We start from the raw sequence: 72,089 nt of genomic DNA, 5'->3' as shown, positions 1-72,089 counted from the left end.
TAATTCTTCACTCAGTGACAGCAGGTTGGTAGCTTGAAATCAGCCACAGTGGGAATATTTATATCAGAGGAATTGGCAAATGCTACAAATCAGGGCCTTTTTCTGTTCTTAAGGGCCATTTGTTAAACCTTTACCAGTACACCAATGGCAATAGTATGTATTAACATTATACCCTACCTGTCCCACCCACCCTCTGTTCTAAGAGAATTCTAGACCAGGCTTAATTCAAAGGATGGCGTACCAAGAAAGATTTAGAGGCCATACATTTATAAAGCAAATACTTCTTCCCACTCTCCTGTTCAGGCTCTTTCACAGCTTTCACTGCTAAGTGCTTTCAAACCTTACCTCTACTCTTAACAATGCACTTCATAGTTTGCCAGCCAAAAGAGACTAGAGTCAAATTAGAATATTTTAGGGATTTTCACTAACTTCTCTATGTCAGTTTAGAGAGAATGAGAAGACTGCCTCATGCAGAAGCAGCTCCAAGTTCTCAAACTGGACTAGATTTTGTGCTTAAAATTGATATCACCGCACATATACATATGAACAGATATATCAGTATGTGTATGTACACACTTTTTTCATTCAACCTTCTGTACTTCTGGCTTCTGAGACCAAAACTACCATAAAATTCCGTAGGAAATTACTTGTTTCTTGGCCTAGTGATTCTGTAGCACAGACTCTTAGAATTTTAGGTCTATCAGAAAAATGAGAGATTATATGATAGGGTGCACTAGTCCTCAACCTGGCTATACATTAGCATCATTGGGGAGCTTGAAAAAGAAATGACTCTCTTGACCCCTCCCCAGACAAATTCAATCAGAAACTCCTGGATTGGAATCAGGCATTTCTAGTTTTAGAAGCTTCCCAGGTGATTCTAAGGTGTCATCAGAGAAAATCACTGATCTTATCACCCCTCAGTTTTCAGATGAGAGACCCAAGCTCCAGGGCAAATGAGTGAAGGGAGAACTCTCTAAGACTCGGGTGTGTTCAACTCCCAGACCACAGAGCTTTCACAATCATGCTCCAGACCTCAGGACTTCCCCGTTTCTGTTTCATAAGCCCCCAGATATGAGTCACAGAAACAATGAAAGGTTTTGCTATGGCAGGAATCTCATAAGGGGCAGGAGTCTTATAAGGCCTGACTTCATTCTTAAATCTAATTGATCCTTGATCTTGAGCAAATGATTTCCTTACATTTTCCCACTATTCAGTATTTTCTAAAATAAAGGGAGAATACTTGTGATAAGATATGGTAATGTAAATTCTGTAAAGACAGGAACCACTGTGTCTAATCTTTACTGTGTCGAGCAGTGGGCCTGATCAGGGGCCACATGTCCATTAATCCACCTATAAATGCTGGATGGGTTCAATGCTTTGTCTAGGTGATTGGTCATTTGATGATATGGTGAAGGTGTGGACAGTGAAGTCCTATCTCCTGGGTTCAAATCCTGGCTCCACTATTGACCAGCCTGAGACCTTAAGTAAGTTATTTAACCACTCTGTGCCTCATTTTTAAAGAATTAAAGCATTTTTAAAGTTGCTGTGAAAATTAAAGAGATAGCGTATAGAGTGCTTAGCACATTGGCTGGTCCAAAACCACTCAACAAATACTAGTTATTATTGTTTTGTTGTATCAGCCTGTCTCGTCTCTTGAAGCCTGCTGGGAGAAGAGAGGAGAGATATGAGTGATGAAGGGCCAGGAAGTGGCAGCCTTTAAGCATCTTGACCTGGACTCTCTGCCGTGGCCTGGAGGGTTACTGTTAGCTAAGAGGAAGAAGCTACACTGCACCCCCAGGGGTAGCCCCAAGGGCAACACACCAGAGGAGGCCTGGAGCAGTGGACTCTGGGCTGGGCCCTTCTTCCTTCCTCAGTGAATGACACTGCTTCTTTTTCGTTTTTTAATCAGGCTATTTTATTAGCATTGAATTACTTTTAAAAAAAACCAGTAGATGATTCTAACAGAGTTAATCATTAGAAAATTTGTTAGCTTATAAAAATGCAATCTATAGAAAACCTTTCAGGAGCACTAATATTACCTGCAATACTTTTTCAAAATTGAGATACAATTGACATATAACATTATATTATCAATAGTTTCGGCTGTACAACATAATGATGTAATATTTGTATATATTGTGAAATGATCCATCACCACACAATTATACAATTTTTTTCTTGTGATGAGAACTTTTAAGAACTACTCTCTTCGCAACTTTCCAATAAACAATACAGTCTTACTGACCATGCTGTATGTTAGACACTGATTCTGGGGGCAGCAGCCCCACTAACCCTTCTCTTGTCCCTCTAACTGGGCGCTGGGCTGCAGGGCGGAGCTGGGAACCTGAGCAGTGCTGGTACAATCCCAGCTCAGCAGCTGATCGCCATCTCCTGCTCCCCGCAGGGCTGCTTCTCAGCTAGAGTTTGCGTTTCACCCAGCATCCCAGTTCAGCCTCTCCCAGACCGACAGGAGATGCTAATCAGAAACCTGTCCCCATGCATAACACTGTCATTGCTTCTGCTCTTCAGATCAGTCTTTAATGAAAACTCCCATGAGATCAAAACAGAGCCGAGGAGGGAACAGAGAATGATAAGTGTCCTAAAGCAAAATGCGATACAGTTCCGAGATGGCTGGGCTGCAGTTGCTCTTTTAGACATTTTATGAATGACATTGGCAAAAGTGTCAACAGCCTTTGTCTGAGTTTCAAATATTAGCACAGGATATTTTCTTCTGGTCATTATCAGAGGCAGAAATGCATTCCCACTTAGGGCCTCTTGTGGAGTCTAGTCTTCAACTAGAGCATCTTTCTAAAACTGGCTTTAAGGTTGTGGGATGAGGAATTTGATGCCAAGAAGCATGCAGAGAGATCAAAATGTAGTTGGACAGGGCTTTCAGAATCTCATTAGTTGAAAGTCTGAACTTACAACATACTTTAGTATGCAGTTATTCACTTTTCCAAAGGATTCACTATCCACCCAGGCAGGGCAGAATGCATGTGTGTACATATGTATGTAAATATTTTCTTGTCTTATTTTCCCCACCAGTTGGCCCTGTAACAGCCTTTTCAGTTCTCCTTAATAGATGCCCTCCCACAACCCACCCCATTCTCAGCAATTTATCCAAGCTTGAATTTCCCAAAACCTGATAACCTAAGAAAATCAGGAAATATTCAAACATTTCAAAATAAACATTCTCTCTCAGCTCAGAATAATGTTTGCCTATCCTGATAATACACTTGAACTGGTGAGATGGTATCTTACCTTCACCTACTATCAAGTATTTACTATAGAATTTTTCTCAGAGGCACACTTTAATATTATTTAATTCACAAAAAAATCTATTTGCACAAAACATTTCAGGACCATGAAATTTGGAGCAGACATTCCTAAGATATGAGCCAGCCCCAAATCTTCACTTTAGAAATGAAGAAATCAAGCACAAGATGAAGAGAATCCTTCCAAGATCACGAGAAAATTCTTCCATGGTTAGAAGCAAGGTTAGAATTAGAACCCAGGACCCTGATTCATGATTGCTTATTAAAAAAATATGCATACATACACGAGATAGTTATTAAACAATTACTATATGTCAAACACTGCGCAATATACTAGAACAAATAAACCAAAAAGATATACTCCTACTCTCATGTGCAGTAGGAAAACAGATCTACAAGTACAAACTCAAATGGTATGAAATGATAACAGGATACTTGACCTGGTCTGGGGGCGGAGTGGCAGTCAGGGATGACTTCCCTGCTGAAATGGCATTTGAGCTGAAATCTAAGAGATGGATGAGTAGGAGTTACTACGACGAAGAGGTGTGGCCCAGGGGAGTAGGAGAAGTTTCCAGGTAGAAGAGACCACAAATGCAAAGATCCTAAGTGTTTTCCAGTATACAGCTGACTTTTGAACAATGCTGGGGGAAGGAGGGAATGGGGCACGGACTCCCGCTCTGTGCAGTCAAAAATCTGAGTATAACTTTATAGTCAGCCCTCCATACCTGAGGATCCACATCCTCCATGGATTAAACCAACTTTGGATCATGTAGTGCTATAGTATGTACTTATTGAAAAAAATCTGTATAAGTGGACCTGTGCAGTGCAAACCCATGTTGTTCAAAGGTCAACTGTATATCACTACTTCTTGACAACTGAATCATGTAAAATGCAGTTTTTTTCAGCCATCTTGTTTTTATCTTTCCTTTGATTTAGGTAGGTCTAATTTAAGAATATAATGTCCAGTCACCAATCCCTGTTGGTGACAAGAATCAGTAAGCACTAGCTAGCTTAAGAGGAAGGTAAAACTGGATTCTGGAGTGATGTGTTTGGTATGATTTTTAAAATTATGAACATAAAGAATTATTGGAACTCATTCTAAACTCACCAAAGCACTGTTTTTCAGTCTCCTTCCATATTATTCCTGAACTGAAAAAGATTCACCTCACCCCAAGGCTCTTGATTTTCACCTAATTCCCATTAAATTCAATTCCTTATTTATACTTTCCCACTTTCTTGTCCTGAAATAAAAGGAAAAGTGCATAACTTTGGAAGCATAGAGATCATGATGCCAGATGGGAAATATGAGCTTTAGAATTACTAGGAAGACTTCAATATATTGCTTTCATCTTAAAAGCAAGGAAACCTGAACCACGTAAATGAGCTCTGCGTACGGAAGGAGGTGGGAAAGAGTAATGAGGAAAGGGGGCATCAGGGAAGTAACGCCGTTAGGACTGTGAGTGGTCTTCAGTCATTCTTCTAGATGTGACCTGCTGCAAACTGATTTGAGTGCCTCTCTTCTCTGGTCTTTTCATCTTCTCTTAACAACTCAACCCACTGCACATTCTAAACTGCAAGGTCTGGAGCAGTTAGGAGTTGTAGTGAGACATATGATACAAATGAGAAAGTTTGCACATCACCTTGATCCATGGATATGGAGTTGTAGTTGTAATCACAAATGGGGAGAATAAAGGGCCTTGGAGCTGTGACAAATAGTTGACAACTTGTCTTGGGAGGGGCAAGAATGGGCAGTCAATGGTAGTATCCCGTGTTTTTCTGTGCTTCTGTGTTTGCCTCATACATATGCTCTTGAGTCTTTTAACATGCTGAATCTGCATGGGATACTATGATTCATGTGGGTGTTAAGTGTTACAGCTGCAAAAGATATAAAGCATTCTTTAGGGATCTTTCTGGTCTGAGTGTTCAAAATGCATGTAACAATAAATTTTGAAAGGGTGTAGGACGTAGGCTACAAGGCTACACAGAAGCATTAGTTTAGGAAATACTGAACCCACAAGAATATTAAACCACAAGGAACAATCTATAGAAGAGTCACACACAAGACAGTGATGTAATTATGCAATTAGTCTATAGGGATGATCTTAAAGAATGAGTCTAGCCGAAGAAGTTCTATAACTCCAAGATTCTCAGCCACTAACTCCAAAAATGATTAAGCCATATGGCCCATTAATATGATTTCACCAACGTCCTTGAGAACGCTGGTGAACTGAGAGAAGAGAAGTTTTCTCTTCTCTCAGTTCTTATATCTGTCTGCAGTGCCAATCTCTCATCTCCTCCAGCACAGAAGCCTGGAGTTAGCTTTTTCCATTCCCCATCATTAATAATCTGTACACAATCCATCACCAAATCTATGTGTTTCTTCCATCACTAATCTTTTGCTTTAGTTCTTTGAGGTTCTTTCTTTCCAACCCCATGCCCTCATCACCTCAGCTGGAGTAATGCAATCATCTAGCTAGTCCATGACTAACCAACTCCTCTTCTGTGTTTAGAGTTCTCCAGTGTGTGAATCTCAATGGGAGGCTGTGATATTGTGATTTATACTAAGAAATATATATTTGGTCTTTGTCCCCATTTCTAGCATAGAGCTTCTAAAACCCTTGGAATTTCTTAAGTGATGAGAGCAAATAAAGGTGTCTTTTGTTATGTTAATGAGGCGACTTGTGGAAAACCCTAGGTAACAGAAGGTGAGGCCTTGTTGCTAAGGAACCCAACCATGTGATTAGAAGGTGGGAACTTTCAGTTCCTCTCTAGCTCCCCACCTCTGCACTCCCCGCAACCACTCTGTCCTCTAGGGAGGGGAGAAGAGCTGGAGGTTGAATCAATTGCCAATGGCCAACAATTTAATCAATTGTGCCTATGTACTGAAGCCTCCATAAAAACCCCGGAGCGGCGGGTGCGGGGGCTGGTTCAGAATGCTTCTAGGTTGGCGAAGTGATGTGGGGAGAGTGGCATGCTCAAAGAGGGTGTGGAAGCTCCACGCCATTTCCCCATACCTTACCCTAGGCATCTCTTCCATCTGGCTGTTCCTCAGTTATATCCTTTTACAATAAACTGGTATTGTAGTAAGTAAAATGTTTCTCTGAGTTCTGTGAGCAGCTCTAGCAAATTAATTGAACCCAAGGAAGCTGTTGTGGGAACCTCTGCTCCATAGCCAGCTGGTCAGAAGCACAGGTGATAACTTGGGCTTTCCACTGGCATGCAAAATGGAGGGCAGTCTTGTGGGACTGAGCCCTTAACCTGTGGAATCTGATGCTATCTCCGGGTAGTGTCAGAATTGAGTAGACACCCAGCTGGTGTGGAGAACTGCTTGGTGATGTGTGGGAACTCCTCACTCCCTCAACCCCACACCCACCCACTGGAATTGGGTTCAGAATCATTAGAGGCAGAGACCGTTTCTTTCTGTAGAAACCAAAAAGGGCAGATGAGTTGTCTCTCAGCCTCTCTTGTAGCTAGAGATCTGGTGCCTGCACCTGAGCTTGGCCAATCAGAAGTACACATCCCAGACACTAAATCTGGCACTATAATCTACAGGGGTGGAAACAGTTGAGAATTCCCTTGCTGCAGTGGCAGTGGGTGTCTTCAGTGCCACACAGGAGCCCTTAGCATGCTGGGTCAGCCAAGCCACAGTGCCCAGTGTTCAGCTACTACACTAGCAGTGTCCTCCCCAGACCAGCTCGGTGGGGGTGGTTTAGACTGTGGCTCTTGCTGTGTAGCTCCCTTCAGTTCTGCTCAGTTCCTCAACCTTGTTCTCTAAATTTCCCAGCATTTTTGTGAGTTATACAATAATCCATTTGAAAAATTCCTTGCATGCTTAAGATAGCAAGAATTTGTCTCTGTTCTGAGACTCTTCAATGATCGTCCAGTCTCTGTATCTGCCCCTGCCCCCAAGCTGTCATCCATACACTGCCAAACTCTTTTAAAAGCTTCACCTTGATCATGTCATTTCTTAAAATATGCTTAAGAAGGTAAAATGGACTCTATGTGGTTAAGAATGTACAAAGAATTCTACATGAAGTCTAGCTCCCCAGCTTGATGGTCAACATTCAGAATAATCCAGCCTCTCAGTCTAAAGGAGCTGCCATTTTCTCTGCTGTCTATCCAGTAGTTTTCCAAAAAAAATTTATGAGATCCATAGAGATAAATAAATTTTAAGAACCAATAACACGACACAATTGAAGCAAATACTTCATGAAAAAAATACTATATGCAATAAACTGCCATTTTCTATTCCTCTCTCCTTTTTTTTTTTTTTCACTTAAAAAAACGCTGGTTGACACTCATCAAATTGATTTCGAAAACACAGGCTTAGCCTTACTTGTGGTTTTCTGGCCACCCACACTCTGTTACCAGTTTATGACATGGGCAGGAACTACATAAAGGAATTCACTTAAAATCTTCCCTTAATCCCACTTGTCCTATTAGGGTTTCTTATATTTACACAAACCTTGCAGGAAAAAAAAAAAAAGCCAAAATTGACATCATGACAACGAAGGGCTGTAAAATATTATTCTCAGGGCTAACTGAAGAATACTGTGCTTGAATATGCAACTAAATCAAGGATAAAAAACTTGTCTTTCCAATCTTTTATATGATTTTGCATATTACCATGGAAGAAGAGTTTTATTCCACACTCACAAAGGCATTTTTTGCTTAGGGTTAGTCTCTTGGAAAAAGTCCTGCTTTGGTTCAAGGGTTAGGGCACTGGCTACCCTGATTTATTTGACCCAGGATGTTTCTCTGCAGAAACTCTAACCAAATATGTGTGTAACAAATCATTGCTGACATTCTTCAGATGAATGAGGTAGACTTAGATCAGTGAAATGATTAGAATAAAATGATTAGAAAAAGTCAAGTCTACAAGGGTGGGCATGACGGGTTTCAATGAACTGTTGAAACTGCAAATGTCTCTTGATAAAAATTGGACTGAGGATGGGGGTTGGAGTCTAGAAACAGAGATAGGTGAAAACTGGCAAAGACTGAACAGCTCAGGGCTGGTAGAGGCACATCTGAGTTCCTGCCCCAGGGACATCCTCTCACCAGCTGCTGCCCTTTCACCGCTTACCACTCCCTTCCACGAGGTTTCTGGTGTCAGTGTATCTACTCCTTATGGTTGGATGGCCTGTAGCCTTTGTGCTTTGCAGCCCATTATAACAATCTGTTAACCTTTGTGAATACCTAATACATAGCAGAATGTGCTCCCTTGAGGTTAGAACTACATACTGAAGTAAGAAAGGAAAGATTTTTTTTTTCTTTCATTTAATTCCACAGTGGTTCATCTTCCGACACAGCATTGTATTCATCCATCTTTGTGGGCTGGAAAGCTAGCCATATGGAGTCAGACACACAGAGCAGATTCTCCCCCGCAAGAGCTTGGGGGAGCATAAATAATGACCTCTCTCCCTTCCTCTTGTTAGCCGAAATCTCGTAGTCTCCTGGCTATTTCCAATCACTTTGGAGTTTTCTGCAGCTCTCTGCTTCACAGCTTCCTTTCTCTGCAGTAAAAGCAGCACAGAAGAGTTGCCAAAATAAAACCAAATCAGAAATCCCTTGGTAAACAGAAAAATGCGTCCTGATTCCTGCATCCTGATGGTCTCATTTCTGCCCCTTCTGCCTACGCCTCCTAGTCTATCCTCACAGTACCCTTCAGAGATTCAGGCTTTTGTCACAGTGAAAAGCTGCCGGTATTGGGGAGACTGGCATTTATTTACTTTGTCTAATCCACGGGGACATCCTTGCCTTTCTCTGCACTAGCATTTGAGGGTAGCAGTAAAGTAAGGGAAGTTGTCTAATGGATCATGGAAATGAACTCTGGAAATTGGAAACAATCAATGACAAGTATTCCTAATGCTGTCCTCCTCCTATACAGAGGAAGTAATACAGAATAGGCGTTAAGAACCTGTAGTCAGATGACTTAGGTTTAAATCCCGCTCTGCCTCTAACTCCTTATCTGAGCTTGAGACATTACTTAACCTCTCAAAGCCTGGGTTTCCTTCTTTGCACTCTATTCTATTATCCCCTGCAGGGACAATGGTGTGTGCTCTACCCTCCAGGAGCTCGCACTGAAACGGAAAGAGTACTCAGCCACATGTTTACATCATTGTTATCCTGGTGTTTCACCAACCGTGGATGCTGTGACCATCAAGTGCCTGGTAAGAATGTGAGAACGTGGGTCAAGTGCTTTCCTTAACATGACTTAGGAGCTAGAGCTCACCTTTCCCTCCATGGTTCATTTAGTCTTTAAAGACAAATGACACCCTTGGCCTTCCAGGTTCGTTGATTTCCTGGTGATACGACACTAACCTGAGGTTTCAAAGCAGAGTCTTTCCTTGTCAAGAGCATGTATGCCACAACGCTAGCATCCTATTCAGAAGGAGTGACCCAAGCGCTGAAAATTGATGCTTCTGGTGGCAAATGAATGGGTTTCATTCTGCAGCAAAATTTCTCTTTTCAAAATGAGAGGAGGCTTCCTTCCTTCCTTCCTTCCTTCCTTCCTTCCTTCCTTCCTTCCTTCCTTCCTTCCTTCCTTCCTCCCTCCCTTCCTTTCTTCTCTTTGCCTATTTGCTACCAGAAATCATAGAATTATTTGGGACACGTTTCTTTACTTCTAAGTAAGGGTTGTTGACATCAGCTGGATATTATGGAGTCCTACCAAATATCTAGTGTGTTTAATTAGATCATGGTATTGTTGACAACTCATAAGTCCAATTTTTTTCTTCTTCTTTTGTTTTTCTTAAACTAATCTGGAGGACATCAGAATGGGCTAAAACATTTTCCCCATCTGCAAGAGATTTCACAGACAAACAGTACTTAAGCTGAGAAATCCCTCAATATATTTGCCAGTAGACCAATTCTCCTCATTGGTAGAGGAAGGTTTATAACTGGAATCCTTTGTGCATTGTGGAAGACAAACACACATGCATTTTACATGAGCAAATTCTAAACCAGCCAGCCATGATTTTTTTTCAATTACACTTTCTTCAAAATAACCTCCTTTAGAACCAGTTCTCAAAGGTTTTCTCCCCATTATTGTAAGCTGCTCTTGGATCCCTGGCAAGGGTGCAGAGAGAAAACTGAGAGTCAAAGGTTTCCATGTAACGACAGTTATTTTTTGCTTTGGAAGCTGCCTATTTTTGTTCTCTCTAGAGAGAGAATTGCAGAAGACTTTTACGTCTGTCTCAAAATTCATTGTGTTTTTAGGTTTACCGAGTTCAGACTTTAAAAATACTCTCAACAAAAGAAACACAAAAATAACACTTATCCTTTCTGTGCATGTCAGGGAGTCTGTTCAGCACTTGTGCCTGCTTGGAGTAACATCGCACATTGCATGTTGGCATTTACTGTGAAACACTACAAACTTAAAAGTAGCAACAGGAGGATACAGTGGGGACAGCTGTGCTCTTTATGTGAATTAATTCAAGGTTCTCATTCATAAATTAGCTAAACCTTTGGGTTAGTTTTTTGTTTCTTTGTTTTTCAGGTGGTAACTCAGTAAACACTGGCTCCAAGCCATTCTCAATGCTACCATTTAAACAAATTATTTGAAGTCTGGATTTCACATTTGTCGGGGTAAAAAAAAGCTTAATATTTCAAAACCAATCTTAGCTTTTATTCTTGCATAATTAATGGTCCTTTTGGGAAGGGGAGAAATGCTTTACATAAAATAATGCGAAGGCAATAAAGGCAGAAAATTCATAAAGAAGTAGAAACTAAGAGGGAGGCAGCACAGAGGAGATGGGAAAAAAAGGAGGGAGGAGGAGAAGGAAAAGGAGAGAGAGAGACAGAGAGAGAGAGAGAGATTACATTGGTTGTATGAGCCTTTACAAAAGGCAGGGAAAAAAGAGAATTTAATGAGTGGACTTAACGTCATCACTGGATGGTGTTGGTGAGTACAGCAAAACAGACACAGAGTTTATCCAAAAAAATCCTTCAGGCTCTGATACAAAGTTTTCAAATGCTTATCTAAACCCAGCAAGCCCTATAGGAATGGCTTGAGTAAAGCTTAATATAACCCACATGGTAGCTGGGATCCCCCTACCCTTTTGAGATCTAGACAAGTTTGGCTTGCGCCCTTGATCTGTGTCTCATAGAGGCCCAAATCTCTTTTGATAAAGTCAGATTTATCAGTTTTTCTTTTGTGGGTCATACATTTTAAGTCCTATCTTACAAATCTTTGCCCTCAAAAGGAGGTATTTTTAATATAAGATTTCAAGCAATTTTAAATTGAACATTTGACATCCCTGCCAGCCTCCCCTCCACCAAGATTTCACACTGACCACTCCATGCCGAGATGCTTCAGACTAACACCATCCCCTGGCCCCTCGCCCCCATACACTCCAGATTCTCCCCGACTCTAAGTCCTAAACTCCAAATCCTTCTCCCTCTAACATACAGCCATTTGAACTTCTAAAGCTCCAGGGTTAGCTTTGTGTAAATAAAACCTACAAGCTGCCCAGCAAGTCAAAAGAATTTCCCAGAACACAGTTGTGACTGTAATAGCAGTTTTCCTCTTCTTTACATTATTGAACTAACTCAAACTTCTGGCCCAAGTTTCCCATCAACATTTTGGGATTTTAAAAATTAAACTCTTTTATTGAAATAACATCCCAAACCTTTAACACCTAGAGACTTCAGACACTTGTTCTCTTTTTACCCATTGCATTCATACTTCTGAGTATGATGTGATGTGGCTGAATAAGAAATGAATAAGCTACCTCTCTCCATGGTAACACCCTTGTCTTCTGGTCTTAATGACATTCAACGTAATCATCTTACAGGCCAGTGACGACTCCTCTTATTTCCAATTCCTGAAACCATTTTGCCCACGTCTACCAATGGAAAATCCCAGGCATTGCAGGGTTACTCTATAACATAGGACTCGACCTTAAATTGCTCTTCTCAAGAGTTGAACTTCAACTTTAGGATTCATAGAATCTTTAACAATTTATCTTTAGCGGGATTTCAAACTGTCCTGCCACCTTAAGTTCAACATGTCCCAGAGAGAATTTGTCTTTCCTTCCAAAATGGCTCACTCTCCTTTTCAACTGTCCCATCTCTAGCAGTGTTCAAATCACATTGGACTCTTACATCCTCCTTAGCCTCTGTCTGTTACTATGAAATGGCTAAGATTTGTCCTTTTTCCTCCATTCCCACCTTATACCAGGTCTTCCTTGCTTGAGTTACTGCTATAACTTCTATTCTCCCTACATTCTTTCTCTCTTCAACTCTCCTGACTCTGTCATCAACCCCACATCATTTCTGTACTAGGCAGACCTTTCCATATTTGCTCAATGCCCTACACTGAATCCCTCTGGCCTATCACACCTCCTGACTTTGAGGACTCCTGAAGACAGGCTTCACCCCACCAATCTGAGATATCTTCCAACATGAGCTCCATTCCAGGAGGCTGGTCTCCTGGCTCTCCCCATGTGTACCAAGCTCATTCTGCCTTTGAGTCCTTTGCTTGGACTACTGACTCTCCCTAAAGACTCACAACTTAAAATGCTCCCCTTTCATGGTCACGTTTTAAATCCTTCTCTTTCAAAACTTGGTCACCTTACCTTCTCCAACAAATTTCACTTTTCCCTAAACTACTGCTTCTAATTCACTGAGCCTAGTTTGAAATATCTGGATAATATCATCCAGGCCACAGAGTTCGTGATAATCAAATGGAAACAGATTTTTTAAAAAGTCAATATGCTTATAATACAGAGGCTCCATTAGACAGGAACTGAGCCCCGAGGCCCTGGTAAGTAGATTTGGACTCTGTTCCTCCCCTTGACATTTCCTTACATAGCGCTCATTTACAGGGGGACTGAAAGCATCCTGGGGAAAACAAAAGACGTGAATGCTGCTCACTGATGGGATCATACCACACAGCCATGTCTGATGGACTGGGTTGGCCCCAACAGGAGCCGGAAGGACAACAGAGTCTTTAGAGAGAAGTTATCACTGGGAAGGCAGAATCTGGCCCAGTGATCCAGACTGGAGAAGTGATTTCAGGAATGGCCCAACAGCTGATACCAGAATCTTCCTGGCCTAGTCCAGGTGAGAGCACTTGTCAGTGTAGAAAAAGGGCTCAGTTGTGTGAAACTGAATGAGCTGTGTATTAAGCACTGTGGCACTTCGGGGCTCAATAAACCTCACTGACAACCCTTTCTTCTATTTCCTCAGCCTCCTGCCAGGGCTAACTACACACGAGCATTCTTTCCTCTTTGCCAGAATGGTGACAAGATCTCTGGCCTCAGGGTATAGTGGCATTATTCCAATTTCCCAAACAATGGGTGCAGTGGAGTCCCACCTCCACAGGTGGCTAGAGGGAAAGGCAGCCAAGTTCCATTCCTAGAGGGGCACCTCTAAAGACCTGCCAGGGCCCAGGGCTGCAGATTCCCGGCTCAGCTTGACACCGATCACAGTGGCCTGTGAGTGAGTGAAAGGCTGGATCACACTTTAAGGCCCACTCATCATTGCTGTGCTTGCACCCAATTAAACCTCTCAGGATGGTTAAGGTCCATTTTCTAGTCCTGGACATAAAGTGCAATCTTTTTCCTCTACACGAAAGAAGAGATTCAGGGTACAGACCAAAAACAAGCTCACTTTAACGCGACCTGCTGTCTTTCCATGACCAAAAAGAAGAGGATTCATATGAAATAAAAGGGCTACATTTTATCACCAGTGCAGGCAGGGCTGGGTGCAATCTGCCAGTGAAGGGGAAGTTGATCTGATGGCCTGTGGGTTCCTGGGAAGCTGGGTCCTTCTTAATTCACTTGGGAGAAGAAATAGCCCGAGTGTTGAGGTCTCAGAAGCTGCGACAGCAGTAGGATAGACCAAGTGACTGTCCTAACCCTCACATGGCTCTGGGGCCCTTCATTTCAGGGGGCCATTTAATGTGGGACTGTCTCTAAAGGAGAGCAGCCAGTCATGAAGCCTGGACTGTCGTGTCACATCATAAGTGACTGGAGGATGATAACTCACCCTTTGAAATCATGGCTACAGCCATTCCCATACTTACATTTCAAGTATGTATTAGCACCAGTATTCAAATTACATATTATAACCAAGTTCATCAGCCATATACACATACATCCCATCAACTTCTTACACTAGGGCACAATCTGGTGTCCAAAGGAAAAAATCTTATTGCGAAGTGGCATTTGCTTAGGGAGACTAAGACCACTAAGAGGGGAGAGTACAAGGTCTCTACCAAGATACTATGTTTAACCAAAAGGAGATACTATCTCATTCTGTGAGGCATTAGTCAGGCTCTGGCTTCAAGACCCAGTGGCAACATAGTCATTTCAGCTTTGGATGTGTTGATTTCTAGCACTATTATTATGGAAGTTGAACTATGGAATAGGTTATATTTGGGTATTAATTTCCTTTTGTATTTATTTTTATAAGCTTAAAATACGTCAAAGTTCTCAGAATTCTATAAAACATTTGTGGACACATCTAACAAGGCACAAATGTTTAGATTTTACCTCCAGGTTTTTGAAAAACAAACAAAATAAAATATGGTTACAGTGGAGGCTCTTGTTTCCCTCTCCAGCACTATTTGTTCTTTCCTCCCCTCCTACAATCAACTTTTCCTGTTGCTTATCCTCCACGTCTACAGTTTTAAATCTTTAAAAAAAAATCTTACAATCATTCATATCCATGGATAACATATAGTATGGCTTTGAGTTTTTAAACTTTTACACCAAAGCTATCATACTGTACAAATCTTTCAGCAACTTGCTTTTTTTCCTATTTTTTTAGACCTACCCATGTTGATACATTTACCTCTGTTCGTTCATGCCCTACTGTCTTGTTGCACGAAATACCATGGCCCAAAAGTAGCAGCATCACTAGGGGGCTTCTTAAAAAGGCAGAACCCCAAGCCCCACCCCAGAACTAAAGATTCCCCAGGTAGTTTTCACATGAAAGTCAGGAAAAAAACCCTGTTGTATTGCATTTCATTATACGAACATCACCACAACTTACTTATACTATATAATATACAAATACATTATATGTGTAAATATATTTATTGTTCCCCTATTGATGGACATTCAAGTTGTTTCCATTTCTTCTTCTATCAGAAACAATGCTGCAATGAATATACTTATATGCGTCTTAAAGTGCACATGTGTAAGAGTTTTGCTGGGTAATTACTTGAAAGTAGAAATGCAAGGTTGAAAGTATGTTCATCTGTTCATCTTCAACATGATATTGCCAAATTGCTTTCCAAAGAGGCTGTGCAAATTTTATACTCCCTTCTGCAGTGTACAATCAGATCCTTGACAACACTTGATATTGTTAAAATCTTTTTGAATTTTGCAAGTCTGATGAGAGTGAAATTATATCTCATGTGATTTTTTTCTTCTTTTTACTGCTTTATTGAAGTAGAGCTGACATACATCAAGTTGTACAAAAAGTGTGCAATTTGGTGTCTTGACATATTTACACTCCTGTGAAACTATCACCATAGTCAAGATAATGAATATGTCTGTTGCCCTCCGAATTTTCTCATGTCTTTCCATAATCTCTCCCTCCTGCTCCTCCCCTGCCCCAGGCACCACGGATTTGCTTTCCGTCACCACAGATAGTTATCACTTTCTAGAATTTTATGTAAGTGGAATCATATATACTCTTTTTTTGTATGGCTTCTTTTCTTCAGCATATTTATTCCAAGATCCATCCATGATGTTTCTTATATCAATAGCTCATTTGTTTTTTGTTTTTTAATTTATTTATTTTTGGCTGCACTGGGTCCCCACTGCTGCGTGCGGGCTCTCTCCAGCTGCGGCGCGTGGGCTTCCCATTGCGGCGGCCCCCGCCCCTCCCGCAGCGGAGCACAGGCTCTAGGCATGCGGGCCCCAGCAGCTGCGGCACACGTGCTCAGTAGCTGTGGCCCACAGGCTCTAGAGCGCAGGCCCAGCAGCCGTGGCCCACGGGCCCGGTCGCTCCGCGGCATGCGGGATCCTCCCGGACCAGGGCCCGAACCCTTGTCCCCCACACCGGCACGCGGACACCCAACCACTGCGCCACCAGGGAAGTCCCAGCTCATTTGTTTTTAATGCTGAAAAGTATTCATTACATTAATATACCACAATTTATCATTCACCTGTTGGTGGACATTTGGGTTCTTTTACATTTGTACTACAAATAAAACTGCTATGAATATTTGGTCCAAGTTTTTGTGTGGCCATATGCTTTCATTTCTCTTGGGTCAATACTTAGGAGTAGAATGGCTGGATTGTGTGGTAGGTGTATGTTAAGCTTCTTAAGAAATTGCCAAACTGTTTTCCAAAAGTGGTTGTATCATTTTACATTCCCACCAGCAGTAGATGAGAGTTTTAGTTGTTCCATATCCTTGCCAACAATTGGCATTATGTCTTTTTAATTTTAGCCATTTTAATAGGTGTGCAGTAGTATCACATTGTGCTTTTAATTTCCATTTCCCTATTGACTCATGATGTTGAGTCCTTTCATGCATTTATTTACCATTCTTTTTATCTTCTTTGATGAAGTGACTATTCAAATATTTTGGCCATTTTAAAAATTGGGCTGCTGGAGTTCTTAATTTTGCTCTTGAGTTTTCTTTTAATATATTCTAGATACAAGTCTTTTATCAAATATGTAATTTTCATACATTTTCTCTCAGTCCATGAATTGTCTTTTCATTCTCTTATGTTGTCTTTCAAAAAAACAGAAGTTTTAAATTTTGATGAAGTCCAGGTTATCAACATTTTCTCTTATATTTAGGTCTTGCTTAATGTCTTTCAGCAACGTTTTTTAGTTCCAGTGTACAGGTCCTGCATCTTTTGTCAAATTTATTCCCAAGTATTTCATATTTACTGTCATACATATTATAAATAGTATTATTTTCAATTTCTAATTGTTCACTGCTAATATGAAGAAATACAATTATTTTTTAACTACTTACCTTGTATCATGCAACCTTAGGGGTTTGTTGATTTGGTAGGATTTTCTCCATACACAATCATGTCTACAAATACAGTTTTCCTTCTTCCTTTCCAGTCTTTATTTATGCTATTCATTTAGTTAATTAGATTTGCTGGATTATTTCGTTTGTGTTATTTTAGTGATTTCTTTAGGGATTATAATATATATCTTTAATTAGTCACAGTTCAACTTCAAGTGACGGTATACCTCTTCACATATAGCATAAGAACCTTATACCAATATATTCCCATTTTCCCCCTCCAGGCCTTTGTGTGTTGTTTGTTCTCATGCAGTTTACTTCTACATATGTTATAAATCTAACAACACATTGTTATGATTCTGGTTTTAGATGGTCAGTTATCTTTTAAAATGATTAAAAATAAGAAAAAAATTTGTTGTATTGGCAGGTGAGCCTCATACCTTTGTGTAAATTCAGATTTCCATCTGGTTTTGGTTTCCTTCTGCTGGAAGCACTTCCTTTAACATTTCCAGAAATACTGGCTTGTGGTGGAATTCTCAGCTTTTCTAGGTTCAAAAGTCTCTGTTTTACCTTTTTGATAAATATTTTTGTTGGCTGTAGAATTCTAGATTTCCTGGTTTTACTTGTAGTACTTCAAAGATGTTGCTCCATTGTTTCCTGGCTTGCACTGTTTCTGGTGATTAAATCTGCTGTAATTTTTAGTCTTTGGTTTTCTGAAAATAATATGTCTTTTTGCTCTAGCTGCTTTTAAGATTTTCATCACTAATTTTAAGCAACTTGATTATGATGTCCTCAGTGTAGTTTTCTTCTGTGTGTGTGTGTGTGTGTTTGGGGTTTATGGAGCTTCTTGAAACTGTAGGATTATAAGTTACACCAAATTTAGAAAAAAAAATTTGTCATCTTCTTCTTTGCTTGAGTGTAGTTTTTATCTCTAGACATTATAGTTTCCATCTCTAGAAGTTTTATTTCTAGAATAAATAAAAATTTTTAAAAATCTGCTCGTCTCTTAACATGCTTCATCTTTCTTCTACATTCTAGATCACATAGTATGTAATTATAATAACTATTTTAATGACCTTAGTTACTACTTCTATTATCTCTCTCATTTCTGGGTAGGTTTTGATTGATTGGTTTTTCTCCTCATTATGGGTCATATTTTCATGTTTCCCTGCCTGCCTGGGAATTTTTTCTTGGGCCTTAAACATTATGAATTTTACCTTATTGAGTGCCAATATTTTTGTATTCCTACAAATATTCTTGAACTTGTGCTGGGACACAGTTAATTTAATTGGAAGGAGTTTGATCCTTTCAATACTTGCTTTTAAGCTTTATTGGGCATGCTCAGAGCAGTCTTTTGCCTAAGGATAATTTTCCTCCTACTGAGGCAGTAGCTTTGTGAGGACGCTACCTAATGTTCCGTGAGTTATGTGAGTTTATAAGGCTTTTCCTCTCTGGCTGGCAAAACCTCAAACTATTCCCAGTGCTACATGAGCCCTGAGATTGTTTTCTCTAATCCTTTCTGGTGGTTCTTCCTCCAGCCTCGGGGAGCTTCCGCACACACATTCACTAATCAGTTCTCTGGTGAAGATTTGAGGACCCTTTTCTGAGCTTCAGAGCTCTCTCTCCTACTCTCTCCTCTCTGGAGTCTTCCCTGCAAACTTTAGCTGCCTTGGCCTCCCCCAAACACGCAGCTCTGTTTCCTCAACTCAGGAAGACTGTCAGTTTCCACCTGGGCTCTCTCCCTGGAAGCCCAGAAGCTCTCCAGGAAGGAAGCTAGGTCAACCATAGGGTTCACGCCCACCTCTCAGGAATCACTCTGCCTTAGGTCCAATGTCCAGTAACACTTTATGTATTCTTGATACTCATCCTTTTTAGGACAGATGTACTGCCAATATCTTCTTCCATGTTGTACCTTTTATCTTCCCTTAGTTTATGATTTCTTTTGTTGTGCCAAGGTTTTTCATTTTGGTGACCAATTTGCCATTTTGTTTTCCTTTATGAGCTGTGCTTTTTCGTGTCTAAATGAGAGATCTACTCCATTGCTGGGATCATATACATATTTTTTCCTATATCTTCTAATAGTTTTGAAGTTTTGTTTTATACTGTCATATTTTGGATACCCAAATATCAAGCTATTACATCTGTACTCATTGGCTTGGAACCTAGAGATACTTGAATTACAAATATATTAACAGTATTACCACAATCTCACAAAATTTAGTATTATAACTATCTCTAAATTTTTTTTTGTTTGCTCATTTGGACCAAACTACTAAATAGTGAGATTAGTTAGTATAAAATAAATAATGGAAATATATATTTTAATAATCACCTCTGGCATTTCTTTAGCATACTGATGTCTGTACTCCATCCAGCTCTTCTGGGTCAGAATCTCTAACAATGATGCTCACTCAGACAGATAGGTTTAAAAATCTCCACGAGGGCTTCCCTGGTGGCGCAGTGGTTGAGAGTCCGCCTGCCGATGCAGGGAACACGGGTTCGTGCCCCGGTCCGGGAAGATCCCACATGCCGCGGGGCGGCTGGGCCCGTGAGCCATGGCCACTGAGCCTGTGCGTCCGGAGCCTGTGCTCCACAATGGGAGAGGCCACAACAGTGAGAGGCCCGCGTACCGCAAAAACAAACAAACAAACAAAAAAACTCCACGGGTGATTCTGATCTACAACTTGCTGAGGGAAATTTCACTCATAATTATATGCTTATAAATATTTCCTTTCACTTAGTAGCCATTAATTGAGCAACTATTATGTGCTAAATACTGTGTTAGGTGGTGGAAAATAGATATAATTAAGGCATAAAGCTTGTCCACGAGGAACTCACAGTTTAGTAGAGGATGCTGACGCAAAACCAGAACATTTTATATAAAGATACATGCATGTCACAAGCACAGTGATGGAGATTCGCACAGGGGCCGTGACAGAACAAAAGAGTCACCTAAGGCTAAGTCGGTGTGGGGAGGGTCAGGAAAACACCCTGCTAGAAGTGAGACCTGTCCTAGAAAGAATGAGCATTAGATGTCTGACGAGAGCAGGAAAGATATTTCAGCAAAGAGGGCAATGAGCACAGGCATGCAGAAGAAAGCCCAGGAAACTCAAAGTTGTTTAATGATCCTGCATCTTAAAGTCCAGGGGCAAAATGGAGACCGTTAATGCTGGAGACATATGGTGAGTGCCACATAAAAGAAGACCTCAAAGACCTTAAGGACACCAGGTTTTGACCTATAGGTCAGTGCTTCTTAAACTTCAGTGAGCACATGAATCACCTGGGGATCTTGTTAAAAAGTTGACTGATTCAGAAGGTCTGGAGTCTGGCCAGAAATTCTGCATTCCCTAACAAGCTTTCAGATGCTGCTGTCTGTACTGCTGGTCTGCAGACCACATTTTGGGCAGGAAGGCCATGTAAGTTGTCTACTGTGTTACAAGAGCAGCTAGTCTGAGATCAGAGTGCTGAAGAGAAGCACGGAGGCACTCTGGCGGATGGGGCCAGCAGATCTCGCCATTCTGACTTTAGGGAAGACATCTCAGGTCCTCCAGACCAGCCCATCTGTCACCTAAATACCAACCAATAACCCCAGTTGATGTACAGAAGAAGACTGCCTAGGCGAGCCCACTCTGGATTCATGATCCATGAAACTGTGAGATATGATAAAATGGTGGTGGTAATAAGCCCACAAGTTTTTGGGCAACTAAGTTTTGGTGTGTAGCAAATAGATAGCTAGCACAGAATTTAGTCTAATAGGCACTAGCTGCATATTTAAATAAATTAGGGAGCTTTATAAAAAATATCGATTCCCAAACCCTACCTATCTCCAGAGTTTCTGATCAATTGGACTGAAGTAGGGCTCAGACATTGATAGTTTTAAAAGCGCCCAAGATATGCCTATAGAGATTTTAATGTGCAAGCAGAGTTTAAGGCTCTTGCAATAGGTGATGATGCAAAACCATCAAAGAAGTTTAAGCAGGGAGCTGATGTGCTCATGTCTCTGTTTAAGGCAATCCTTGTCAACTAAATGGAGAACAGATTTGAGAGGTTGAAGGCTGGAGCTGGCAAAATCAGTTAGGAAGTTGTTGCCGGAATCCAGGTGAGAAATGAGGGAAGCTTCAATGAGAACAATGGTAGGAGGGCTGGAGAGGACAGGATGAATGAGATTCAGAAGACAGACAGACAGTTCTAGGAAACTGGATAAGGGAGATGATGCAAAGGAAGGAGCCCAGCATATAGTTTAGGAATGCAGCTTGGGTGACTGAGTGGGTGATGGTGACATTCACAGCAATTAGAGGCATAAGAGGAGAGGCAAGCATAGCAAGTGAGATGAGTTCATTTGGGGGATACGTTGACTTTGCATTACTACCTGGAATATCTAGGTAGGGCTGTCTGGCAGGCAGCTAGATGTGTAAATTTGAAGCTCAGGGGAGAGGCGTTAACTACAGATGTTGATCTGAGTGGCATCATCGTTTAGATAGTAGTTGAAATCAAGAGAATGGATGTGACTGCTTTCCCAGGGATGTCTGTCAGGGATACTAAGATTGTCTAGCTCCAGCCCCATCCACCCTCCTCTTACGGTCTTCCTATTCTGCAAAGACGAAAAGACCTTAGAAGACATATGTTTGAGATTTGGAAAGCCATCCTCTTTCAGTTCTTTCTGCTGGCAAGTAAGGTGATGTATTCTGGAGTGGAGAGGCAACTGCAGGACCAGACTCAGATGGCCAGAGGATGGCTTCTTGGCTCCTGTGCCCCCAAACTCCATCCCACCCTTTTATACCCAAACCTATTTTTCTCATGGCCTCACATACTGTGAGGACCCTCCATTTTCTTGCTACAACTCTGTACCCATATCCATAAAGTTAAATAATTTTTTTTGCTTGTCAATAGTTCTCAACACATTAAAATCACCTAAACTGCTTGAGAAATTGATGCAAAATGCCCAAGCTCAGATATTCTGATCTAACTGTTCTCAGGTGTGATCTAGGAATAATTGTGGGTTTTGAAAACATTCCAGGTGATTCTAATACACAGCCAGGCTTAAAATATTGGCTTCTGCTGGTATGTATATAATCTTGATCATTTTTTGCAAATCATAAAATCTTGCTTGTCTGTTGCATCTTCACTGTATGGATGATGATATGTGTTGGTTATCCAGTTTTCAGAGAAAAAATTAAAGGACAGTTATTTACCTTGATTTATACTCTAGTTGAAGTAAAACTTAGGCTGAGGCTTCTTGAATTCAACAGCAGTATTATTCATGTTTATATACCTATGAGCAACTTTCTTACACCAAACAGATGCACAATAAATAATTGTAGAATGAACATTACTGACTTGAGTATTTTGTAGAAGACTGGTGTCTAAATCTATTAAATCTCCATAAAGCATAAGTATCCATTTTTTCTGTAAAATATTCACTGACAAGCTAGATTTGTGTTTGATCTGGACTTAGGGTGTGAGCATAGCACACAAATGAGATGAACAAGGAGTTGAATCTTTTTTTCCCTGCCAACAGCATCTAATCAGGCTAGAGTCCTTCAAGTCAGTATTCTGATTAAATGCCTCAATTACCAGTTAATTGCTAGAGAATAGATGCAACTGACTCATTTATCTTAAAAATTCCAAGTTGGAAGCCTCAAATGAACAAGAATAATTCTAGCTCCAGAGTTTGTTAAATGTCAGGCTGAACCTGGCCAGTGTCACCGTAAAATATGCCCTGAGGCATCACAACTTCGCATATAGCACCAAAGAGATTTAACATTAATAGGGTGTTTTGAAAGAGTGCAATCACAGCGGAGAGCTAAAATCCAACAGTACAAACGACATGGATCCACACTTTGCAAGACAAATACCTCTCATGACTCCTTAATTAAAGTCATTAATGATAATTAACCTCAGGGGAGAAACGACTCAGCCAATTGGTAAAAATACACTTGGTTTCATTTTGGCCTATTGTCTTCTTTCTAAGGTTACAGATGGACTGCCTTTCCTTGTACACGTGTGTACTCACCTGACAAGTAAGAAGACAGAAAAGTGTGGATGGCCTTTCTGTTGAGTTTCGAAAGAATCAGAGTAAAAATCTGACGCTGTATCGTGATCTCTCCCAAATAAGCCTACTGTTTTCCCGGAGGAGACATGGAAAGCACACCAGTGCTGGTGACTTAAACGTTACATTGGATGACCAGTGATAAATAATGCAAGGTTTACTCACGTTATTGGCTTGCTCAGAAAAGTCAATTCAGGGACTCAAATTTATTGTCCACTGAAATGCATGGATCAATTAATATGCGTTGTTTACTCCTGTGTTTTAATCAGATTGGAAACAAATGCACTGTATTATGACACCATGAGGAAGTTAGATGTGCACAAGTTCCCAGCACAGAGGTGGAACCCTGCCATTTTCTCATTGTTAGTATAGATCGGATGGCAAGGAAGAATATCCCATGAGTTTCATTGTCCCTATAATTGACACCATCACCGCCCACACCCCTTTCTTGCCCATGGAGAATCAAGGCAAATTCAACAGGTAAGGGATGGGTAAGCTGTTCTTTTGGCACTGAAGCGGGGGTGGGGTGGGGGAGAATCACAAAGGTTTGGGAGCCTGTTTACTTAAAGCAGCATAAGCCTGATAAGGGGCTATACGTGAATATTCTATTAAAAACAGATCTAGGTGACTCTTTTCTTCCAAGATCCATCCTGGCCACTCATATAGTATCTCCAATTTCCACATAAGAACCCTGAGTAATAATTCACAGGTAACTTGTTCAGCACTGAAATTAGGATCCACTAGCAGGGTTTATGTCACCTTCTTCACAAACCTGAACTTTAAAATCAAGTCATATGAATGGCTGTATCTTTTGTGTGGCATAGCAGGTCACTTCCAGGATCTTGGATACTCGTTCCCTCAGTTTCCTAGACTGTTGGCTGATGAAGGCCCACAGCTCAGTTACTCTCTAGGAATTGACAGCAGCTGAAGGGAGCTACATTACACACAGTTATGCCCCTTCCTTCCCCAGGCTGATTGCTATCAAAAGACTACGTGGGCCTAGACAAGGAGCATCTCAGTATTACCCAGTGAGGACAAAAGACAGATTATGTTAAATTTGTAAGACTTCTGGTGCCTTTGAGTAATGGGGTGGGTGAAAAATTCCAATAAGAATTGGGATTGATTTTTTGTGTGTCTTCCTGGCCAGTGGAATTCAAAGTCATTTAATCTAATATAAAAAATATAGTGATGCCCAATCAAAAAAATGGGCAGAAGACCTAAATAGACATTTCTCCAAAGAAGACATACAGATGGCTAACAGACACATGAAAAGATGCTCGACATCACTAATTACTAGGGAAATGCAAATCAAAACCACAATGAGGTATCACCTCACACCAGTTACAATGGTCATCATCAAAAAATCTACAAACAATAAATGCTGGAGAGGGTGTGGAGAAAAGGGAACCCTCTTGCACTGTTGGTGGGAATGTAAATTGGTGCAGCCACTATGGAAAACAGTATGGAGGTTCCTTAAAAACTAAAAATAGAACTACCACATGACCTAGCAATCCCACTACTGGGTATATATCAGAAAAAATGAAAACATTAATTTGAAAAGATACATGCACCCCTATGTTCATAGAAGCACTATTTACAATAGTGACAACATGGACATGTCTATGTCCATCAACAGGTGATTGGATTAAGAAGTTGTGGTATATATATGGAAACAAAAAAAAATGGTTCTGAAGAACCTAGGGGCAGGACAGGAATAAAGACACAGATGTAGAGAATGGACTTGAGGACATGGGGAGGGGGAAGGGTAAGCCGGGACGAAGTGAGACAGTGGCATGGACATATATACACTACCAAATGTAAAATAGATAGCTAGTGGGAAGCAGCCATATAGCACAGCTATCAGCTCGCTGCTTTGTGACCACCTAGATGGGTGGGATAGGGAGGGTGGGAGGGAGACGCAAGAGGGAGGGGATATGGGGATGTATGTATACGTATAGCTGATTCACTTCGTTATACAGCAGAAACTAACACAACAATGTAAAGCAATTATACTCCAATAAAGATGTCCAAAAAATATTTAAAAAAAAGATGTGGTGTATGTATAAAATGGAATATTACTCAGCCATAAAAAGAATGAAATATTGCCAATACAGCAATGTGGATGGACCTAGAGAATATTATACTTAGTGAAATAAGCCAGACAGCAAAAGCGAATACTATATGGTATTACTTATATGTGGAATCTAAAAAATAATAATACTAAAAAGAATCTATATACAAAACAGAAACAGACTCACATAGAAAAACCTATGGTTACCCAAAGTGGGGGAGGGACAAATGAGGAATAGGGGATTAACAGATACAAACTACTGTACATAAAATAGATAAGTAACAAGGATTTACTGTATAGCACAAGGAATTATACACAATATCTTGTAATAACCTACAGTGGAATGTAATCTGCAAAAAAAAAAGTCACTATGCTATACACCTGAAACTAACACAATACTGTAAATCAACTATACATCACTTAAAAACATACAGTGATGCCATCCTAGCATTAGGATGAATTCATTACTCAGTGATTGTTTTTTCAATCCAGTATGGTGGTGGAGCAAAATTCATACCAGCTAAGCGCAATATAAGCACTGAGTTTTACATCCAATTCATCACTGCCTGGGAATGTCAAGAAATTTCATGGCAAAAGATGAAATTTAATAGAATCCTTAAAGACTGAATAAAAATGAGAAAAGTGAAAGGAGGGAGTGGGCAACATTCCAATTAACCATGGTGCAAAAACATAAAGCTGGGACGTACCTTTCATTCCTAGGGGACGGGATCCTTTAGGTACTTCTCAAAAAGCACCAAAGGCGGGCTTCCCTGGTGGCGCAGTGGTTGAGAGTCCGCCTGCCGATGCGGAGGATACGGGTTCGTGCCCCGGTCCGGGAAGATCCCACATGCCGTGGAGCGGCTGGGCCCGTGAGCCATGGCCGCTGAGCCTGCGCATCCGGAGCCTGTGTTTCGCTGCGCGAGAGGCCACAACAGTGAGAGGCCCGCGTACCGCAATAAAAAAAAAAAAAAAAAAGCACCAAAGGCACAATGTTAACAGCCGTATCTTTGAGATGGTGCTGAAGCTCTAAGCAAGAACTGTCCATATCTGCCTCTAAAGAGTCTCCAACGCCTCTCAACAGGTACTGGCGTCATTTAAGCTGGAGCAGCCAGTTTAACTTATCATCATGCATCAACCCTCACCCCCTGAGATGTTCTCTTCGAGTGTCAGTGACGGAAAAAGCAGCTGCTCCTCCTCCGTTTCCACACCTTACTTTGCCACATTCTTCAGAAGGAATCAGGGTGAGCACGGGCACCTCCAGTATTCCTCTGCGTCTCTCGTGGGCCACCATGGTTAAAACCAGAAAACACGCACCCACGTCAGAAATAAACTGTGCACGCAGCCTCTAGTAACAACTCTGGACTGCAGCCCCTCTTCAGGCATGGATTCTCTTTGCTATTCGAAGTTAAACAATGTTTCCTTCTCACCAATTAGTGGAAAATGCTGAAACTGCTCTTTTCCAAACCATCCTCTGTTTCCATTAGGAAGCTGTTAACCTGTATCAGCTGGGTGCATACCTGGCCAAACCCAAATTTTTCTATGTAAAGTATTCTTTGCTTGATAACGGATAAAGAACCATGGACGTATAATCTACATAAATGCTATTTTTAAATACCATTAAGTCTAGTATTTAGCTATAGGAATTGGTGACTATTTGGAAAAGCCCCGTATTTAGTTTTATCTGTGCATATTCAATCAGGAGAAAATATATGCAGACACTTAATGTCCTCTACTTCTTTTTCTCTGTGTCTCCAAACTTTGCTAACATCCATTTTTTATCTCCTTCTTCTCCTCCCTCACTCCCCCCCCACCCCTTCCTCTGTCTGATTACATGTCTGCGCTCTAGTCCATAGTTTCAAGAGAACCAGGAAAGCAGGCTCTCTAACTCCTTAGAGCATCTTTCCTGGGCACTTTAATAACAATGAATTTGCTTCCTTGCCCTACATTTCTCTCTCATCTCTTCCCCTTGCTCTTTGTTTCTAATGACAATTGACATTGTTTTCTTCACAGTTCATTTAATGTATCACAGAGCCAAGTCCCTGACTTGGCTGAGTAGAAAAACTCTTCCACTCTGATAAATTACACATGGTAAATATATAGGGAGATACATAGAAGAGGGAGAAATGATTTTTGACAATGAACAGGTAAGCTCTAAATTAGTGTCCTAAGATGTTCATCCTTGCTCCTGACAGGTGCTAAGTTTAAAGCTACAGATTTCAGAATGAGGGCAGAATATCCACAGGACAGGTGAGGTGTTTCTTAATTTAAAAAGTCCATCGGAAATGATCTAGAAATAATCAAAGAATGATTTTTCTATAGACTTCTTGAAACATCATCAACAATTACAGAGGGAATACTAGTCTAGCAAGTTTCCTGATTTTGGGAGAGATGTCAAGTGTCCATAAATGGCATGAACAGCAAACTCCAACTTGAATCTAGTGGTAACTGAATGTTGCAATCACAACTATTTCTGTTCCTCTAGAAGTTACCATAGTACGCAGGGTTGATGGGGGTGGGTGGGCACACTGTACGTAAACAAGCAGGGAGAGCATATAGCCCAATTCTAGTCACCAGAAGAGTCAGGGAGCCCCCACAAACTAAGATTTAAATCAAATAAACTTTAAGGTATTTATGCAGAATCCCAGAGTCCTGGCCCACAGAGTGTTCTCACAAGGGATTGAGACAACAGACATCATACTACTGACTTGTCTCTGTAGATGCTGGACAGAGAGCCAGTTTGAGCGTGAGACTGACCTGGACCCTCTTAACTCCTTTCCTTGACTGGAGCCCAAGTAAAGCCCCAGAGTCAGGTGGTCGTCCCGCCACAGGGACTGTGCAGCCTGGCTTGGACTACTTGCCACAAGGAAGCAGAGTGGATAAAAGACGAGGCTGGGTCTGAGGGCTTGAGAGTCTCAGAGAGAGCAAGACTCAGAAGGCTGGGCCATGTACAATCAGTGATCTGATGAGCCGCTCTCACAGGAGGGGAGAGAGACACAGGATTCCTCCAAGCAGTCCCGGCCTGGAGAGCGAGGTACAGGGCCTGTCTCTCTTAGGGGCCTCAAAATCCCCAAGTAGAAACCCCCAAAGAGCACTGGGTATGGTTTCGTTCTGTTAGTTTGCTAAAGCTGCTGTAAAACAAAGCACCACCAACTGGGGGAATGAAACAACAGAAATGTATCATCTCACAGTTCTGGAGGCCAGAGTCCCAAATCAAGGTGTTGGCAAGGTTGGTCCTGCCTGGGGGCCATGAGGGAAGGAGCTGTTCCAGGCCTCTCTCTTCTGCATTTAGACGGCTGTCTTCTCCGCGTTTCTTCACATTGACTTCCTCTACATGTGTCTCTGTGCCCAAATTTCTCCCTTTTATAAGGACACCAACCATATTGGATGAGGACCCATGCTAATGACCTCATTTGAGCTTGATTACTTCTGTGAAGACCCTTTCTCCAAATAAGGTCACATTGGGCATGGTTTCTTGCTTGAATCAAGTGTTCTGGAAAAAGCTGGCTTAATAAGTATGGCAGTTTATCAACTTATACAGCACTAGCCAGACAGCAAAATGTCTTACTCCAAGGTACGTGTGCGCTTTTGGAGCACATAGCTCATGCTGGAGAGCCCAGCCACACTCCTCCAACTGCTGTAAATTCTGAAGAAGACTTCTGAATTACATGGCTTCATGAACGCTTTGGGGTCCCACATCTTACACAGAGTCCCTGTCAGGAACATGAATAACCCACTCCTTTGCACATGTTCCCTGTCAGAATTGTTCAGCGATCCAGAGCTTCCATCTCTAAATATTTACAAAGTACTATTTATCAGTATGAAAGAGAATGTTTCTGCTCCACTATGTCTGGCATATGGTAGCAGCATGAGATAGAAGATAAATCGTGCTGGGTGATTCCAACTGGATTTAATGCCAGCAATAATTATTTTTAATCACATGGAAAGTTCCCTCCTGATACCAGCCCATCTAACATTAGAAAATAATTTTGTCAGTTCTCATTGTCTGCTGCTGTTTCTATAAATAATCTCCTAGGTCCTTTTGAAGTCTAACTTTATATCTTTCCTTTTATCTTTTCTCGTCCATTCTTTCTATGGTAATGTTCTATCCATTCTCTAAATCCTGGCTTTTGATTACAGGATGCCTTCACAAAATCCTATCAAGCATTTGGGGCTTAAGCAAATCCTGTCACAACTACATGGAATTTCAACAAATTTCTTGATTCTCGGTGCACTTCTTCCCTGTTCCCCATACCCCTCCCCTCCAAGAGGGCAACTAAATATAACAGCCTGAGAGCAACCCAGATCAGGTGATACAGAATTGCATTCGGTATGTGTTATTGGTGTGAGGTTGGAAGGAGGTTAGATACGTTACTGGGGTAATAAGACCCCAAAAGGGCACCTGACTGCACGCACTGTGTGTACACAGCCTACAGCGACCTACACCTCATGAAAGCACAGACAAATTTCCTGGCAAACTCTGATCTGGAATTTTAAACATAACTGAACATTTAAAAAATAACTGGCTGTTTAACTGCATTCACTTGTAGGTGTAAAAATACGTGTCGGGGTACAGCTAAAACATCCTATTTCCGAGCAATACAAAGAGGAGATTCATGTCGATGACAATTTTCCATCAGTGGGGCATGGGCGAAAGCCACATCTCTGCCACAGACCCACCAATCGGTCCAGGCTGATGATACCTCTGCCACAGAGGGCATTTTCCTTCTGGGCTTCATGCAGCTCCGGAAGGCGACACCGGACCAGAGGGCCTCACCAAGGAGAGCGTCGGCCAATGTCAGGTTTGCTCACCCCAGCTTTGGAAGTTTGCTGACTACCATGGCACTTTGTCCTGTGAGCCCAGGACTTGGCCAAGCCCCTAGCCTTAGAGCAAGCAGAAGTGTTTTTGCTAACACGCAAAAACTCACTTCCTACTGTGAGAAGAAGAGTCAGGAGAACAATCCCCTTAAAAGGCAGCAGCGGGGTCCTTTGTACCTGGCTTAGGAGTCAAGTCTGTGCGCCTCCCGCTTCCGGACCCCTTTGTCCATCTATCTTCCTGGGTCTGGGGAAAGTGGCTTCTCGTTTTGGCTCTTCCTGCTCCAAACTGGAGGCCAGACTGTTGGTATCTAAACTCTCCAGGCCACTGAGAAATTAGTTTACTCCTACTTTTATGTGGGGTAGACTGACCTGGGTCCCAGGCTGCTGCCGCCAGCGGGCCTCCAAAAGGACAGCCTGACACTGCGAGTCACAAGACCATCCAAGGCACACGCCAAGAGAGTTCTCTGGGCCTAGCTTGAAGATCTTTGACTTTGAGGTGAACTCTTACTTATAACTGATCTTGGGAACTTGCCTTCAGACAAATAATCCATTTCACAATCTGCCTTTGCCCCTGGAGCAAGGAGAGGCCTTATCACATTTCCATGTAGAGCTTTACTGTGATGCTCCAGGGGTATAAAAACTTCAGGGTCGCCAATCAAAGAAAAGTTAGAGACATTAGTGCAGGCACTGAAAAAGTACATGATTCTGATGACTGGGTCACAATTCCTTCCTTAAGTCAGCTGGTTTCCAGTTCTTTGCTTTCAATAGAAACGAAGGAGGAATTGTCACCTCATATATCATTAAAAATAATTTTGGATAATAGATCATCATGGGATGGTGGGGGGACCAGGGAGGAAACTAGCTCCAAGGAATGAACATAACTGGTGACTACGCTCTAGCAAAATTCTTTCTGTTCCATCTACTAATTTAGTGCTTTGCTTAAATACTTCAAGAGAAATTTACTGTATGCCAGGGACTAGTTTATGAACTTTACATGCATTAACCTGTTCAAACCTCACAACAACCCTGTAAGGTAAGTTTTACTATTACTCCTAATTTACATTTGAAAAAGAAAACTCGAGAAGTCGACTACTTGTCCAAGGTCACAGAGCTAATAAGTGACAGAATTAGGACTTGAATTGGTAGACTGGCCCCAGAGTCTGTCTGGATAATGGCTGTACTGTATTTAATATTACTTCTGAGCTTATAGCAATAAAAGCAATAATGGCAATAGAATTGATGCTGAACCCTAACTTATTTTAGCCATAGGTATACCCATCCACTGATACATGAATGAGTTGAAAATTTTAAAATCGCTATCCAAGCTAGTGGGAAGCAGCCGCATAGCACAGGGAGATCAGCTCGGTGCTTTGTGACCACCTTGAGGGGTGGGATAGGGAGGGTGGGAGGGAGGGAGACACAAGAGGGAAGAGATATGGGAACATATGTGTATGTATAACTGATTCACTTTGTTATAAAGCAGAAACTAGCACACCAATGTAAAGCAATTACACTCCAATAAAGATGTAAAAAAAAAAAACCCACTATCCATATTGAGATAAATTTCCAATAAAATTTTACTCTTTAATTATCAAAATTTGTAACACATTCTGGTTAATTTTTATTAACTTGATATTGCTAATAATAACCAATCCAGAAGATATTTTATCATTTAAAGATTTGGACAGGGCTTCCCTGGTGGCGCAGTGGTTGAGAGTCCGCCTGCTGATGCAGGGGACACAGGTTCCTGCCCCGGTCCGGGAAGATCCCACATGCCGCGGAGCGGCTGGGCCCATGAGCCATGGCCGCTGAGCCTGCACGTCCGGAGCCTGTGCTCCGCAATGGGAGAGGCCACAGCAGTGAGAGGCCCGCGTACCGCAAAAAAAAAAAAAGATTTGGACACAGGGAATTACAAAATTAAATTTCTATATATATGCATTTTTGTTGCAAAGTATAATAGAGTAAGAAATATAAGATTTTTAAGCAAAAATACTACATTAAGATAAATTTCTGTGGAGGCAAAGTTGAAAGAGAAAAAGGAATGACATAAATTTTCCAATTTTTAAAGCTGGGCTTATGTGTTTTTCTCATTTTTATATTTATCTTTGCTGTATCTTTGATACAATAAATTTTTTTCTTATGCATAACACATCCTGTATTTTTTTAAAGTGGATAACTCTTGGTATCAGACTACCATAATATTTAGATTCCTTTGGAGTTTTTAAAACCTCTTTATTCAGATATGATTGACATAGAAAAATCTGTGTATATTTAATGTACACAACTTGATGAGTTTGGAGATAAGCATACACTCTTAAGACCATCACCACAATCTATGCCACACATATATCCATCACCTCCAAAAGTTTTCCTTTGGATATTGTTTTTAAAAGCAATGCAAAGGTTTATTTTATTTATTTATCTATTTATTTATTTATTTTTGGCTGCATTGGGTCTTTCTTGCTGCACGCGGGCTTTCTCTAGTGGGCGGTGAGTGGGGGCTGCCCTTTGTTGCGGTGTGCAGCCTTCTCATTGCAGTGGCTTCTCTTGTTGTTGAGCACAGGCTCTAGGCATGTGGGCTCAGTAGTTGTGGCTCACAGGCTCTACAACGCAGGCTCAGTAGTTGTGGCGCACGGGCTTAGTTGCTCCGCAGCATGTGGGATCTTCCCGGACGAGGGCTTGAACCCGTGTCTCCTGCATTGGCAGGCAGATTCTTAACCACTGCGCCACCAGGGAAGCCCAAGGGTTATTTTTAAATGTCAATATATTTACAATATCCTGGCAATTACACCTTTTGCAACTGTTTATACTTACAATACATTTTTTTGAATGTCAATCGAAAAATGTGCAAGGAGTTACATCGTTTTTCAAAATTATTTTTGGTGTTATGTGAACAAAAATATTCAAAGACCACTGCTCTAGTCTGTGGGCCTCTCCCCTCCATTCCCTGTGTGTTTTAGTTTTCTCACTCTTAGCACACCCTAATTTAATTTACTATTTAATCAATATTTATTAAGTGCCACTATGTGCCAGAGAGGGTATCAACATACCAATGAACAGGACAGAAACATTAATGATTTTATGAAATAGTGAGATGCTAATTCCTTCTGTGGAATTTTTTTCTTGCTACCCTTCTCTGTGGCTTCTGAGTCTCTTTATTTTCATGTATTATTTTTGGTTGTGGCCCAGTTCCCCTGAGTATAAAAACCATTAAAAATTATTTAAATTATGATATATCTCAAACATATAGTATAAGGAACAGTAAGCTGTATACTTGTCCTCTTACCACCCAAGTTTAATAAATCTTACCATTTTGCTCAAACTGCTTCATATTAAACAAAATAAGAAAATATTACATACGCAAATGAAGCCACCTAAGTACCCTTCCCTAAATCCATATGCTTTCCTCACTCTTCAGATATAAACTCTGTCTTGATTTGTGTTTCTAATTCTTAAGACATGTTTATACTTTTGCTACATATAAGCAACTCAGAGGTGCATTGATTTGTGTGTTTTCAAAGAGGTGTATTGATTTGTGTGTTTTCAAACTGGATAAAAATAGTATCATTTTGTACATATGTTGCAATGTGGTTTTGGTACACATTTTTTTTTTGAGATTTATACAGTTTATACATGTAGTTTTAGTCAAGTCCATTCATTTTTCTTTGCTGCATAATATTCCACCATAGGAATAAGACACATTTAACCATTCTTCTTTGATGGAGATTTAGGTTGCTTCTCGCTTCTCACATCATGATGTGGCAATGAACCTTCTTGCACATGCCTTCTGCACACGTTTTTTAGTTTCTCTGGGGTCTACATGAAGAAGTGGAATTACTGTGTTATAGTTTGTACAGGTTCAACTTTATTAAGTATTGCTAACTTATTGCTCAACCTTACACTCCAGCAGAATATGAGCATTACTCTTTCTATTCTTTTGGTGGATACCTTGGAATTTTCAAAAATGTAAACCTATGTTAATATTTCTCTTCTACTTCTGACATAAGGAACTTAGCAAGTTTGAATTATCCATTAATACTCCCCCCACATCATCTTATTTTTCCCTGAAGTTTTAGTTTTACTTTATTTTAAAAGCATAAAAATTAATTACTTTTAAAATAAGTAATTAATCTTTCGTTCAATTTTCAATCATCAATTTTTCATTCTGTTCCCTTGGGTTCACGTTTCTTTTTGTTGAAGTACATCCTCTAATTGTTCTTTTAGTGAGTATCTGTAGGTGACATATCCCATTAGTCTTTGTTCAAAAATGTCTTAGTCTTTTTCCTGAATGATAGTTTAGATAGGTATAGACTTATATTTTGACAGTACTTTTCCACCCTTGATACTTTGAAATTATATCTCCAGGGTGTTCTGGTTATTGTTTCTGAAGAGTTTAATGTTTCTGAAGACAAGTCTTCTGTTAGTTTAATTTTTATTCCTTTGGTTTGGTAGCTTTCTGTTTATCCTAGACATTCTGCTATTTTGTCATAACATGTCTAGGAATGGATTTATTTTTATTGATCCTATTGAGTACTTGGAGTATATGTCTTCTGAAAGTATGAAATATTCTCAGCTACTGACTGTCTTTGTTTTTTTAAGTTCAATTTTTACCTAACTAAAAAAAATACATGTACATAATTTTAAAAGCAAAATACTTGTGTAAGACTTATAATGAAAACCAGCAATTTCCTGCATCACATCTCTCCAATCCTGACATTTTTACTCCTTGGAATCAGCTACTTTCCACTTTAAAATGTTTTATCTGTTTCTTTTAGAATTTACTTCTATTATTGAAAATAACATTCACATACTATGATTTATTGATTTTTTGTTTTAGATTTATTAACTTTCTAACATGAAAGGTAAGAATTTACCCCTCTTAAACCCTCACCCTCAAACACATATTTTGCAATATCTCTTTCCAATGTAGTTTTATTATATTCATTGTTAAACCATTCAGAGAATTTACCCAATTATAACTTTTAAAATATTATTCAGAATTGAGCCATGTGTTATGCTGTGATTATACTTTTTCTTTTAAAAGTTTTTATTTTCCCTATTTGAGTATTGTTTTGTTCTTTAATTCATTTAGATTTTTATGTATTTAGAATTATCCTACTGTAAAGCATCATTAAATATGATCAGATACATCAGGTAGTCTGTAGTTTCATTTATTTCTTACAGATCTCTCTCCTAGAGCCCTTCAATCTCCTCTTCTGGGCTGAACTGGTTGCTTCCCAGCTTGGCAGCTGTCACCCAGGAATCTCCCCTAATCATCCTGCAGATTCCCTTTTAGTCTTTTCTAATTGCATCTCCTGTTTCCTGGATCCTATGCCTTCTTCCTTTTTGGTTTATGCTCTGATGTTGATGGAGCATATCCTCAAATAACTTTCTGAGGAATGGTACAAGGAAGTAAATTTTTTGAGACCATGCATGTTTTAAATTCAAGGTCTTTATTCCTCTCTCACACTTTGTTGATAGTTTGACTGGGTATATAATTCTAAACTGGAAATCATTTTCTTAGAATTTGCTGTTGAGCAGTTTAAAGCTTCTTATTCCTGATACTTTATACTTCAATTTTTAAAAATTGTGTTTGAATTATATTAGAATCTCAATCTCCAGGGCCCAGAAATTTGAAAGTAGCACACATTGACATGGGCCTTTTTCTTTTGGCAGGGAGGTGAAATTTAGTGGATTTTTTTCAATCTAGAAACGTTTTTTATTTAGTACTTGGAATTGTACTTGAACTATTTCATCTGTGCCTCTTTCCTTTGATTACAGAATCTCTCAGTAAATGTCTTCAAAAAGAAAAACTCCACTCTTCTTCTAGGGAGTGAGGAGAGGTGGTAACCTGGCTGTACCTGGTGAGAGAGGGATCTTCTTATGAAGACTTTCAACCAATTCTCCTTTTAGAGTTAACCAATCCTCAAATTTCTGAACCATTCTTTTATTTTGAGGTGCAAATTAGCTTGGTTATTGTTGACTTCTCCCTTTTGAGATTCGATTTAATAAACTCCCATCTTCCAGCTGTTATAATTTATTCATTTACTTTTCAACTTCTGAAATTTTGTCTTTTTCTTTTCTCCTATCTATAACTTTGCAGATTTACATCCTTTTAATGCTTTACTGTCATTTTAGTAAAGTCTTAACAAGAAGTAGCAGTAAATGCATTTTTAACTGGAAGTCAAAGTTACTATCTGTTTAAACAATTACTCTCCATTATTCTTTCTCTTTTCTTTTTCTAGAACTTCTATTAAATGTATGCTGGAGAATTTCAGTTTATCCTATAGTCTTTAACTGTTTGTCACAACTTCTGTCTCTAATGTGCTGTGTTCTGGATGAATTGCCAGGGCATTGTTTCTTCAGTTTTTCCAATCTATAGTAAACTGCATTGCATCTGTTAAGTTTTTATTTCAATGACTATTTTTTTAATTTTGAAATTTTCTGATAATTTCTTTTCCCATTCTTATTTAATTTATCCTTTGTTTTGTTTCATGGTTTGAAGTCTTCAATCAAACTTTTATTTAAAAAATCAATTTCCTCTAGAATAAATTCATATTAAAGATTTAAAGTTGGCTATCTCTGTTAGCATTAAATTTCTTTTTGTATTTTGGAATTTGACTTTGAAGTCAATTTTTAGTCATCGTCTTTCTCTTTCTCCTTCTGTGCTCAGTTTTCCTTGTGCAGTGGTTTTGTGGATATCATTACTCAGCTCCCAGATCTGGTCATATGATAACAATTCAGTTTTCTTGCCCTGACGTGATATTGACAATATGCAGATTTACTTAGCCAGCCAGTGGCGTAGTTCGGCTCTAGGTTGGGAGACTGTCTCTAGGTCTTCCTATCTTCTTAGACCTGTAGCTTATCAGGAGCCATTGCCCTAATCAGCAATTGAAAGTAGCTTTTTTCAGACCACTCTCAGGATCAAGGTAGCTCCGCTAATTCAAGGAGTGAGCTTTAAGGATCATGCTTGGAGAACTTTAAATCCCCATTACCCCACAAGAGCCAAACTTTTATATGCCACTGTATGAGTCCAGGAACCCATATAGCCTAGCGACTTCAGCCCCTTTCATTACTCTGTGATTCTTTTCCAAATCTGGTCTTAAGCTATGTTTATCTTATTTTTGATATTGGCTTATGTCATTTGGATTTTCTCTCTCTCTTTTTATATTATTTGACTGAACCATATGAAATTGCCAGTTTATTGGCAAAATGGGCAAATATTAGCAATTTTATATAGTTCATATTAATAAATCCATTTTTGCTACATGTTTTACACTCGGATGCATCAAAGCATGAACCTCTTTTGACATCTTGACTGGAGGTCTTTATAAGTCTTTGATCTTTCTTTCTCTTCCCAAGCAGTCAGCCAGTCAAACAGCCAAATACCAGAATCAACTCACAGCTCCACACAGAGAATTTTTCCTCCCATAAAGTGCCTTTCAGACTTTGGAAGGCTGTAGAGAGGGAGGGAAGTGGTAGTGGGAGGTTGATAAACAATGAATGATTGAGAAAAAACTTTGTCTACCTCCTCCAAATGGCATTATTCCTTTCTGCCATCATCCAAAAGTTTAAGCCAAATTAAACTGCATTGAGTCTAAGAGCTATGGTTGGTATTTTTCATTTGGCAAAGGGGGAAACACTAGAAAATATGCATAGTAAGGGAGGAAATAACATATTTATATTTTATTTTTAACCTTAAAATCTTGAATTATACCCATTATCAGCAAACATATGAATAGCCTTGCTTATGCAATGAATAAAAAGCCATGGGTCCTGAGGGATGTCAGAATGAGGCAGAAGGCATCAGAGCCCCTGGATGATTTCATGGAGTAGAGCCACTCACCCACTCCGAATCACCTGCCCACCTCCAGAAAGTGATGTGAAAGAGAAATCTGTGCCTCTTTGAAGGTACAGAGGAAGAAATAAGTGAAGACACACCGAAAAATACTAAGAGCCTTCAGAGTGAGCATGGCCCTTCCAACACCTTGATCAGAAGGCCCAGGTGGAAGAGCAATGGCACAGGGGCATGCTTTTCTCCTGGTGCAGAAAGGAGCACAGGAAGCCGTGTGGCTGACAGGGTCTTGGCGCTCCGGCTGGGTGTCAGGCCTGAGCCTCTGAGGTGGGAGAGCCGAGTTCAGGACATTGCTCCATCAGAGACCTCCCAGCCCCACGTAATATCAATCGATGAGAGCTCTCCCAGAGATCTCCGTCTCAAGGCTAACATGCAACTCCACTCAATACCAGCAAGCTCCAGTGCTGGACACCCCATGCCAAACAACTAGCAAGACAGGAGCACAAGCTCGCCCACTAGCACAGAGGCTGCCTAAAATCATACTAAGTTCACAGACACCCCCAAACCCACCACTGATGTGGTAATGCCCACCAGAAAGACAAGATCCAGCCTCATCCACCAGAACACAGGAACCAGTCTCCTCCACCCGGAAGCCTACACATCTCACTGAACCAACCTTAAGCAAAGAGGCAGACACCAAAAACAATGGTAACTACGAACCTGCAGCCTGAGAAAAGGAGACCCTAAACACAGTAAGATAAGCAAAATGAGAAGACAGAGAAATATGCAGCAGATGAAGGAGCAAGGTAAAACCTCACCAGACCTAACAAATGAAGAGGCTATAGGCATTCTACCTGAAAAAGAATTTACAGTAATGATAGTAAAGATGATCCAAAATCTTGGAAATAGAATGGAGAAAATACAAGAAACGTTTAACAAGGACCTAGAAGAATTAAAGACCAAACAAACAATGATGACCAACACAATAAATGAAATTAAAAATTCTCTAGAAGGAATCAATAACAGAAAAACTGAGTCAGAAGAACGGATAAGTGACCTGGAAGATAAAATAGTGGAAATAACTACCACAGAGCAGAATAAAGAAAAAGAATGAAAAGAATTGAGGACAGACTCAGAGACCTCTGGGACAACATTAAATGCACCAACATTTGAATTGTAGGGGTCCCAGAAAAAGGAAAAAAGAAAGGGTCTGAGTAAATATTTGAAGAGATTATAGTTGAAAACTTCCCTGGGATGGGAAAGGAAATCATCAATCAAGTCCAGGAAGCACAGAGAGTGCCATACAGGATAAATCCAAGGAGAATCATGCCGAGACATATACTAATCAAACTATCAAAAATTAAATACAAAGAAAAAATATTAAAAGCAACAAGGGAAATGCAACAAATAACACACAATGGAATCCCCATATGGTTAACAGCTGACCTTTCAGCAGAAATTCTGCAGACCAGAAGGGATTGGCAGGACATACTGAAAGTGATGAAAGGGAAGAACCTACAACCAAGATTACTCTACCCAGCAAGGATCTCATTCAGATTTGAAGGAGAAATTAAAATCTTTACAGAGAAGCAAAAGTTAAGAGAATTCAGCACCACCAAACCAGCTTTACAACAAATGCTAAAGGAAATTCTCTAGGCAGGAAACACAAGAGAAGGAAAAGACCTATAAAAACAAACCTAAAACAATTAAGAAAATGGTAATAAGAACATACATATTGATAATTACCTTAAATGTAAATGGATTAAATGCTCCAACCAAAAGACATAGACTGGCTGACTGGATACAGAAACAAGACCCATATATATGCTGTCTACAAGAGACCCACTTCAGACCTAGAGACACATACAGACTGAAAATAAAGGGATGGAAAAAGATATTCCATGCAAATGAAAATCAAAAGAAAGCTGGAGTAGCAATTCTCATATCAGATGAAATAGACTTTAAAATAAAGACTATTAGAAGAGACAAAGAAGGACACTACATAATGATCAAGGGATAGATCCAAGAAGAAGATATAACAATTGTAAATATTCATGCACCCAACATAGGAGCACCTCAATACATAAGGCAAATGCTAACAGCCATAAAAGGGGAAATCGACAGTAACACAATCATAGTAGGGGACTTTAACACCCCACTTGCACCAATGGACAGATCATCCAAAATGAAAATAAATAAGGAAACACAAGCTTTAAATGATACATTAAACAAGATGGACTTAATTGATATTTAGAGGACATTCCATGCAAAAACAACAGAGTACACTTTCTTCTCAAGGGCTCATGGAACATTCCCCAGGATAGATCATATCTTGGGTCACAAATCAAGCCTTGGTCAATTTAAGAAAACTGACATCATATCAAGTATCATTTCTGACCACAACACTATGAGACTAGATATCAATTACAGGAAAAAAAATCTGTAAAGAATACAAACACTTGCAGGCTAAACAACACACTATTAATAACCAAGAGATTACTGAAGAAATCAAAGAGGAAATCAAAAAATACCTAGAGAAATGACAATGAAAACACGATGACCCAAAACCCATGGGATGCAACAAAAGCAGTTCTAAGAGGGAAGTTTAGAGCAATACAATCCTACCTCAAGAAACAAGAAACATGTCAAATAAACAACCCAACCTTACACCTAAAGCAATTAGAGAAAGAAGAACAAAAACCCCCCAAAGTTAGAAGAAGGAAATAAACCATAATGATCAGATCAGAAATAAATGAAGAAGAAATGAAGGAAACGATAGCAAAGATCAATAAAACTAAAAGCTTGTTCTTTAAGAAGATAAACAAAATTGATAAACCATTAGCCAGACTCATCAAGAAAAAAAGGGATAAGACTCAAATCAATAGAATTAGAAATGAAAAAGGAGAAGTAACAAGTGACACTGTAGAAATACAAAGGCTAATGAGAGATTACTACAAGCAACTATATGCCAGTAAAATGGACAACCTGGAAGAAATGGACAAATTCTTAGAAAAGCACAACCTTCTGAGACTGAACCAGGGAGAAATAGAAAATATAAACAGGCCAATCTCAAGCACTGAAATTGAAACTGTGATTAAAAATCTTCCAACAAACAAAAGCCCAGGGCCAGACGGCTTCACAGGCGAATTCTATCAAACATTTAGAGAACAGATAACACCTATCCTCCTCAAACCTTCCAAAATGTAGCAGAGGGAGGAATACTCCCAAACTCATTCTACGAGGCCACTGTCACCCTGATACCAAAATCAGACAAAGATGTCACAAAAAAAGAAAACTACAGGCCAATATCACTGATGAACATAGATGCAAAAATCCTCAACAAAAGACTAGCAAACAGGATCCAACAGCACATTAAAAGAATCATACACCATGATCAAGTGGGGTTTATTCCAGGAATGCAAGGATTCTTCAATATATGCAAATCTATCAATGTGATAAACCATATTAACAAATTGAAGGAGAAAAACCATATGATCATCTCAACAGATGCAGAAAAAGCTTTCGACAAAATACAGCACCCATTTATGATAAAAACCCTCCAGAAAGTAGGCACAGAGGGAACTTACCTCAATATAATAAAGGCCATATATTACAAACCCACAGCCAACATCATCCTCAATGGTGAAAAACTGAAACCATTTCCACTAAGATCAGGAATAAGACAAGGTTGCCCACTCTCACCACTATTATTCAACATAGTTTTGGAAGCTTTAGCCACAGCAATCACAGAAGAAAAAGAAATAAAAGAATCCAGATCGGAAAAGAAGTTGCTGTCACTGTTTGTGGATGACATGATATTATACATAGAGAATCCTAAAGATACTACCAGAAAATGACTAGAGCTAGTGACTGAATTTGGTAAAGTTGCAGGATACAAAATTAATGCACAGAAATCTCTTGCATTCCTATACACTAATGATGAAAAATCTGAAAGAGAAATTAAGGAAACACTCCCACTTACCTTTGCAACAAAAAGAATAAAATACCTAGGAATAAACCTACCTAAGGAGACAAAAGACCTGTATGCAGAAAACTATAAGACACTGATGAAAGAAATTAAAGATGATACAAACAGATGGAGAGATATACCATGTTCTTGGACTGGAAGAAGAACCATTGTGAAAATGACTATACTACCCAAAGCAATCTACAGATTCAATTCAATCCCTATCAAACTACCACTGGCATTTTTCACAGAACTAGAACAAAAAACTTCACAATTTGTGTGGAAACACAAGAGACCCCGAATAGCCAAAGCAATCTTGCAAAAGAAAACTGGAGCTGGAGTAATCAGGCTCGCTGACTTAAGACTATAATACAAAGCTACTGTAATCAAGACAGTATGTTACTGGTACAAAAACAGAAATATAGATCAATGGAACAGAGATAAAGCCATGCACATATGGTCACCTTATCCTTGCTAAAGGAGGCAAGAATATACAGTGGAGAAAAGACAGCCTCTTCAATAAGTGGTGCTGGGAAAACTGGACAGCTACATGTAAAAGAATGAAATTAGAACACTCCCTAACACCATACACAAAATAAACTCAAAATGGATTAAAGACCTAAATGTAAGGCCAGACACTATCAAACTCTTAGAGGAAAACATAGGCAGAACACTCTATGACATAAATCACAGCAAGATCCTTTTTGACCCACCTCCTAGAGAAATGGAAATAAAAACAAAAATAAACAAATGGGACCCAATGAAACTTAAAATCTTTTGCACAACAAAGGAAACCATTAAAAAGACAACCCTAAGAATGGGAGGAAATATTTGCAAATGAAGCAACTGACAAAGGATTAATCTCCAAAATTTACAAGCAGCTCATGCAGCAGAATATCAAAAAACAAACAACCCAATCCAAAAATGGGCAGAAGACCTAAATAGTCATTTCTCCAGAGAAGATATGCAGATTGCCAGCAAACACATGAAAGGATGCTCAACATCACTAATCATTAGAGAAATGCAAATCAAAACTACAGTGAGGTATCACCTCACACCAGTCAGAATGGCCATCATCAAAAAGTCTACAAACAGTAAATGCTGGAGAGGTTGTGGAGAAAACGGAACCCTTTTGCAGTGTTGGGGGGAATGTAAATTGATGCAGCCACTATGGAGAACAGTATGGAGGTTCCTTAAAAATTAAAAATAGAACTACCATACGACACAGCAATCCCACTACTGGGCATATACCCCGAGAAAACCATAGTTCAAAAAGAGTCACGTACCACAATATTCACTGCAGCTGTATTTACAATTGCCAGTATATGGAAGCAACCTAAGTTTCCATCAATAGATGAACGGATAAAGAAGATGTGGCACATATATACAATGGAATATTACTCAGCCATAAAAAGAAAGAAATTGAGTTATTTGTAGTGAGGTGGATGGACCTAGAGTGTGTGAAGTTAAGTCAGAAAGAGAAAAACAACTACCGTATGCTAATACATATATATGGAATCTAAAAAAAAAAAAAGGTTCTGAAGAACCTAGGGGCAGGACAGGAATAGAGATGCAGACATAGAGAAGGGACTTGAGGACATGGGGAGGGGGAAGGGTAAGCTGGGATGAAGTGAGAGAGTGGCATGAACATATATACACTACCAAATGTAAAATAGATAGCTAGTGGGAAGCAGCTGCATAGCACAGGGAGATCAGCTCGGCTTTTTGTGTCCACCTAGAAGGGTGGGATTAGGGAGGGTGGGAGGGAGACGCAAGAGGGAGGAGATATGGGGACATATGTATACGTATAGCTGATTCACTTTGTTATACAGCAGAAACTAACACAACATTGTAAAGCAATAATACTCCAATAAAGATGCTAAAAAAAAAAGCCATGGGTAACGGAACCGTGTCTAGTTTGTGTGTGTGCATTTTGAGGACTTGATTTTTGTGAAAAACAACACAGAGAAAAGTGAAACATGAAGTTTTTCAAAGAAGAGCCCAGATATCCATCATCGTGAACCATTCAATAGCTTCCTTTCAAACATATTGAATTTAAGAAGCATTGACATCTTTTAGCCTTAAAAGATTCAGTATCTCTGAATTCCTGCCCTACCCTGTCACAGGCTCCTCCCCACAAATATCCACTCACCCCTCTTCTAACATAATCCCCGCTCTGCATCTGGGCAGATTGCCACCCAATTGAAAGACTACCTTCACCAGGCTACACAAGTAGTAGAGACACCATGTGACCAAATTTTGGCCATAGAATCACATTTGACTTCTGCGAAGTATCTTTAAGGGAGAGGTATGTTCTTTGTCTCTACATTCATGTGGCTGCCTGCAGCAACGATTTGATGGCTGGAGTTCAAAAGCTATCTTAGAGCATGAGGGCGGACAGAGCAGAGAGCCGGGGTTGGGGGCCCTGGGTCTCTACTGACTTAGTGGAGCCCCCAGAGAAGCTCCGGTTCTTTGCTTTTAGACTTCTTTTATTTGAAACAGACATAAGCTCCTGTCCTGTTCAAGCCACTGTTATTTTTCTTTTTTTTTTTAAATTGGGGTATAGTTGCTTTACAATGTTGTGTTAGTTTCTGCTGTACAACGAAGTGAATCAGCTATATGTATACATATATCCCCTCCCTCTTGGATCTCCCTCCCACCCCCCTCCTGCCCATTCCACACATGTAGGTCAACACAGAGCACCGAACTGAGCTTGTGCTATATAGCAGGTTCCCACTAGCTATCTGTTTTACACATGGTAGTGTATGTATGTCAATCCTAAGCTCCCAATTCATCCTACTCCTCCTTTCCCCCCACCCTGTGTCCATATGTTCATTCTCTATGTCTGAGTCTGTATCCCTGTCCTGCAGATAAGTTCATCTATACCATTTTTCTAGATTCCACATATATGCATTCACATACAATATTTGTTTTTCTCTTTCTGACTTACTTCACTCTGTATGACAGACTCTAGGTCCATCCATGTCTCTACAAATGATCCAATTTCGTTCCTTTTTATGGATGAGTAATATTCCATTGTATGCATGTACTTCTTCTTTATCCATTCTTCTGTAGATGGCTTCCATGTTCTGGCTATTGTAAATAGTGCTGCAATGAACATTGGGATGCATGTGTCTTTTTTTTTTATGTATTTATTTTATTTTATTTTTGGCTGCACTGGGTCTTCACTGCTGCACAGGCATCCTCTAGTTGTGGCAAGCAGGGGCTACTCTTCCTTGTGGTGCACAGGCTTCTCATTGCAGTGGCTTCTCTTGTTGCGGAGCACAGGCTCTAGGTGCGCGGGCTTCAGTAGTTGTGGCTCGCAGGCTCTAGAGCACAGGCTCAGTAGTTGTGGTGCACAGGGTTAGTTGCTCCATGGCATGTGGGATCTTCCTGGACCAGGGCTTGAATCTGTGTCCCCTGCACTGGCAGGTAGATTCTTAACCACTGCACCACCAAGGAAGCCCGATGTGTCTTTTTGAATTATGGTTTTCTCTGAGTATATACCCAGTAGTGGGATTGCTGGGTCATATTGTAGTTCTATTTTTAGTTTTTTAAGGAACCTCCATACTGTTCTCCATAGTGGCTGTATCAATTTACATTCCCACCAACAGCACAAGAGGGCTCCCCTTTCTCCACACCCTCTCCAGCATTTATTGTTTGTAGATTTTTTGATGATGGCCCTTCTGACCACTGTGAGTTGATAACTCGTTGTAGTTTTGATCTGTACTTCTCTAATAATTAGTGATGTTGAGTATCTTTTCATGTGCTTCTTGGCCATCTGTATGTCTTCTTTGGAGAAATGTCTATTTAGGTCTTCTGCCCATTTTTGGATTGGATTGTTTGTCTTTTTGATATTGAGCTGTGTGAGCTGTTTGTATATTTTGGAGATTAATCCCATGTCAGTTTTTTCATTTGCAAATATTTTCTCCCATTCTGAGGGTTGTCTCGTCATCTACTTTATGGTTTTCTTTACTGTGAAAAAGCTTTTAATTAGGTCCCATTTGTTTATTTTTATTTTTGTTACTCTAGCAGGTGGGTCAAAAAAGATCTTGCTGTGATTTATGTCATAGAATGTTCCGTCTATGTTTTTCTCTAAGGGTTTTATAGTGTCCAGTCTTACATTTAGGTCTTTAATCCATTTGAGTTTATTTTTGTGTATGGTGTTAGGGAGTGTTCTAATTTCATTCTTTTACATGTAGCTGTCCAATTTTCCTAGCACCACTTATTGAAGAGGCTGTCTTTTCTCCATTGCATATTCTTGCCTCCTTTGTCATAAATTAGGTGACCATAGGTGTGTGGGTTTATATGTGGGCTTTCTATCCTGTTCCATTGATCTATATTTCTGTTTTTGTACCAGTACCATACTGTCTTGAGGACTGTAGCTTTGTAGTATAGTCTGAAGTCAGGGAGCCTGATTCCTCCAGCTCCGTTTTTCTTCCTCAAGATTGCTTTGGCTATCAGGGTGTTTTGTGTCTCTACACAAATTTTAAGTTTTTTTATTCTAGTTTTGTGAAAAATACTATTGGTAATTTGATAGGGATTGCATTGAATTTGTAGGTTGCTTGGGGTAGTATAGTCATTTTCACAATATTGATTCTTCCAATCTAAGAACGTGATATATCTCTCCATCTGTTTGTGTCACCTTTGATTTCTTTCATCAGTGTCTTATAGTTTTCGGAGTACAGGTCTTTTACCTCCTTAGGTAGGTTTATTCCTAGGTATTTTATTCTTTTTGTTGCTATGGTAAATGGGATTGTTTCCTTAATTTCTCTTTCTGATCTTTTGTTATTAGTGTATAGCAATGAAAGAGATTTCTGTGCAATAATGTTATCCTGCAACTTTACCATATTCATTGATTAGCTGTAGTAGTTTTCTGGTGGCATCTTTAGCATTTTCTGTATACTTTTCTTTTTCTGTTCTGTGTAACCAATTCATAGCGCCTGCAAATTATTCCATTGCTAAAGTAAATTTTGTATCATGACACGTTCATTTTGATGATAAGGCTCAGCACTTAGTATTTTCATGACAAAGTGAAAGGGCAGAGAGATTTGTCATTTGATTCATTCCACTTTAGTTCCAAATGCTTGAAAAACAGTTGGGTTTCCCTCAAGTTTGCTTGATCATGCAGCACTTTCCAATGACTTTAGCCAACATGTTTGAAAACTGTGTTTTTCATGTCATAACTATCTGGTCCTCTACAGTAAAATCTTTTCATTTTCAAATGTTAAGCTCCCTATGAAAAAGAAGAAATGCTTTTGAAAGCTAGACCCCGTTAATTGCTGTGAAATTGCCTTAGGTGTTCCTCACTACAAGTGTGTCCTTCATTTATTGGCTATATTAACACCCACCACTTGATTCCTTCCTAATTTTCACTGTGTCCTAGGCTAAGTTCTCATCATCCTAAAGATAAGGCAGATACTTGTCAGAAATTTTTTTATTTAAAATGAGAGAAATTTCATTCGAGCTGGCTTAATGAAAGCATAATTTATTTGTTCACACCACTGAAGAGTCCATGGAACATAAGTCTTCTGGCTTCTGGCATGGCTGGGTCAATTGGTGTCATCAGGAATCTATTTCATTATATTCTAAGGCCTTGCTCTCCTCTGTGCAGGATGTCTCTTCATGGTGGACAAAATCATTCCCAACAATTAAATGTTCCCATAGTCTTTTTTTCCCCCCATAATCTTTAATATTAGCATTACTACCCCAAAATGGGCTGCCTCTCATTTGTCTGGCTTAAGACATGTGCTCACCCTAGTCTAATCCCATAGCTGGGGGTGCAGTCTTCTGATTAGCAAGACCAGTCCGCATGGACCCTTGTAGCCAGAGGTGCTGCATGAGCAGAGCATGAGAATAGAATGAAAAAAAAGAAGAGGAATTTTATCCACATAAAATAGCATAGTTAGGGGCTTCCCTGGTGGCGCAGTGGTTGAGAGTCCGCCTGCTGATGCAGGGGACACGGGTTCATGCCCCAGTCCGGGAAGATCCCACATGCCACAGAGTGGCTGGGCCCGTGAGCCATGGCCGCTGGGCCTGTGCATCCAGAGCCTGTGCTCCGCAACAGGAAAGGACACAACAGTGAGAGGCCCGCGTACCATAAAAAAACAAACAAACAAACAAAAAGGAGCATAGATAGCAAGAAAAGACTGCAGATGTGTACCACAGGGCAATTCAATAACTTTAAAAATAAGGATAAATCATGTGCTACTTTCAACATCTTTAAATGCTCTCTAGGTCTCATCCTTTTCATCTTACTATATTTTACATCTCATTATATTTTACCGCTAACTCACTTGTAGTTCAGCTAATACTTATTGTTCTTACAGGTTTCTCACTCCTCTATCTTCCCTTCTAAACTTCTGGGTTTTCAACCTAGAGGTACATGATTAAGAAGAACAAGGCTGTGTAGAAATGGGGACTTAAAATTCTTTGTCTTAAACAGGTGGAATGGTTGGGTTTAAGCATTTGGAGGGATAGTCAGTTAGAGGGTGAAAGAACACTCATTTTGGAAGCTCTTTGAGAGATCATGATACTGGGTGCTAACTACATGGGAAAGGAATAGTACTGACAACTGGCATAAATAGGATGGTGGAGTTTGTCTATCACAGGTTTTTATTTCTCGGGGATTTCAGCTCCAATTCATGTAGGGACCTCAGTGTAAGCCAGGGAGAGCGAGAAGGCCAGGACATAATAGAACCAAGGGTGGATCAAGAAGGATTGTTGGCCAGTCATCCAAATGCAAATGGTGCCCTTGGCTTTGACCAAATGGCATCAAGAGCCACGTGATCCTCAGGTGGTAAGTGGCATAAGGCAGCAGACAATATGCAAGTCAAGGGGTGAACATGTCAAAGTCCTGAGGGCTGAGTGGAGCCCTGAGTACAGGGTTCCACTCAGCAATGCTGGTTACTGAGAGATCTGTATTCCTCCCTCAAGAATACATACTGGCAAAAGCTAGCCAAAACTTCACATCCCGCAGGGAACCTCAGGTATCAATCAAGAAACAAAGGTAATCAGAGCACACTCATGAGGACCGGGGTGCTGGCTTTGATCTGGGGCTCACCATTGCCAGACAAATCCCAGATTACAACCTCTGGAGGGCCTGTAGCTGCTAATACCTTGCTGACTTGAATCACAATGGCTGAGAACTCAAGGCTGAGTTTTCCAGTTAAAGTTATCAGCTGAGAGCCTTCCGATGAAGAGGAAAAAGATAAATTTGAGGAAATTCTCAACTAGTTCATAACTTACACTTATTTTTATATCTTGAAGCTTCTACTAAAATGCTGGGCATTGTACTCAATGCAGACTTACTGAATTAAAGGAGGAATGACATAAACACACACTCATCATCCCAATGTGACCATACATAAAACTAGGGGTGACAAGTATAGCCACAGATGGGAAGAATGCTGGCTGGGCTGTCTGGCTATATGAGCTTAGTCTGCTTATTGCAGTGTTCTAACCACACAAGCCAAACAGCTTCGAGCCCACACCTCCAGAATCCACCAAAACTCTTGTTAATATCAACCTGCCCTTTTAGTTCCCAGGAGTAGATGTGAGTACCTAGGTCTACACTTCATTGAACCTTGAAGTTTTGGGAGAGAGTAGTGCAAGCCATTGGAAGTAGAAACAATGTTTGGAGTAGTTCCAAACATTGGAAGTAGAATAATGACATCTCCAGGCCCAGTACTATCTGAGAAGGGAATTCTGTCCTTCTTAAACTTTTATACTGAGGTGACGTGAGGGCATTCTCACCCATTGTATCTTTCTGGCTCCACTATAAGAAAAACCCTTCTTGCCTCTCTGTGCTTATTTCCCTCTCAAACAACACGTAAAGTTTACAGAGGCAATCCTTCATGGCTTCTATGGCCACTAGTTATATGAGACTGCTAAGTAGTTTTTCGAATGTCTTAGGAATCAGAAAAAGTAGGTGTTGCCAGATTATCTTGGCCATCATTGGGCTGACAGATGTCTCATCCAGGTTGTCCTCATGCCCAAGTGATTATTGGGAGCCAGGCCAGAGCTCCAAGCTGGTGGTCCAAGGGCACACGCAGCCAAAGTGGGCAGCAGGTAAGAGGCATAGTTGAATCTGAGCTATACTTGGGTCAAGGCAGGCAGCTAGCCTGAGAGGTAATCAAAGTTACACAAGGCAAGGTTCCCTGTGGGGGTAGAAACAGTTTGTATCTTTTATAGCAGAGAACATTCAGGTGGGGGGAAAAAGGAAAAAAATACATTGAATAGCTCTGTGTGCCCATGAGTGCCCTTGACCTTAGGGAGAGCTTGGTTAGAGGACATCATGAAGTTCTACTGTCACAGTCTGAGACGCTCTTGGTTGGTGACTACCTCCTTCATTCTTGGAGCTCTGTTTGTGAAAGGGACTCTGTTCCTGTTATGTGGAGCTTAGTTTCTAAGGAATCACCTTCAAAGTGTCCCTCTTATACCCCTGGGAGCTCTAAGCCTTAGTCTTATGGGAGGCTTGGGTCTTATTTGAATTAGGGCTGTGGGTGGGGTCAGGGACCACATCTTCAGGAAGGTGATGGTGCTGGGGAGGAGGCCTGCCTTGTCCACCAGGCCATTCTTCCCCCAGCGGCCTCTGTTTCCTGGGGCCGGCCTGCGCAGCACTCTGCTGTGTTCTGGTGAGACCTGCAGCTGTGTGCTGGGCAAACGTTCAGGGCGAGCACCACTAATTACACCCTTGACGGTGGTCCAGTGGGCCTTGCCATTTGTAGACAAGGTCCCTGGGCCTCTGCATCATGCAGAAGCACTTAGGAGAAGGTGGCAGTCCTGGACAGACATTCTCTGCTCACCCACAAAATCCTCAGAGGGTTTCCCTCTGTGGGTTTATAAAAGCCCATTATCTAACTCATGACTCAGAGAATTGAGCTTGCTGGCAAGAGGCTTTTTAAGCCACATTTTGAATAATTTCTCAGCAATTCATTACATGGGAAAACAGGTCCTTTTTGTTCTAATACTTAGCCTACGAATGCAACTCCCCTCTGCCAAAATTCATTAACAAAACCTGTGTATAGGGGCCCAGCAACTCTGGCCAGTTTCTTAAATGCACTCAAACTTGCTGATCATTGAAATGTAAATTTTTACCTTTGGCTGGAAATGACTCATGGGTCTCAGCTTGTAGGAAACAGCAATGTCGCTTTCAAACACCCGGGATAGCTCCAGACCAAGTGCCCATTGTGAGATGAGGCTTAACGTGTGGCAACCAAGAGACGGCCGCGTGTCATCTTTCCGATTGGCAGCAGAGGGAGGGCTGGTAATGAACATGCTAACAGCTTGAGGGGGACAAAGCTCCCCTTGTTGGCAATATGGTGACCCAGAGCTCAGCAGAGCCCCACGACAGGACCAGGCTGTTCAGGCTCTGCTCACACCAACCACCATCCCTGTGAGAACAGTTTGGGCTTGCCACCCCAGGCTGGCCTGTGCAGAGTGGTGGGCTGGGTTCTCTACAGAAAGGAAGAGAGAGGGGTGGCCAACGGAGCTCAGACCAACGAAGCTGGTGCAATGGGTGAGGCATAAATAGCTATCTCAAACTTTGCTTGATACAAAGCTGGATATGCTTATTTCTAAATATATATTTTTTATTTATATTATATGTAACATAAGGTATATTTAAACTATATTACCTTATATATTTAATGTTTAAAATAAAATATTAAATATATTAAAACATATATCTTTTTAATTTTTTTATTGTGTTAAAATACACATGACATAAAATTTATCATCTTAACCATTTTTAAGTGTGCAGTTCAGTGGTATGAAGTACATCTATATTGTTGTGTAACCATCACCACCACCCATTTCCAGAAGTCTTTTCATCTTGCAAACAAAAACTCTGTACCAATTAAACAATAACTCCCTATTCCCCTTTCTCCCTAGCCCAGGGAAACTACCATTTTACTTTCTGTCTTAATGATTTTGACTACTCTAGGTATCTCATAAGTGGTATCTTCTTATAATGATGTCTCTTCTTATAAGGGCACTAATCCTATCATGAGGGCCCCACTCTCATGACCTAATCTAACCATAATTATTTTCCTTGAGATCATCATACTAAGTGAAGTCAGTCAGACAGAGAAAGACAAATATCATATGATATCACTTATAGGCAGAATCTAAAAAAAATGATACAAATGGACTTATTTACAAAACAGAAATAGACTTAGAGAATGAACTAATGGTTACCAGGGGGGAAGGGTTGGGGGGGAGGAATAAGTTGGGAGTTTGGGATTGACATGTACACACTGCTATATTTAAAATAGATAACCAACAAGGACCTACTGTATAGCACAGGGAACTCTGTTCAGTATTCTATAATAACCTAAATGGGAAAAGAATTTGAAAAAGAATAGATACATGTATATGTATAACTGAATCACTTTGCTGTACACTTGAAATTAACACAACATTGTTAATCAACTATACTCCAATATAAAATAAAAATTTTTAAAAAACTTAATTATTTCCCAAAGGCCTCATCTCTAAATGCCATCTTATTGGGGGTTAGGGCTTCAGTATATAAATTTTGAGGGGACATAATTCAGTACATAGCACTATACAAATACCTCTTCAAGACCCTGCTTTCAATTATTCTGGGTATATACCCAGAAGTGGAATTTCTGGTCATATGGTAATTCTATTTTTAATTTTTTGAGGAACTGCCATTCTGTTTTTCACAGTGGCCGTCCCATTTTATATCCCTACCAACAATGCACAAATTTTCCAATTTCCCCATATCCTCATCAACACTTGTGATTTTCTGTTTTTTTGATAGTAGTCATACTAATGTGTGTGAGGTGCTATCTCATTGTGATTTTGATTTGCATTTCCCTAATGATTAGTGATGTTGAGCATCTTTTCATGTGCTTACTGGCCATTCAAAAACATATAATATACACTTTTAATATATACTTTATATATTTTAAAAGTACGTGCTAATATAGATGCTTGGGGAAAAAACTGAAAAAAATCATAAATTCAAGGTTACTGATTCTGCTGGCAAGATTAAGGGTAAATTTTTGGTTTCTTTCTTATATTTTTCTATACATTCTAAGTTTTTTAATAAGAAGGCTTTTCTCTTATAATTGTTATTGTCATTATCATCATCTAACATTTATCATTTTGCTCCTGGCACTGCGCTAAGCACTTTACATGAATTCTTTCAAATAAGTCTTATAATCACCACAGGTAACTGGCACCACAATTATTTGTAAATATGCTATTTTGTTTTTTTAAAAAAGTTCAAGAATCTCAGGGCTGTCAAGGTGACTTACCACCAAGTTCATTAGAAATCCCTTTGTGGTCACTTCCATAGCTCATTCTGCGCCCAAGCACTAAGTTAAGCAGGTTGCTCAGTAATAAGACAAGCTTCTTTGTGCTAGTGTTCTCGGAAGCACTCTGTGGAGGTGAATAATTACACATTCCATTTGTTTAAACAATGTAACAGATAATTATGGAGCACCTACTATGCACTAGACACTAGGCTCAGAAGGGATGCTACGAGAAAAGACAGTCTCCACCTTAAGAGTTTGGCAGAATTAGACACGTGAACAAGCTTCTATAGCATCCTATAAATGCTCTCCAGGGAAGCCATGACAGTGATACAAAGAAGGAAGGGCTCTGCCCCAAGGATTTCTATATCTGGTGGCACATCAGAATTATCTGGAGTGCTCTGTAAAGTTACAGACTCTGGAACACCACCCCAGACTTTCTGAATCAGAATCTCTGAATGAATCCCTGGGAATCTGTATTTTAAAATAGTTGCCCAGGTGATTCTGATTTGCAGCCAGGATGAGGAATCACCGGTAGATCCAACTTCTTGACTTGCATGGTATGTTGTAGATGCTATTGTTGACTGGTCAAGTAATCTCTTTTCAGATAAAAGAGGGAGGGAGGAGTTCTATAGAATAATAATATAGAAATAAGATGGGTGGGGAAGAATGCTTATGAAGCCTGTGTTTTATTCCCTCATTCAAGCTCAGTCCTATGGGTAATATATCTTGCAGAAGTGTTAAAGAAGACATTTCTCCTTGGTATAATCATTTCGGAAAACAGTATGGTGGTTCCTCAAAAAATTAAAAGTAGAACTACCATGTGATCCAGCAATTCCACTCCTGGGTAAATATCTGAAGGAAACAAAATCAGTATCTCAAAGGAATATCTACACTCCCATGTTCATTGCAGCACTATTCACAATAGCCAAGATATGGAAACAATCTAAATGTCTTTCAATGGACGAATGGATAAAGAAAATTTATATGTTAGAATATCATTCAGACTTAAAAAAGAAAATCCTGCCAATTGCAACAACATGGATGGATCTTGAGGGCACTGTACTATGTGAAATAAGTCAGAGAAAGAAAAATACTGTGTGGTAGCATTTACATATAGTATTTTTTTTTAAGCCAATTTCATAGAAACAGAGAACAGAATGGTGTTTGCTAGAAGCTGGTGGGGAGAGGGAAATGGGAGATGTAGGTACATTATATTTTCATTATATGAAGAATAAGCTCTGAGGATTTAATGCACAACATGGTGACTATAGCTAATAATATGGTATTATATGCTTAAAAGTTGCTGAGAGTAGCTCTTAAACATTCTCACCACACACCAAAAAGAGTGAACTATGTGAAATGCTGCATATGTTAATAATCTCGATCGTAGTAATTACTCTACAATGTAGATGTATATCAGATCATCACATTGTACACTTTAAATATATACAATTATATTTGTAAATTATTTCTAAATAAGTTTGGGAAACAAAAACAAAATTCTTCAAATGTTTCTTGTCACTCTTAAAATCTAAACTCCGTGAACAAAAACAGAAGACATATTTCCCTAGTAATTTTTTTCTCAACCTAAAACTATTGAATACATCAAAGATTGTTTTATACAGTATTTGTGTAAATATTTCTACCACCCAGCATCCAATTCAATCCCTATTCATCAAACAATTCAACTCGATAAATATCTCTTCTTGGACCAAATATCACTCTTAGACCAAATAAGAAAGCAAATAAGAAATGACCTCTGATCTTAAGGAGAGCAAAGGGCTTTGTAGATAGATAATATAAGGAAAAAGAGAGAAGAGTAGTAGGTAATAAATGCATATACACTGAGAAGAGTTTGATCAGCCCGCAAACAACTTCAGTTCACGTGAACCTTGAGGCTGGATTCATATCTTCCCACACTACTGAATTGCTGGCTGTAAATTTAGAAAGTAACTTATAGTTTCCTATCCCAAATCCACCCTCACCCTCTTTTCCCGGTTCCTGGAGACAAAAAAGTGCCCATTGGGGAAAAAACTTAAAATTTCCAGCCTCCTTTATATTTAAGTGGCTGATGTGATGTTAGCAGAAGTCATTGGCTGAGGCTTTCAATAAAACCCTTGTTTCCCCTTCTGCCCTTTCTACTGCCTGAGGTTCAGAAGTGATGACTGGAGCTCCAGCAGCCAAGCAAATCACAGAGACCTTAGCTCTGACATCTCTGTGCCACTGAACTAAGGACAGTCTCTACTTACCTCCAGACTTTTTAATACATGGGAGAAATAACTTTCTGCACGGCAACTGTGTGTTTAAGCCTCTTTAGCCAGGTTTCTGTTCCTACTAACTACCACCTAATAGAAAATGTGCAACATCTATCTCCCAGAGCCTAGATATTATACATAGAGAAAACCACAAACGTGCTTCAATGTACTTGCATGTGTGGCTTGCAAATTGGATTCCTAAACACCATCAAAGAACTAATAAACACTCGACTGAGGGATCCTCTATTTCACTCCTCTCAGGAATAGCAGTTAGTTTTCTTGGCAAAGGTCTTGCACGTATATGGTCAAGTTTGAGACCAAACCCACAGGTTTATATCCGCCTGTGCTCTGTACTTCTACTGCTGTGTGTCATCACTGAGCCATCCCATGAGGCTCTTGGCCTCCCCAATTAGTCAAGGATTAGAAAGGCAGTGTTGACATTTATAAATTCTGTTTCATCATTGGTCATGTCAAAAAGAGACTGCTTTGTTGCCAAATTTGTGGGATTTGGGGAAAGATTCTGCTGTTATGGAAGACTGGGTAGAAAGACAGGCTCCCCTTTCACTCTTACAGAAAATCTACTCCTGCCCCAAAGCTTGCGATTACATTTCCTTTGCTTTGATAAACTACAAGTGGTTTTAAATTGAGTCATAAATTTCTCCAGGCCTTTTAGAGACCAAACCCCTGCCTTTGATTCCCTCACCTCCCATGGCAGCGAAATCTGCTGGAGACCCACTCATACACTTTGTGCATGTTTAGGCTGGGAGTTTGAAATTTACAGGCCAAGCCTTGCAGAGTGACCTCGACTTTTTAGTAGCTTGAGAAGGAACCAGAGAGACTGCAAGTGGGGATTCATCAGGGCTGCAGGTCTTCGAGACAGACAAACCTGCATCTAGAGAAGACCCTCACACCAAATGCTAGAAGTGAACAATTCATTGGTGGCTCCAATAAACTCCTTGAGGTGACTATGCGGACAACTGGCTTTGGAGTCATGGTCTAAAATTAGTTTTTCTTTTTAAAATAATGATTTGTAACATATATACTTTGCCTTGATTGGTAACATATATACCAAGCTGCAGGAACTGAATAACTTTATGTGTAAAGCTGCTACGTTCAGTGAGAAATCATTAGCAAACTCCATCTCACCACTAAGTCCTCGTACATCCCCTTGGCAGGTCATGTGCAGAAGACCCTGGGTGGGTTCGCGGATACCCTCATCTGTCCCTGATTTTCTAGAATCAATGTATCAGGTGAGGGACAGCAAAGTGAATGGGGAGCTTCTCCCTAAGCAGGGGGGTGCTCGCGGCCTGGAAACAGGAGCAGCAATTTCCTCTTACCCACTTCTGCAGGCTGTACTCTTCCATGTGGCTCAGAGCATGCTGGGCAGGGCTTCACACTTCCCAGTCGTGGCCAATTCCAGTCTGTTCTCTGAGTTCATCTGACCTTAAGCAAAAGAAAATTCCACCTTTGAGGTTTTGCCTGAGGTCAAACCTATCCCTAGCAATATGTATGTATATATGTAAATATGTGTATATATAAAATAATTAGTTAATTCTCATATAATTAGCAGCTTTGAGGTAGGTACTATTACTAGCCTCATATTATGGATGAGGAGACTGAGGCATAAAATGTTAAAAATAACTTCCCTAAACGCATACAACTAGAGAGTGTTATAAGGATTGAGTTATTGTGTAAAGCACTTGGAATAGAACCTGGTACACAGTACAATGTAAGTGTTAATTATGATTATGAGAATGATTATTACTCTAACATTCCAGGCACTATACTAGCACTAGAGATACAATGATCAAAAAGATACAGCGTCTGTCCTTTAACAACTCACTGTGTGGTGGGAAAAATTGTCATGCAAATTGATAATTATGCTATAGGTAAATATTTGAGGTCTGAATAAGGGACCGTAAGAGCACACAGAGGAAGCACTTGGGTTCAGCCTGGAGTTCTTACAGAGCAGCACTGTCCAGAAAAAATATAGTACAAGTCAGATACTCAATTTTAGAGTTTCTTGAAGCCAAATTTAAGAAGTGAAAAATATGGAGAGATCAATTTCATAATATACCAAAATATTATCATTTCAATGTATAACATTTTAAAAATCATTACCATAAAAATATTTTACATTCTTTTTTTTGTACTAAGTCTTTGAAATCTGGTGTGTATTTTATACTTAGAACACATCTCAGTTCAGACTAGCCACACTTCAAGTGCCCTGTAGGTCTAGTATCTCCTATATTGATCAGCAGATACAGAAAGCTTCCTGGAGGAAGTGACATTTGAGCTAAAGGAGGAGGTTGGGCCCTATTTCTAATTACTCCTGAGAAGGATGAGATTGTGATTCACTGGTGACTTTGATCCCAGGCTCTACTTCTCTAGGATAATACCCTGTGTGGTTGGCAGAATAATGACCCCCAAAGATGTCCACTTCCTGATCTCCAGAAGTTGTGAATATGTCACTTTACCTGACAAGGGGGAATTAAGGTTGTAGATGGAATTAAGATGCTAATCAGCTCACCTTGAAATGGGGAGCGTATGCTGGTTTACCCAGGTGGGCCTAATTTAACTACAAAAGTCCTTACAAGTGAAAGAGAGAGGCTGGAGACTCAGCGTCAAGAGAGATGCCACATGAGAAAGACTCCACCAGCCATCGCTGGTTTTGCAGATGGAAAGGGAGGTTGTGAGCCAAGGAACGTGAGTGGCCTCTAGAAAATAGGAAAGGTAAGGACCCAGACTCTCCCTTAGAGCCTCCAGAAGGAACACAGCTCTGTTGACACTTTAATTTTTGTCCAGTGAGACCCATTTCAGACTTCTGACATTAAGAGCAGTAAGATAATAAATTTGTCTTGTTTTAAGTTACCAATTTTGTGGTGATTGTTGTAGTCGTAGCAGCCAAAGGAAACAGCCTCATTTCCTTCTTCTGCCCTGGTAGCCCCAGCTTGATCCCCACTCCTTGAATGCGTTCCGCGGATGTGGGTTAGGTCACTGAGGACACCAGCTGGGGGGTTTCCCAGCTGCTGCCACCGTCACCCCCACCACTAGACTACACTCATGTTCCGAGGTCCTATGTCCACAGTCAGCAATCATGTGACACTCCTGTTTCCTGAACAGTCTGTTAAATGAGACACTGTAGGTGAAAGTCCTTCCTCTTCACAAAAACTATCGTTGTCTGGTACTGCTGTTCATAATGTTAACTAAAAGGAAAGGTTATTAATAATAGGGAAACTGGGGGAGTGAGGGAGTTTATGGGAACTCTGTACTTTCTGCTCATTTTTCTATAAACTGAAAACTGTTCTAAAAATAAAATCAATTAATTTTTTAAAAAGTAATTTACAAATAAATCAAGTAATTTACAAATAAAAAAAAGTAGAGGGAAAATGGCTCACAACCTAATACCTGCAAATATGTGGAAGGCCTTGTTAGCAAGATGTAAAGGAGAGATAGGATTAGAAGAGTAATAAGGATGCTTTTCAAAGCACAGAAGGAAGACTGTACTATGTGAAGCAATAAGGGACCAGGAAAAGAAGGCTCAATTCCATGAGTCCACGGAAAAATGGGCGTGACTGTACTTTTGTTCTTCAGGGATGCAGGACCTTTGGTGTCCCATTCCTTTACGATGGGTATATAATGAAAGGAAAATGGGCCAAGTAATTTAAATAATGATTTCTGTCCACCACACCCAGTCTCGCCCCACTGAGAACCATCTGAGTGTATTCTTAACCTTTCCTCATGTTGAGAGAAGGCATCACCACCTCTGAGAGGGCAGACCTGTCTCGCTTCTCCAGAGGAGTCTGCAAGGTCCCCTGGATGACTGCCAATGCCTGAAACTCACAAGGGTGCCTGTGAAAGGAGAGCACAGGTTGTCCTTCACCCCTGCCGGGCAGCAAGGCTGCCTTTCTTACCAAGACTCCTGGGAAAAGTGAGAGAGAGACTGGACCCCGTTCTCATGTGAATAGTATTCTCCTTACTGGCTCGCGGGAGGAGGCTTGGAGAAGACACTGAGTGGTGTGGAGAGGGACACACACCTCGGTTAATATTCCTCATTTGTTTCCGAGAGTTTAGGATGAAAGACAAGCCTCATATCAGCAGGCTTCACCTCCTGCGTCTAACCAGCCAGGTAAAGACAACTTTTTTTTTTCTTGTTTTCCTATTTTTTAAAAACGGTGCATTATAAGAGTGTTTAAGTTGTAAGAGAGCAGTGAATTCAAGGCCCCTTGAGGAAAAGAGCAGGAAGAAAGGCTGCCCAGAGAACATCAGTGCTCTCTCTGCACTGAAAGCCCTCCATGCAAATGGACAGGGAGATTTATTACTCACTGCAGGTTACAGAGCAGATGCTTGCTACTCCAGAGATTTGGCACTCTGGGATTTATAGACTTAATATAGTTTATGCTTTGGTGGACTCATTGGTTGGGAAAGTATAAGATTCCTTGGCAATAAAACTTAAAGCAGCGATAATAAACCACATCCTACAGGGTTTGAGAATCTCCCTGCACAGGTCCCACCAAACCCTCTGCCTGGATAAGACAGTTCCAGGCAATTCTTACCCCAGCCCCGCTCCTCCCTCAGTGATGCGGCCAGTGTCTCAAGAAGGGAAACTCAGAGAGTGAAACTGGGTGAAGATGAGCAACTTCATGCCCGGCCAGACGGGACGCCTAGGGCTCCTTGAAAATGCGAAAGGGAAAGAGGTAGCTTTGTTGTCAATTGAAACAGTAGCAAAGAAGAACAAACGTGTTTCAGCATATGGACACTGCCTCACACAAATATGGAAAAGAAGGTGGCAAATAATTGGTTATTTGAAATCAGTGTTTTCCTTTTCTTGATCACATCCTAAAGTACTTATTACCTGGCAAGAAAATGATGCAGTTCAGCTGGAAGCTTAAGGTGCCCAGAGATGGGTTTAATTCAATAGCATCATCAAAGTGCAACATTTAAGCACCTAGCTATTAGGGAAGGAAGGGGAATATGTCTGTGAGTCAGAGGCTGGGAGCATTCCTAAGAAAATATAAGTTTTATTACCTTTGTGGTATTTCAGGGCAGAGGCAGGCAGGCCTGGGAGATGGTAGATGAGAACCCAGGGATGCATGGTTCCCAGACCTGCCCCAGCCATCAGAAGACTCCCTAAATACAAAGCACAGTCAAGGACAAAACAAAGGGAATAGCCCAGAAGATGAGGCTGCAACTCTGCTATTTTTAAACTGCCAATTAGAATGTCTAAAATTACGTGGCTGGAACTACCACATCCGCTTCAAGATAATCATACTCTTCTGAGCTGAAGTCTTAAACCTTCTGTTTTCCAAGCCCCTGATCAGAATATTTTAAAAGATCATTTCTTGGCTACATTAGGCCCAAAGCCAACTTGTGCTTCAGTATGTTTTCTCCTGGGAATGACTTTTCTTGGTTATAGTTCTCAAAACCTGTCTTTTGAATATTTTTGTTTGTTTCTGGGAGGGGGGGAATAAAGAAGAAAATAGAGATTAAAAAACAAAAGAAACAGAAAGAAAAATATCAGAAAAAAAAAACTTGTATGAAGATTAAAAAAAAAAAGTGACAGGGTTCTGTGAGTCTGTTTGATCGATCAAATTAAAGTGATTAACGTAGGCCTGTTCACTACTCACCCTTGGCCTCCTGTTAGCCCTTCTTTCCCTCCAGGTTTCACTGTCCAAGCAGGAAGAATATGATGTTTTGCTTAAGGCAAATGAATCCAGTTTCCTCCACTGACATCGGACCCCAGAGAGTTCAGTTCAAATGAAATGAGAAACAGTGCATATTAAAATCCTCATCAAGCCCACTTCAAAGACCTGATACAGAGTCTAGGCTTCATGAAAGCCTGCATGAACCAAAAAAGTGTGTCGAATCCCCAGTAATTCCTGCAACATCCACACTGCACACTACCCACCTTGGCTGTCTATGCAACATGTGGCTAGTATGTAGCCTCTTGAAGCTACCTGATATAAGAGGACAACTCTGAAACACAATAAGGACTGAAACAAAAAGATGCCAAAAAAAAAATCTATCTGTATATGCCATATATGTGTATATATATAGGCAGTGTTTAAGTAAAATTAATTTTATTTAATGGATTATTAGGTTTTAGCTCATGCCTCTGTATGGTTCGGGGTGGGGTGGGCGTTGAAGTATACTTGATTTACAATGTGTTAGTTTCCGGTGTACAGCAAGGTGATTCAGTCATATATATATATATATATATAAATTTTCATATTCTTTTTCATTATAGGTTATAAGATATTTAATATAGTTCCCTGTGCTATACAGTAGGACCTTGTTGTTTATTTTATATACAGTAGTTTATATCTGCTAATCCCGAACTTCTAATTTCTTTCTCCCTGCCCCTTTCCCCTTTGGTAACTATGTTTGTTCTCTCTGTGAGTCTATCTCTGTTTTGTAAATAAGTTCGCTTGTATCATATTTTAGATTCCACACATAAGTGATATCATGTAGTATTTGTCTTTCTCTGACTTACCTCACTTAGTATGATAATCTCTAGGTCCATCCATGTTGCTGCAAATGGCATTATTTCATTCTTTTTAATGGCTGAGTAATATTCCATTGTATATATGTACCACATCTTCTTTATCCATTCCTCTGTGGATGGACATTTAGGTTGCTTCAATGTCTTGGCTATTATAAACAGTGCTGCTATGAACACAGGGGTGCATGTATCTTTTTAGATTATAATTTTCTCTGAATATATGCCCAGGAGTGGGACTGCTAGATCATATGATAACTCTATTTTTTTTTTTTTTTGCGGTACGCAGGCCTCTCACTGTTGTGGCCTCTCCTGTTGTGGAGCACAGGCTCCGGAGGCACAGGCTCAGCGGCCATGGCTCACGGGCCCAGCCGCTCCGTGGCATGTGGGATCCTCCCAGACCGGGGCACGAACCCGTGTCCCCTGCATCGGCAGGCGGACTCTCAACCACTGCGCCACCAGGGTAGCCCGATAACTCTATTTTTAAAGGAACCTCCATACTGTTCTCCACAGTGGCTGCACCAATTTATATCCCCACCAACAGTGAAGGAGGGTTCCCTTTTCCCCACATGGTCAGCATTTATTGTTTGTGGACTTCTTAATGACGTATGCCTCTGTATGTTGTGAGGAAAGCACATTCTATGTGGTCATTTGGAAGTTGTATCCTACTTCCCATGATTGTGTATTTATTCTTTAAATTCTGTCAGTCAGGAGGAGAGTTTTAATTTGTTTTTCTCAGAAAAGAATATGAAAGATTCTTGAGGACAAATAGAGCAAGTGTTTTCCATGCCTTGGGAGAGGGCATGTGTGTCCACCATGTGCACACTTGTTCCAAGTGACGGGGCTGGTGAGAAGGCCGGCTGTCCCCTGGCGGCCTCTTGCCCCCGTGCAGCTCAGCCCTGGGAAGCTCCTTCCCAAGAGGCGACCAAAAGAAGCTGGAAATGATGTGAAGGAAGGACTGTTGCCACCTTCAGCATCTCTGTCTGGATCAGTCTTCAATGTATTTTCCAATTATTACATTTCCCAGAACAACATTTATCCCCTATAACCTCACATTTAACAAAAGGCTGCTTATACCATAAAAAAAGGCAAACGGTGGTGAACACAAAATTACTTTTTAAATGTGTGCTTATGGCTTCTAAGCATTTACAAATATATCTGTGTGCACAGTGCAACCAGCACCATGGCACACATCTTGCAGCTGAAGCCACTTTAAAATGAGGTTCTATTGGCCTTTCAGTAACTACAACCCCTCGGATGAATGCAAGATGAGGCAGAGAGCTCTGCCCCAGGTTCCAGGGCAGTATCGTTAAGAGATCTTAAAAGATACAAATAGCAGTGGTTCTATATTATTGTGGGGAAACTGAGTTACACTCTAATTAAATAATTGTTCCAAAATTAAACTGAAAAAAAGAAATCAGGAATGGAGTTCAAGTGGAATCCTGGTCTCCTAGCCCTTATCATCTAGCCCTTTTCTCATTTAACTACTACAGTATATCTTCTTTCTGCCACAATAAATAGTATAAGCTCTCTTCTCTCCTGAAAAGAGTTCATTCTGGGGACCAGACAGGGTGCCTATTTCTTTTTAATACTGCCCCTCAGTCCTGTGAGCTCGATTAAATGATTTCACATGCTGAGTTCAATAATTGGAGTTGCCTAGTTCCCGACCATTTGTTTGCCAGCCATAATAAGTGTCACTGTTTTAAGGGAATGACTGATATAGTGGAGAAGCGAGAAAGGGGCTGGGAGGACTAGCAAACAAGGAATCCTATTCAGAAAAAGTGAGGCGCTAAAGGTCACCACTGCCCAGCTTCCCAGGCACGCCCCCATCCCCCCACCCTCCCTACACCTACTCTCTCATAAATTACAAATCCACATTCAGAGCTCAATACTTTAACCTTGCAAACTGGATCAAAAACTCAAATTCTGGTAATACCAAGGCCTTGTTTCCGACCCTTCTTCTGTTTTTGTCATTGACCAGCGTCCTCAGGTCAGCTGCTTTATCTTTATAAGGCTGTACTTTCCTCATCTGTCAAAAAAAAGAGACCTATCAGGGCCTCGGTAACATTCTGTGGCCCGTATTAGGCAAGTTGGTTAGAGATACTCTGATGAAAGCCCACCATGGTCACCTAGAGGCCCCAGAGGAGAACCCACGAGCCACAGAATGTTATTTTATGTATTTGGAAGGAAGTCTACTACAAAATAGACTATGTCTGCACTTACAAGCTTAAAATTTAATAGTAGCAATTAACACATGAAACCAGGAAAAGGAAACCAATAAAAGAGTGTACATACAATACCTACAGTTTTATAAAGTATATAAAAAGGGGTCTTGACATTTGAGAATTCATTAAAATATCCACAGAGCATCCACTATGTGCTCCACACTGCAGCGGGTGCTTGAAAGAGGACAAGACACAACCCTCAAGGTACTCCGGGTTTGCCAGGACGCATGGAGTGCTGGGAACCCAGAGGAGGTCTGTGAATTCTGCCTGCAGGTATGTGGTTCAAGATGACACGGAGCTGAAATGCAGGCTGAGCCTTAGAAACAAGCAGGAGTTAGCCAGAGAGAAAGGAGATTAAGAATCCAAAGCTGAGGCAATGCAATGGGCCAAGGAGCAGAGCCTGGAAAGAGCAGCTGTCAACGGTTCGGAGGGGCTAGAACATGAGTTATTGGAGGTGAGAAAGGGCAGTGGAGGAAACTGACAAGGAGAGCAGAGAGGGGTCCTGAGGAGCAGAGGCAGCCAGGCCCCAGAGGTTGGGATGTACGCCAGGGCACAGCTCTGGGCACCTGGAAGCGGCTGTTGAGCAGGGGGAGGTCACAGTCCATCGTGTTTACATTGTAAGAGCAGAAATGCAGGACTAGGTGAGTGTGTACGTGGTGGAGGAGGGACATGAAATAGGGGATGTAGGTAGGAGAAAGTTGTGGTGACCATAATTATTGCTAAAAGAAAGAGCTTTTGTTCATACATTATGAGGAGACAGCCTAAGGTAGGGATGAGCAAACTGTAGCCCATGGGCCAAATCCTGGCCCTTACCTGGTTTTGTACAGCCCCGAGCTAACAATAATCTTTACATTTTTTTAAATGATTGAAAAAAGTCAAAAGAAGAATAATACTGAGGACTTCCCTGGTGGTCCAGCCGTTAAGACATTGTGCTTCAACTGCAGGATCCCTGGTTAGGTAACTAAGATCCCGCATGCGGTGCAGCCAAAAAAAAAAAAAGAATATTTAATGGCCCATGAAAATTACATGAAATTCAAATTTTTGTGTTCATAAATAAAGTTTTATTGTTGCACAGTCATGCCTGTTTATTTGCTATTGTCTATGGCTGCTTTACCATCACAGTGGAAGAGTTGAATAGTTACAACAGACCACATGGATCCCAAAGCCAAAACTTTTTACCATCTTGCCTTTTATAGGCAAAGTTTGCAGAGCCCCGGCCTAAGGCTTGAAGATGAGGAGACAGTATAGGCTTCTTGAGGGCAGACATGGTGTTTTCCCCTCTCTGTACGCCCAGCTCACGCCTGCCTCATGATACATGCTCCAAGAGTTCTCGGTGGAGGAACAAGTGAGGACCAGGTGGAAACAGTCATAATAAACTGGAATGATGACAAACTTGCCCCAGAAGTTGACAAAGTAGCAGTTTATCTTGGCAGGGTGATCTTCAGATCTGGGACCCAGTGCCCCCTGGCCCCAATATATTCCACCACCTTTAGTGGGGCAGGAGAGGAGGGGAAAAGACACCAGAGAGCAAGATATGAGTGACACAGAAAGACTCGTTTTTTTCATTCTCTTATTTAAAAATAATTATGAGGCACCTACAATGAGTTGGAACTGGGCAGATCCCCAGGATACATTTGGGGTATAACACTGGTCTTCTAACTAGTGTCTCTGTCTCTTTCCGTCCCCTCCAATTTCTTTCCTGTGCAGATACTAGGGTAATTTTTCTCCAACACAGTAGAAGAGAGTACTCCATGCACCATATTTCAGCCTCCCCTAGAAAAAAGTCCAAACACTTAGCCATGCATAAAGGCCCTGTGTGGTCTGATTCTTCTTTAGCCATCGCTCCCCAAGTCCTCCTTTCAGTGCCACACTCTAAGGACACCTAACAACCTCCAGTTTCCCAAATGGGCCAGGCTATTTCATGCCTCCAAGTCTTTGTTCTTGCTGGTCCCTCTGCCTGCCATGTGAGCCCTACCACCCTGCAGCATCTACTCATGCAATACAATTCAGTTCCAGTGTCACTAGTTTTGTAGCTGGCAGAAGTGAGGATAGCACATAGCACTGGGTAGAGAGGTGGGAAGCCTGGATATGGAAAAGATTGAGACCCAGGATCCTGTTTATTAGGGGCGAGCATAGGGGTAAGACAGCATTGGCAGGCTCAGAGCTGAGGTTGGGACTCAGGGCTTGAGCTGTTTTCAGGCTGTCAGAAGCTATTGATTTTATAAGAGCTGGAGTTCTCAAACTTTGGTGTGCATCAGAACCACCTAGGTGATTTTTTAAAACACTGGTATCCAATTAGAGTGGCTGAAATTTAAAAGACTGACAATACCAAGTGTTGGTGAGGACATGGAATAACTACAGCTCTCAAACAGTGCTGGTGAGAATCTAAAAATGGTGCAGCTGTTACCAAATCAGGGTTATTTTGCCCCAAGCACAGCAAGCCAAAACTATGAGACCTTGAGGTTTGCAGCAAAGATAAGGTATGTGTGCAAGGCAGCCAAGAGAGCTGGGAGTGGAAGGGGTGGAATCTCAGATCCAGAATCCAGATCTGCCTCCCTAAGGCAAGGGGCTCGGGGTATTTATGGGATAAGGAATAAAGCAGCAGGGTGTCTGAGGTGTGGAGGGAGTGGGCAGTGTGGAGAAAGGTGATTGGTAAAAGATGTGGTAATGGTCATCTTTCTGCCCAGGTGTAACTAAGATACAGGGCCTCTGCACTCAAATGTGCAGGCACCTGGCAGGATCAGAGGGTGGAGTTTTCAGCCCTGTGACGTCTAAAGGTCACAGAGAGGTCACTCACGCATGTCCAGTTGGAGGGTCAGTGGTCCTATCCAGTCTTAACCAGCTCAGCTCCAACTAGACACAGCTGACTCCAAGTTCCTGAAAACAACTCAGGCAAGCATCTTACCGTTTAAGCTACATGCTGAGTGGAGGACCTGCAAGTCGTAAAACCACCTTGATTAGGGAAGGCAGGAGAAAGGGATTTGACTAAGAATTACTCACCGTTTCACAGCCATTTTGGAGAACAACTTGGCAGTTTCTTATAAAATTAAACATAAACTTGTCATGTGGCCAGCACTTCCACACAGACTTTTACATGATTGTTCATAGAGTTTTAACCTCAATATTAAAACTCTGTAACAACCCAAATATCTATCGAAAAGTGGATGGATAAACAAACTGTGGTAGAGCCACACAAAGGAATACTATATACCAATTAAAAGGAATGATTCAAAGACATATGCGACAAAATAGATAAATCTTAAAATATTATGCTCAGAGAAATAAGCCAGACACAAAATAATACACAGTGCGTGCTTCTGTTTTTATGAAATTCTAGAAAAGACATTAATTATAGTGACAGCACATCAGTGGATGGCTGGGGCCAGGAGTTTGGGCGGCAGGGCATTGAGTGCAAAGGGCACGAGGAAGCGTTTCTGGGTGATGGAAACGTAGGTCTTGATTGCGGTGGTTACAGGGGTGACGCTGTCATCAGGACTGACTGAGCTTTGTGCTTGAAATGAGCCCACCTTATTGTGTGTAAATTATGTCTCAATAAGGTTGACAAAAAAACACAGGTTCCAGGCCCTGTGACAGAACTCCTGAATCAAAATCTCTGTAGGCTGGGCCCCGGGCATCAGTGTGTTTAACAGGCCCAACAGGTGATTCTGATTTTCACTAAGTTTGCAAACTGATTACCATTTTACCGAGCGGGCTGAGAATACCGCAGCCGTGGCTCCCTTCGTATCAACCTTGGCTTTTGGAGTGAGTGGTGGTGTCACAGTCTCTCAGTAGAGACTCCATTAAACTAGAAGAAACCTTGTAAGGCCACACAGGTCAATCCCAGGTATAAATCTGCTCCCTGGGTTCTGCCTAGTCTTAGTGCATGCAGTAGAAAGTTCCAGATTCTCCTTGAAAAAGGCTCCTGAGTGGGCTTCTGACTCACAGTCCTCGACAGGGGACATTTCCAAATGGCAGCTCAAAGCCAAATCTCCCCAAAGTGAGCAAACAAGCTCCCCTTCCCCAAAGCTCCCACGTGAGCCAAGCAATACTGCAGTCGAGTCTGTATTCCAAAAGCAGTGCAGTTTCTGAAGTTAGGTTATTTACTTTCCTTCTCACCTCTCCATGAAAGTTAAGACAGTTGTGCACTGCATATACTCACACGCAACTGTGCCTGATTAAAAAAAAGTCTCAACTTCAGGTTGTAGAAAATTACAATTTCCAACTAAAATAATTACGCCACTTTAAGGAAAGGATGAGTAATTCTGTGTCTGTGATGTTTCTTGGGATGGGTTCAGGGGTTTAGAGTGTAATGCAGTACAGGACTCTACCTGTGGTAAAATGCTTCTCTACATCAGTAACGAGCACTCCAGGGTTTCTTCGGCCTGTTTAATTGTGTAAGATAGCTTACTAGATGTTTAGCATACTGTAATTTGGAAAGCAATGCATTATGGGTTAAATTACCACCCAAACACTACAAATAAATTACAGCCAGAGGTAGAAATGGATATTATATTGTCTTCGGCAGTAGGAATTTTACCTTCCTGGAGGCTGACGGCCTTGTCTTGATCAGGACTGCTGCTCCTCTGGCATCTGCATTAATAGAACAGATCACTGGTAAAACAGAGCTAGAGTCTCAAAGGACCGCTGTTACAGAACAGCTTGAATTACATTGTCTCCCGACAATGTCAAAGAAAATTCAATACCCGAGTCAGAGGGGCTTTTACAGGATTATTGGGAAGATGATTTTTATCACTGATGCTCTTATTTTTGTTTATGTCTTTAAAATTTTTGTTCAGTTTTAAAGCAGCCTGATTCTATAGAAAAATTCTTGATCTAGGTCTTTTCATTAAGTAAACCTGGAGTAGAGAAGCTCAACATCCCTAAATAATGTAAGACAAAATTACATGCACTCCACAGCTCTCAGAAAAATAAATGATGGAACGAAATCTCCTTATATCAGTGCATCTTGGATATATCTAGCAGTAGAACAAAAAGGGAAAGGCTTTGGTGCTTCAAGAAAGCAGGTGAGAATATCTGTCACATCCTAGCAGCAGTGTCTGGGACTGGGAATGTTACTCTGGAGTAACAGGGGTGGTGGCATTTGTCGTGGACATTACGGTAACGACTACCTACAGGGCACTATCTGTTGTGATGGTATACGTCCCAAAGAGTTGTGTGGATGATCAAAACGATGTACAGGAAGCACTTAGTACACTTCCCAGGGCATTGTGAGTGCTCAACACAGGGTGTAATTACCATCATCTTTGCCATCATTAACCCTATTTTAGAAATAGAGAAATTGAGGATCACAGAGACTCAGTAGCTTGTCTAGTGTCGTAAAGTAGTGAGTGTCCTAACAGGAATCTAACTCGTGTCTGACTGACCCTAAATCCATGGTTTTAACCAATCTCTGCACCTTCTTGGTTTGTAGCTGCATGAGCCTGCTGAGAAAATTATTTCCCCAAACACCAAATTACTCTCTTGACCCAAGTAAATAACTGAGATTTTGGAAACAACTCAGAGGTCTATATTTACCTATTGCTGGGTCTCTAGTTAGAGCACCTGAGCCGAGTGAAGGGGGCTCACAGGCTGATGAGTGGGGGGGCGGGCAGGGCAAAGCTGTGTCAGGCTAAGGGAGTGGCTTTGCGTACATCGCTATTGGAAGTACCCAGGCTCCTGTACCTTCTCCACACCTCCTGTTCTGAATCAGAGGTAGCTTTCACGGGTATGCAGGGCACACTGACATCTGGGTTGCTGGGATTTGTCCTTCAGATTTGGTGAATTTACGATACACGTTAAGCTGTCTTAATGACTTCACGGTTTCTCCCAAGAAAACATATAAGGTGTCTAAAGCCAAGTATATTTAATAAGTGATTTTTTTTTCATAAGGAAAGGCATTTCAGCCCTAAGTGATGAAAATCACTTAGGTCGCCTGCAGTTGAGGACACAAATCCATCTGTACTCGGAAAGGATTGCAGAAACCAGAAACTGAAAATGTTCATGGGCAGTCCAGAGAAGGGCTCTGTTGCTAGGATGCCCACCGATGCATAAATAGATAAGGACTCCACAAAATCTTATTAATAAAGTTGATGTGGCTTTGGTTGACCGGCCAACTATGGCTGCCTTCAAAGTCATTAAACTTCAGACCAGGCTCAAGATTTATTAAGAGATCTTGCTGCCTGATAGTCTGTAGGGATATTCTTATAGCAGTTGTTACTATCATGTTCAGCCACTGGGTAAATTCCCAGCAACCAAGGTTTCAAGAGAAACTGAAATCAAGTTTAACATAATTCAACCACAACAGGAACACAACAGGAAACAAAACAGAAGATTCCAGAGACCAATGATTTCCTCATAGATAATTTTACATAGACATTAAATAAGAATTGTTTTAGGAATCCAGGGAAGAAAATTTTTGCTTTACATGAAAACACTATTGATTCATTATCATCATCGTATTTATTCGCCACTCAGCACATAGGAAGACTTGTGCTAAGTACTTCATCTCATTTAGTCCTCCCAACATCTCCACAAAATAGAGATGTATCCGTCCTAGAGTATCCACCCTCAATCCTAATTGAGACACACAGAGGGATGTCTAATATTATCTCAAGATATCTCAAGAGACATAGAATATTTTCTCCAAAAATGTCTAAGCAAATTAACCTCAAGGTATTTATTTTTTTAAGAAACGAAAGTATACTATCCATCACTCTTAGTTAGAAGAGGCATTCAATAAAATCAAACTAAATAAAATGGAATGTCTAATTCCCCCAATAGTGGGGACTATGCCTCTAAAGCATATAGGAAGGCACCAAAATCTTATACCTGGCCTGTGAATATAAAAATTGATTAAACCAGTTCCTTGGGGAAACTTAGTAGAACCAATGCTTAAGGACTAGAGCTTCAGAAAGTCAGCTCCTTGGGAATACAAAAAGGTGCTGTGTTACCTTCCATCGCAAGAGCCTTTTGAAATATTGTGAAACAAGAAGCATCATCTTATCTCTGAGTTGAACGCACAAAATGAGGGAAGGACTGAATCACACTGCAAGACCAAGAAGGAATCCTCCTTTTGTGTTTTCTGACCCCTCCTCCCTTCATCCAGAGGCTTTAGGGTACACCCGTCTACCTTAACCCTCTAGAGATAGGTCTAAGGGCCAACAGGCGCTGCTCTCAAGGTGTGGCAAACGACATTTAAAGACTTCTTTTTTAACTTCACTTCCAGCTCTTACATTGAAAACATTCACCTTTATAAACATCTCTTTTCACATTTTTGTCCTCTTCCCTCTAGGAGAGTCAAGGCAGAATTCCTATAGTGCTCCCTTTCTAGACAGAATGTTCAAGGGCTCTAAATACGTCCCTCTGAACTAGTGTCTTAGCTTGGATTCCTCCCAAAAGAGGTCCTGAGACAAAAACTTGAGTACAAGCAGTTTTCTTGGTGATAATCCTTGGGAGCAGACTTGAAGCAGCGGGAACATAAGGGAGGGAGAAAACCGATACCTCATACATCAATGAGGAGGTTACTACTGAGGGCACCTGAGGAACCTGGGGACCCTCTGAGAAGCCATGTGGAACACACCTCATAATCATCCCACTGGACATTATCCACCAACTCCCATTCCCCACTGGTACAGGGTGGCCCAGGGACATGAGCTCCTCTTCACTTCCTGTTGACACCAGTGTACTCATGGAGGGTGGGCAACGAGCAGGAGAAAGTCCTCCAGCAGAGAAGTGAGCTGCAGGGGCTTGAGGGGGAAAGCAGCTGGTGTGCAGGAAACTGTCTTCCCCAGCAGCTGCAGGTAGATTCAGGTTGGCTGGGGGATATGGGGCAGGGCAACTGCTTTTCACATGCCCCTACCTCTCTCTTCTCAAATATGCTTCAGGAGTTCTTGACCAAGTTGCCTT

This window comes from Monodon monoceros, unplaced genomic scaffold (assembly GCF_005190385.1).
Source record: "Monodon monoceros isolate NGI ecotype Baffin Bay Population unplaced genomic scaffold, NGI_Narwhal_1 Super_Scaffold_21, whole genome shotgun sequence".
NCBI classification, from domain to species: Eukaryota; Metazoa; Chordata; class Mammalia; order Artiodactyla; family Monodontidae; genus Monodon; species Monodon monoceros.
Note: the sequence above shows the minus strand (reverse complement) of the source record.